Below are 65,013 nucleotides of genomic sequence, written 5' to 3'. Positions count from 1 at the left end.
GGGACACCAACCTCCAGGCCTGGAGCTACACAAGATTGCCCAGGGCCCCATCCAACCTGGCCTTGAACACCTCCAGGGATGGGGAATCCACCACCTCTCTGTGCAGCCTGTAATGATCACCCTCATTGCCCTGGCTGTCCCCAGGTAGCACTGCTGCAGCTCTGTGCAGTTAACCAATTCGAGCTGGAGCTGCGTTTCCAATCCCCAGGGATGGGGTTTTCCTAACGGGGCTCGTTACCAGGCTGATGCTCTCCATGATTTGATGTTTATCCTCTCTGTATCTTTCATAGGAAGATGGAAATCGCCACCCCTCCGACATCCAAGTGTATTATTTACTGGAAGAGGAAAGTCAAGTCCGAGTACATGCGTCTCCGGCAGCTCAAGAGGTTTCAGGCAAACATGGGAGCCAAGGTAAAGATGTAGGGATGGTGGCTCTGCCTGGCAGGACATCTCCTTCCAGGAGTTAGAGCAGCCATCAGATGGGTGCTTCATCCCAGGAATTGCAGGGCTGTACTTTAGTTGTCAGCTGTGTGTGAGGAGGATACTCCTTCCCCTCCTGCATCAGCCTGGAGCTGTGCAGTCAGGCTCTGGCCTGCAGACAGAGAGGTCCTTTGGCTGAGCGCTCGTGTAGCTGCAGTGAGAGGACTTGTTCCCCCTTGTCTTTTGAAGAATCTTCTTGCTTGAACCTTCTCCATGCTGGTGGGTTTCATGTGACTGGCTGTGATGCTCCCCTCCTTGGCAGGCAGGGTTTTAGGAGAGGTCAGCTGGGAATCAGGAGCTGGCAGGAGCTACTGGCTGTTGGGTAGATTTTCCAGCACAGCTTTGTGCCAGTGCTGAGTTTAATTGGGATTACTTCTGGTGTGCATTGTCAGTTTGAAGTGCCGTGCTTTGCATCCAGTTCCATGCTGGGAACAAACTCTCAGGAGGTGTTTTAGGCTTCTCAAAGCCCGTTTCTTAAGTTCCAAGTGGTGCTTTCTCTTGCTGCAGGCTCTGTTTGTGGCCAACTTTGCAAAGGTTCATGAAAAGACTCAGATTCTCAACGAGGACTGGAAGAAGCTTCGAGTGCAGCCGGTGCAGCTGATGAAGCCGGTCAGCGGGCACCCGTTCCTGAAGCAGGTGTGGAGGAGGGATGGGGCATGGCACCACTGAGGGTGGGCTGGAACCAGGGCTTTCCAGGGGGGGCTGTGAGGATATTGGATCAGTTCTTGTGTGTGCTGCTCCGGGTTGGTGTCAGGCTGTGACTTGTACTCTGCTGGGGTGCAGAAATGGGTGGGGAACCCCCCCCCCAGGCCTTTGCTGTGACAGAGTCCCAAAGGGTGAGTGCAGGGCTTTGCTGTGTTTGTCCTGCAGCGCGGTTCCCTCTGGCTGTGACAGCCTCCTGGGGTGGTTTCCTCACTGCCCTTCCCTGTCCTCATGTTCCAGTGCACTGTGGAGAGCATTTTCCCAGGATTTCCAAGCCAGACGCTGTACATGAGGACCCTGAACACTGTGGCACTGGTGCCCATCATGTACTCCTGGTCCCCTCTTCAGCAGAATTTCATGGTAGGTAGGAAGGATTTTGGGGGTGTGAGATCTCGGTGCGATTAGTTGTAGCTGGGAGATGTTGTGGAGTGATTGTGCTGCCTTCAAACCAGTTGTTTCAAGCAACATCTGCTTGGAGAGGTGATGGAAAGCATCACTTCAGCTGCTTGTTCTGCTGAATCCCATAGAACAGCCCTGTATCCACAGTGTCTCACCCAGCGAGTCTCCTTTGCGCCTGACTCCTTGCCAGGGCTGCTGGTATTTTACAGGATTCATGGGGCAGATGTGGCTTTCAGCTTTGCTGTTTCTTAAGATACTTTTTTTCACAGAGCTGGAGGGCTTGGAAGGGACCTCCAGAGCTCATGGGGTCCAACCCCCTGCCAAAGCAGCTCCCCAGGACAGGTCACACAGGTCGGTGTCCAGACGGGGCTGGAATCTCTCCAGAGAAGGAGACTCCACACCCCCTGGGCAGCCTGTCCCAGGGCTCCCTCACCCTCACTGGGGAAAAGTTCTTCCCCATGTTGGTGTGGAACTCCCTGTGCTCCAACTTGAGGCCATTGCCCCTTGTCCTGTCCCCACAGACACTGAGAAGAGGCTGCTCATGTCCCCCTGTCTCCCACGCTTCAGATATTGATACCCATTGATCAGATTCCCTCTCAGTCTTCTTCTCTCCAGGCTGAACAGCCCCAGCTCACTCAGCCTTTCCTCACAGGGGAGATGCTCCAGGCCCTTCATCATCTTTGTAGCCTCCACTGGGCTCTCTCCAGGAGATCCCTGGCTTTTTCTTCCCTTTCCTTTCCTAGGCAGCTCCTTCCCTTCCCCATGGGGTGACCTTGCTGCTCTCGTTGTAAGGATGCTACAGAGGATCAGTTCCTCACTCACAGCAGTGCAGGGAGTGATCTAAAAGCAGGTTTTGGCATGGCATAGCTCAGGCTCAGTGGTCTGGCTCTTTGCCTGGGGCTGTTCCTGCAGCCTGCAGCCCCTACAGCCTCCAGCAGCGACGCCAGCGACTGTAACGCGAACAGTCGTCCGGCGGTGCCATGGCAATGAGTGTCCAATGTCCCCGCTCCTGGGGTTAACAGAATGCTCTTCAGCTTTGGCTGCGTTCCTGGGGGAGCCAGTTCCCAGTTTGCCTTTCCCAGTTGTAGCTCTGCTCTGCCTCAAACACAATCCCCCTGATGTTTTTTGGGCTGTTTATTGTTCCTGGCGACGTGGGTGTTCCTGAGTTTCTGTAAGCCCTGGAGGCACAGCTGGGGTTTTTTTTGGGGGGGTGGGGAGGGTTTTAAACACAAATTGCACTTTGAGGGGTCAGAGTTGTGCTGCTGGCTTGGGATAAGGATGAAATGTCAGTGATGAGACATGAAACAGCAGGGGAGGCCAAACCTTTCCTTGGCAGCACGCTGCCTGCGGGTCTGCAGGGTCAGGAGCAGCCACAGACACACACCCTGGCCAGGCATCAGCTTTCTGAATGGGATCTGATCTCTTTTCAGGTGGAGGATGAGACTGTTCTGTGCAATATCCCTTACATGGGAGATGAGGTGAAGGAAGAAGATGAAACCTTCATTGAAGAGCTTATTAATAACTATGATGGGAAGGTTCATGGAGAGGAAGGTAACCTGGGAGCCAGCAGCTCTGTCCCTTCAGCCTCTTGCAAATAACATGTCAAAGGAGTTAAGGAGTCAAAAGGTGGCAGCAGTAACCACCCTCTGTGTTCTTGGAGCAGAACAGGGCTGCTGTTTGTTTGCAGGGCCACAGTCCTGCCTTTTGATCCCCTGCACCCTTCTGGGCCTGGGGTGCTCTGGAGCTGATGCTCTTGGTCACAGGGAGTGCTCTGTGGTGCTGAAAAACTGTGCTGGGGGTTAGGAGGAGCTCAGCAACCTCATTTCCCTTGGGACCTTAGCCAAGATTTTAGCCAGTCTTTCCAGAAGTGAGAAGCCAGTGGGTTTCCCTGCTCTACCTCCTACCCCATCGTAATGCTTGGCCTGGCAGGAGGAAGGCAGTGGGAACCTCTGGTATGACCTGTCCTCAGGTTGTTAAAAATGACTTGACTCCAGCAGTAAAGTCCCACCTACCCCTAGAAACCAGTGAGGCAGGTGCTGGCTGCTCACAGTGTTGCCTGGCCAGCTTGTGGTTTGCCCCCACAGGGAGAGCATGAAAAGTAACAGGCCTCTCATGGAGCATCTGACCCATCTGTGTTTCAGAAATGATTTCAGGCTCAGTCCTCATCAGTGATGCTGTGTTCCTGGAGCTAGTGAACGCCCTGAATCAGTACTCGGATGAGGAAGAGGAAGGACACAACGATTCTGAGGTGAAGCAAGAGGATGGGAAGGAGGAGTTGCCAGTCACCAGGAAAAGAAAGCGCATTGCTGTGGAAGGTGGGTTTGACCACAGAAGCTGTGGGTTGAGTTTCCACCCTCCCCTGCCCAAGGAGCTGCCCCAGCACTCTCCTGCCATTGCCCAGGGCTGTTCATGTGGGGCAGCAGCCAGCTTGGTGAACTCTGGTAGTTGAAAGCAGAAGGGAAGTCGGTTGTTCTCCCTGACCCCTGGAAGTCACCAGCTCAAAGCCTGGTGAGGAAGTGTGGAGCATGGTGTCACGCTAGGGTTAGCTGAGCAGAGGGGAGTTACTTGAGGGGCTCTGTGATCTCTGCTCTTGGAGGGTGTTAAAGTGCTGTTCTGGCAAGCAGCTGTTGGTAAAGCTGGAGGTGGATGTGTGGCTGCAGGCCAGGGAGGTGCACCTTTTCAAATCCCTTCCAGGCCTGTTTTCCATGTTTTGGTGTTCCTTTTCCCTCTCCTGTGCCACCCAGAGTTGGAATTGCTTAGAGGAAACTCTGGTTTGTGGGGTTTTCATATGTCCTGCCTGACCTTGGGAGTGCTGACTGGTGGCTTTGTTCTGTAGTGATGCGGGCAGCACAAATACCAGCACCTCTTGTAGCTGTAGCAAAGCATTGTCTGCAGATCCCATCCTGGTAAAAAGAAGGAATCATTAGAACTTCCATGGACACATTCTGCTGTTCTGAAAATGGCAGAGTGGAAGGCCTGTGGAAGCGCCTTCGCCTGGTTATGGGACAGAAGGTTTATCTGTTGTCTGTGGGATTCCATTTCCAAACACAACCCTGCACCCCTGCTGGGATCTCTCTGTCAAAGAAGGACAGACACCTTGGTGTCCAGCTTAACCGAGGCGATGGCCTCTTCTTCCTCCTAGGTAACAAGAAGTGTTTGAAGAAGCGGTTTCCAAACGACATGATCTTCACTGCCATTTCCTCCATGTTTCCTGAATATGGCTTCCCAGAGGATATGAAAGAGAGGTAGAAGAGCTCTGCTTAAGTTGTCTGGTAACCTTTGTTAGCCACAGTTGGAGTCTGTATCTCAGAAAACTGACCAGAAAGTAGAGCTGGACTGGCTGCCAGGCACCGTGGGCAGAGCGATTTTGGGGCGTTAGGAACTCTGGTGTAGCCTCAGGGTATCCAGGACAGAGTCCTGCTGGATAGGAATCCTCCCAGATAAGAGTCTAGTCCTGGAAAATGTCCCAAACTGGGACAGCAGGTGCATTTGATGTGGTCTACCTAGACTTCAGCAAAGCCTTTGACACTGTCTCCCACGGTATTCTCCTGCAGAAGCTGGCAGCCCGTGGCTTGGATGGGTACACCCTGGGCTGGGTAAGGAGCTGGCTGGAGGGCCGGGCTCAGGGAGTGGTAGTAAATGGAGTTAAATCCAGCTGGCGACCGGTCACGAGTGGTGTTCCCCAGGGGTCAGTGCTGGGGCCTGTCCTCTTCAGTATCTTTATTGATGAGGGCATTGAGTGCACCCTCAGTAAGTTTGCAGATGACACTAAATTGGCTGGGAGTGTGGATCTGCCTGGGGGTAGCGAGGCCCTCCAGAGGGATCTGGACAGGCTGGAGAGCTGGGCTGAAGCCAATGGCATGAGGTTCAACAAGAGCAAATGCTGAGTCCTGCACTTTGGCCACAACAACCCCAGGCAGCGCTATAGGCTTGGGGTGGAGTGGCTGGAGGACTGTGTGGAGGAAATGGACCTGGGGGTACTGATTGATGCTGAACATGAGCCGACAGTGTGCGCGGGTGGCCAAGAGGGCCAACGGCATCCTGGCTTGCATCAAAAATAGTGTTACTAGTAGGAACAGGGAGGTGGTTGTCCCCCTGTACTCAGCACTTGTGAGGCCGCATCTCGAGTACTGTGTTCAGTTTTGGGCCCCTCACTACAGGAAAGACATTGAGGCCCTGGAACGCGTTCAGAGGAGGGCTACTAAGCTGGTGAGGGGTCTGGAACACAGGCCTTACGAGGAGCGGCTGAGGGAGCTGGGATTGTTCAGCCTGGAGAAGAGGAGGCTCAGGGGAGACCTTATGGCTCTCTATAACTTCCCGAAGGGAGGTTGTAGTGAGCTGGGGGTCGGCCTCTTCTCCCGTGTAGACAGCGACAGAACTAGAGGGAATGGTATCAAGCTGTGCCAGGGGAGGTTCAAGCTGGACATTAGGAAGCACTACTTCTTGGAAAGGGTAGGCAGGCACTGGAATGCACTGCCCAGGGAGGTGGTGGAGTCACCGACCCTGGGGGTGTTCAAGGAAAGACTGGACGTTGTATTGAGGGACGTGGTTTAGTGGGAGCTGGTAGGAATAGCTGAATGGTTGGACTGGATGATCTTTTAGGTCTTTTCCAACCTTGATGATTCTGTGATTCTGTGATCTCTGGGCCTTTCTCTTTGAACAGGTACCGGGAGCTGACGGAAGTGTCGGACCCGAACGCGCTGCCGCCGCAGTGCACTCCCAACATCGACGGGCCCTGCGCCAAGTCGGTGCAGCGGGAGCAGTCCCTGCACTCCTTCCACACCCTCTTCTGCCGCCGCTGCTTCAAGTACGACTGCTTTCTGCATCGTAAGTGCAGGCTGGGCCGGACGCTCCCCTACGACCCTTCCCTCTCCTCGTTTCTCCTCCCCTACCTCTGTAGGCCTTGCTTAGTGGCTGTGCTGCGGCCTCCTCGGAGTTTGCAGCTGGCAGGTGCCCAGAGAAGTCTTTTGTAAAGCCTGCTCAGCTCCTTCCCTCAAACGGACCCCAAACCGACCAGCGTGGCCGTCCCCTCCCTCTCACCATTGCTCAGCACGCCGCCTTCGAGCCCTCCTGGCAGTTTGGGCCAGAAAATACTGCCTTGACTAGACTTTAACCCTTGCTTTGCAGAAGCTCGTCAGGGAAAGGCCATGAATGGTTCACTTCCAAAGCCTGGACTTGCCCCTCATGTTTTGTTGCCTCACTGGAACTTGCTGGCTTCACCTTAGTCATGGTCCTGCCGTGCTGCCAGAGCCTTTTGGATGCTGAGTAGCTGTTGGGCCTGCTGATTCACAGGCCTGAGGGTTTCTCTGGGAAGCTACAGGACTCTTTCCAGTGAATTATTTATTAAAAGATGTAATATTAAGATCATGTGGTCTTTTTTTTTTTTTTGGGCTGAAAGCAGATCTTTTTCCTATGGCCTCTCCTTGCCAAAAAACTCTGCCCCAAGGCTGCTGAGTCCCTGCTGTGGGTTGGAGTGGGGTTGGCCAGGAGGTCCTGCTGCCTGGTTCCCTGCAGACTGCACCAGGCTCCCCCCTTACCTCTGCTGAGCTCGTGCTGCCCCTGTTCCTTGTAGCGTGGTGGGGGGAGACTCTCAGAGGATGCTAATAGTAAAGATAACTATTATTTTTACAGCTTTTCATGCTACTCCTAATGTGTACAAACGAAAGAATAGAGAGACCAAGATCGAGCCAGACCCTTGTGGAGCAGACTGTTTCCTCTGGCTGGTATGTTTCTGCGTTGCTGCTGTTCAAACCAGGAGAGAAGTGGCCTGGCCAGCCCTGCTCTGCCCAGCCCTGTGGGTCCTTTTCAACAACTTCAAGGATTTTTTTTCAGGATTAGCATTAATCCTTGTTGGATTTAAGGGAGTGTGAAGCCAAATGCAGACCTTACCAGATGTGGGTTTTTTAGCAAATCTCCAGTGAAGAGTGATTGTCACAGCTAGCAGATGGGAAGTTGTGGTGATGGGTGATTGCTCTGGACTCAGTGCAGCAGTTGAAAAATGAATCCCAGGTTAAAAAAGCTGGGAAGGCACCTAGTGTGTGTTGGGAAGGCCCACTGAGCTGTTTGACAAATGAGCTTTGCAAAATGCAGCGTAGCTGTGTCATGGGGGTGAGAGCTGTGATGGGGAGAGCTGGCTGCAGGAGGAGGGAGTCAGGGGGGTGTGCTTGGTGGTGTTGGAGCTGGTTGGATGGCGCAGGTATGGGGTGACTGGGGGGCTGGAGCAGTGGGAGAGGCTGGGAGAACTCCATTTCTGGGGCAAGAGGATGGGGAGTGGGCTGCAGCCCCAGAGACCTGCTGAAGGAAGCACAGTGGGAATGTGCAGTGCTGGCAGCCGGCAGCTGCGGAAGGGACCACGTGTGGCAGGTCCTCTGCCATCTCTGGGTGGTGGCAGGGCTGTGTCCCAGGGGCTGTGGAGGAGCCTTTCCATGTTCCCTGGTCACCTGCCACTCGCCATGTCTTCTGCTCTCCTTGCAGGAAGGAGCCAAGGAGTTTGCTGCTCTGCACAACCCCAGGTCCAAGTGCTCAGGCCGGCGCCGCCGGAGGCACCACGTGATGGGTGCTTCCTGCTCCAACACCCCAGCGTCCACCCTGGCTGAGACGAGGGAGGGCGACAGCGACCGAGACACGGGCAACGAGTGGGCCTCCAGCTCCTCGGGTAGGATGCCAACCCAGGAGGCACCCTGCTCCCCTCTGGTGCTGTGAGCAGGAAGGATGGGTGGCACGTGGCAGCTGGGGCTCTGCCTGCTCCCCTCTGCATCCCGTGCAGGGGTGTGTGGAGCTCAGAGCCAGCAAAGAAGAGTCGGTGTTAACAGCTGGGCTTAAACACTGAGGGATGCCAGGCCCTGCCCTTGCTGCTGTGGGGTTGGTGTTGCCAGTGAGAGCTTTGCTGGGGCCTGTGGAGCCAGGAGCCCTCAGCTCCAAGTGTCTTGCTTGGGCAGGCGTGAGGGAAGCGCTCGTCTCTGCTGTGGCACAGAGCGGTGGCTGAGGACGGGCTGGGGAGATGGGGCTGTGAGATGAGGGCTTGTCCATGGGACCAGCGCTGCCTTGGTGCCACAGATGAGTCCTGAGCTCCTCCTGTGGAGGTGGCTGGGGCAGAAGGGAGGCCAGAGGGCTCCCATACGTTGGGTCCCATCTCAGGTGGGCAAGAAGAGAACAGCTTCCTCATCCTCAGGGCTCTCTGCTGCTGCTGTCTTGGGCAGGGGGCTCCATCCTGGGCCAGCCCTGGAAAGGGAAGGTGGCAAGGTGGCTGTGCTGGTGCCGTGGTCCTGATGCTGGGCTGCCTAACTAGAGGCAGGAGGTGCAGCAAGCAGCACGGTGCAGCGCCTGGGGCGAGATGTCAGGCATTCATGGGGGTGGGGGAGACCCCACAAGGGTGTGTTCCCCCCCATGCTGTGTTCAGCCTGACACCTGCCTTTCCTTGCCAGAGGCGAACTCCCGCTGCCAGACCCCCACCAAGCAGAAGCTGAGCCCGGCCTCCTCCCAGCTGTTCGCGGTGGAGACGCCGCAGGAGCCGGTGGAGTGGACGGGAGCCGAGGAGTCGCTGTTCCGCGTCTTCCACGGGACCTACTTCAACAACTTCTGCTCCATCGCCAGGCTGCTGGGCACCAAGACCTGCAAGCAGGTGGGTACCCAGAGAGAGCTGAGAGGGAGGCCTGGGGATGCTGCTCACCTCTTGTTTTCTCTCCTCCTCAACAAACCACCTCCAGGAATGTGTGGCATGGATGTTTGGTGGAGTTTGGTGCTGCTGCTGCCTCAGGAGGAGGAGCCCTGTGTGTGCCCTGGGCTCTGAGCTCTCCCCAGCATGTGAGAGAGAGGGGCTCTCTCTCTTGCTCTTGTTGCCCAGTTCAGTGAAGGTTGTGGTCAGAGAAACTGGGGGCAGAACTGCCTCCTTTTACTAGTCCAGGACTGGGAGCCCTGCTGTGTGTGCTCACTTACACCCTCACTACTTATGCTTTAGGTAAAACTAACTCCAGTACATTGAACCTTCTTCTTTCTGCTCGTTCTTTCCCAGGTCTTCCAGTTTGCAGTGAAGGAATCGCTCATAACAAAGCTGCCCACAAATGAATTGATGAATCCATCCCAGAAGAAGAAAAGGAAGCACAGGCAAGTGTTGAACAAGCTTTGTTTTGTTCTTAAAATGCAACCAGATCTCCTGCTTTTTGTGCCAGAGCATTCCTGGTAATCCCCATCTGGCTCCCATCTGTGCGCACGTCCTGCCGCCGCACGGGGCTGCTGGTGCTGTGGGCTGGCCCCCAGCCTGTCTCCCCAGTGCTGCTGGGTGGGGGGGGATGCTCTGCACCCCCACAGCACCAGGCTCAGCCCCAAGGAGAGGGCAATAAGGAGAGGGTAATGCAGTGCCTGGCTGTGGTGGGCTGGTTGTGCTGCCCTAAGAGCAGCCTGAGCCTCTGCTCCCTGACTGACAGCCTGCTGCTTGTGTGCTGATCCCAGTGTGCCCAGTATTACCCTGGCTCTGGTGTTTGCCTTAAATAACTCCAGCTGTAGCTGCATCATTCTCATTTTCCTCCACTGCCTCTTCCCATCCTTCTGGCTGTGAGTGTGTGGGGTGCTGGGCAGCCCCTCAGAGATGGGTGCTGGGCAGTGGTGCCTGGCTCTTCCCCATGGAGGCTCAACCCCTCCCTGCTTCTCTTCCAGGCTCTGGGCTGCACACTGCCGGAAGATCCAGCTGAAGAAAGGTAGAGTTTGCTCTGCTTGTGTGCTGTGGGTTGTGCCACATCTTTGACTTGAGTGGTGGGATGGTCACATCCTGCTCCCCAGCCTGTAGCTGCAGCACTGCAGAGGGGGGGAGCAGCTGCCCCAGCCAGGCTTTTTGGGGTGTTGTGGGCCGGCCCCGCTGCGGCTGTGCCATGGGAATCACTGATGCTCTCACTGGGGCTGTGCCTGTGGTGCTGGCTTGGTCCAGCCAGGGGGAAAGGCTGAGGTGTGGTGTGCAGCCCTGCTGTGAAATGGGCTGTGTGGGGCAGTGCCCTGTGTGTCAGGGTTCACATGGCAGTGGCCTGTGTGTTGGGGTTCACAGCTGGGTGTCTGTAGGATCTGGGTGCTGCTGGGCTCCCACTGCAGCCAGCCAGCCAGCTCACACCTTCTCTGCTCTGGAGCCCTGGGTGTGCTGCTTTAAGGCATCTCTGTGATGTGCAACATCTGATCCAGGCATTTCTCCTCTTGTTCTAGATAATTCTCCCACCCAGGTGTACAACTACCAGCCCTGCGACCACCCTGAGCACCCCTGTGACAGCTCCTGCCCTTGCATCATGACTCAGAATTTCTGTGAGAAGTTCTGCCAGTGCAACCCCGACTGTAAGGAGCAACCTGGGGCTGTGGGGCAGGGCAGGGCTCCTGCCAGGGGGAGGGTGCAGAGCTGGGACTCGCTGTAGCCTGGCTCTATTCCTGCATCGCTGCAGCAGTTTGATGAGCAGCCTGATAAAAGTCCAAGGGGAAACTCTTCCATGCTGCCTGTGACACTCAGCAGCTGAGATGTGCTCTTGCTAGAGAATATTTGGCCATGTGTCCATGCCCAGCATCCACAGCCAACTGTGGAGCTGCTGGTTCCTTAGAGCAGGTTGGTTGGTCAGTGGTTGGGATGGGATGGGTGGCCAGCGGTTGGGATGGGATGGGTGGCCAGCGGTTGGGATGGGATGGGTGGCCAGCAGTTGGGATGGGATGGGTGGCCAGCAGTTGTTTGGGTGCTGAGTCACTCCTCTGCCACGGTTATTTTCTTCTCTGGGCTTCCATTCCCAGCTCTCCAGTGGAGATAACCACACCTGGCTGTGGTGGTGGGGCTTCTGAGGGTGATTTGTTAAGGGTTATGACACAGCTCAGGGCTGGAAGGGCTTCATGGTGACAGGGAGCTCACCCCTTGTGCTGGCCTGCTGTGGTTGCAGTGCCTGAGAAGTTTATTTTCACAGTCTGGGTAATTAGTCCCTGGGGTAGATGAGCATCACTGGCCACATGGACAGTCTGGTCCCTGCATGTGGTCTGTGCCCCCCTGGGCTGCTGGAGGCTCCCTGCACACACAGTGTTCCTGTGATGTGCTTCCTGGGCTGCCTCATGTTCACCTTGTCTCCTTGTGCTCTTCCTGAGCGCTGTCCCAGCGACTCTGGGGGGCAGGAAAGCATTTTGGAGACTCCTGTCTCTGCTCCCCAGAGCTGAGTGGCTGTCAAGCTCTTTATCAGCACCCTCCTCCTGTTGGCAGGGTGGTGGGTGGGCAGCGCAGCCCCGTGTCATCACCAGGCTCAGCCTCTGGCTGCACTCACAGCGAGCCCGGTGCTCCCATGGGGCTGGGACACTGAGCTCTGAAGAGCCTCCTGATGCAAACCATGGGCTGTGTCCCCCCAGGTCAGAACCGCTTCCCGGGCTGTCGCTGCAAGACCCAGTGCAACACCAAGCAGTGCCCCTGCTACCTGGCCGTGCGGGAGTGCGATCCAGACCTCTGCCTGACCTGTGGGGCTTCCGAGCACTGGGACTGCAAGGTGGTGTCCTGCAAGAACTGCAGCATCCAGCGAGGGCTCAAAAAGGTACCAGCAGCAGTGTGGCTCAAGGGTGCTGGCAGGGGCTGCTTGGGCTGAGCTGTCTGTGGGTCTCTGGGTGAGGAGGTCTGGCAGAGAACCTGCTTCTGCCCTGTGCTCCTCGAGTGCTTAACGTGGTGTATGGGTTCTGGCTGTGGAGATCAGGAGATGGGAGTTAAATGAGGAAGGGTGAGAGCAAAAAGTGGCTCTAGAGACAGGTCAGGGCTTGAATTCTGCTGGTGAGGGCAAGGGATTGCACGTGGAACAGGCAGAAATCCAGAGAAAGATCAATTAGTGGATGCCAAGTAACGCACAGCACTGGCTCAATGGTGCTGTGAGATGCCTGGGGGGAGCTGTGTGTCACCCTAAACTGGGAGATGCTGGATGGACACTGGTTCCCCTTTGCTCCTTGATCCCATGGTGTTGGGACCCACATGGCACGGCTGCTCCTTGGCACTGCCTGAGCCCCATCGTGTGGCACTGTGCCGGGAGCTGGAGGCTGTTTCCCTGTTGCCTTGTGTCGTGCCTGGGGCGCAGGGTGTGATCCAGCGCTCACCAGCACCGTTCTCTTGTCACCTTGGCTGCAGCACTTGCTGCTGGCGCCGTCGGATGTGGCTGGCTGGGGGACCTTCATCAAGGAATCTGTGCAGAAGAACGAGTTCATCTCTGAGTACTGTGGTGAGGTCAGTGCTGCCGCTGCTGCGCCGCACGCTTGGGACACCCCGGTTTATGGCAGGGCTTCCTGTGGCCATGGGTGCCCCCTGCCCCCCTCCCCAGCTTGGCTGAACCCATGGGCTCATTGGGGTTTAGAGACTGATCTGTGGTGGACCATTTTGGGACCTGCCTTGGTAGAATCATAGAATCACAGGCTGGGCTGGGAGGGACCCCAAGGATCACAGAGCTCCAACCCCCCTGCCACAGGCAGGGACACCAACCTCCAGGCCTGGAGCTACACAAGGTTGCCCAGGGCCCCACCCAACCTGTCCCTGAACACCCCCAGGGATGGGGCACCCATCCCTCCAGGCCATCCAGTGCAGGGGAGTGTGTCATGTGTACAATGCTCCTGACAGCCCAGCCCTTCTCTGCGAGCTCCTGGAGGTCTCCAGGAGGTGGGTGAGCCCCGTTCCTCTCAGCTCCTCCTGTGTCTCTCAGGGTGCTCTCCCTCTCCAGCTTATCTCACAGGATGAGGCCGACCGCCGAGGGAAGGTCTACGACAAGTACATGTCCAGCTTCCTCTTCAACCTCAACAACGGTAACTCGCCCGGGGCTGCACAGGGTGGATGAGGCTCCCTGGCATGGGCTGGTGGCTGGCTGGGTGGTCTCAGCCCTCCTGCCCCTGAGCAGCAGTGCTCTCCACACTGCACTTCTCTCCTCTCCTCTTCTCCTTCACAGATTTTGTCGTTGACGCCACCCGCAAAGGGAATAAAATCCGCTTTGCCAATCACTCGGTGAACCCCAATTGCTATGCCAAAGGTGAGGCACCCCTGCCCAGCCCAGGTGGTTCCCCCCCGGGGTCCTGCTCAGCTCTGGGATGTGTTTGAGATACTACAAGGGCAAGTGGAGGGTTTGGCATCTGGGGAAGAACAGCCCCAGGTACCAGTATAGGGTGGGGACTGGCCTGTTGGAGAGCAGCGTGGGTGAGAGGGACCTGGGGGTCCTGGGGGCAGCAGGATGAGCATGACCAGCACTGAGAAGAAGGCCAATGGTATCCTGGGGTGTGTTAGAAGGGGGTGGTTAGTAGGTCGAGAGAGAATCATAGAATCCCAGACTGGGCTGGGTTGGAAGGGACCCCAAGGGTCACAGAGCTCCAACCCCCTGCCACAGGCAGGGACACCAACCTCCAGGCCTGGAGCTACACAAGGCTGCCCAGGGCCCCATCCAACCTGGCCTTGAACACCCCCAGGGATGGGGCACCCACCCCCTCTCTGGGCAGCCTGGTCCAGCCCCTCACCACTCTCTGTGCAAAGAACTTCCCCCCAATATCTCCTCTAACCCTTCCCTCCTCCAGCTTCACTCTATCCCCTTGTCCTGCCACTATCTACCCTTTAAAAAAGTTGATTCCCCTAAGTACCTAAGAGAGGCCCTTCTCCCCCTCTGCTCTGCCCTGCTGAGACCACACCTGGAATATTGTCTCCAGTTCTGGGCCCCTCAGCTCAAGAAGGACATGGAACTCCTTGAAAGAGCCCAGTGCAGAACCACTGAGATGATGGAGTGGAACCCCTTCCTCATGAGGAGAGGCTGAGGGACCTGGGCCTCTTTAGCTTGGAGGAGACTGAGGGGTGACCTTATTAATGTCTATAAATATGTAAAGGGTGAGAGTCAGGAGGCTGGAGCCAGGCTCTGCTCAGGGGTGGCAGCGACAGGACAAGGGGCAGCGGGTGCAGCTGGAGCAGAGGAAGCTCCATGGGAATATAAGGAGGAACTTTTTCCCTGTGAGGGTGGCAGAGCCCTGGGACAGGCTGCCCAGAGAGGTTGGGAAGTCTCCTTCTCTGGAGACATTCACACCAGCCTGGATGTGTCCCTGTGGGATTTAGTCTGGGTGACCCAGCTCTGGCAGGGGGCTGGACTGGGTGATCTCTGGAGGCCCCTTCCGACCTCTGACGCTCCGTGATTCCTGTGAGGAACCCTGCTCACCCTGCCATGGCCCTGGCCTCAAGAAGGGGGGGTGGCTACTAGAGAGTGGCTGTGGGCTCCTGAGGGGCCAGGGGCTGGGGCACCGTGGCTGTGAGGTGGCCAGGCCAGGTGAAGGTGCTGAGAGACCTCCCCAGCCGCGCTGGTGTCTCTGACACCCTCTTCCCCCTTTGCAGTTGTGATGGTGAATGGAGACCACCGGATAGGCATCTTTGCCAAGAGGGCCATCCAGGCTGGAGAGGAGCTCTTCTTCGACTACAGGTACCCTGCGCAGCGCGGCCGGGGCGCTGGGCCGCGGGCCTGACCCCGCGCTCCGCGCACGCGGCGGAGGGGAGCACGCGAGGCCCCCGCAGCCACCCCTGACCCTGTCTTAACAGGTACAGCCAGGCAGATGCCCTGAAGTACGTGGGCATAGAGAGGGAGACAGATATCATCTAGGCCCTGTGCCTCCCCGGCACGCCTCGCTGCTGCGCCCTGTAAGCAACGCCGTGTGTGCTTCACGCTGACAGGCCCGCTGGTGTTCCCGCTGCTGTGTGTGTCACAAGTGCTGCTTTCCAGCCAGATGCCCAGAGAGAGAGAGAGAGATGCTCAGGGGGGCAGCAGTTGTGCCAGCCCTGGCCTGGGCTGGGTGCTGGAGCCTTGTTGCTGTGGGTGGTCTCCTGGGCTGGAGGGAGCCCGTGGATTGAGGCAGCTGTGGATGGAAGAAAAACTGTGGTGCAGGAGGAGAGATGGGCACCAATTCTCAGTCTCTTCCCATGTTCTGGACTGTTGGAGAAAGAAGAGTGAGCGAGGGGCTGCCTGCACCAAGCCCCTGGCATGGCTGGGGGGTGGAGGGGCTGGTGTCCCCCTCCAGCCCTGGCCCTTGGGGTGAGCTTTGGGCTCGGGGTGCTACCTCTTGCTGCCTGTTCTGTCCTGTTGCTGAGGACAGTGATGGGGTTGGAAGCCATAGAGCTGCGGCTGCTGGTGCTGGGGCAGTTCCCCCTCTGCCCCAGCTGGCTCTGGGGCACAGAGACCTCCCTCCTGGCCGTGGCATGATGCCTGCATGAGGGGAGCAGCACTATGCAAAACGTCACTTTGGGTGGGGACATCGCTGAGCTGCTGAGAGAGGATGTTATGGGGATGCTACTGTGAGCACCAGCGTCTGGGGACAGCAGGAACCCCTGAGCCTCAGGATGCCCTTCCTGCCCAGGGTGGTTTCTTGTGGCTGGGGGGGTGTGGGTGGTGGGCTCTTGCCTGTCCCCAGCTCCTCTGCTGACTGGATGGGGGGGACATGGGCCTCCCCCAGATCAACAGGGGTACACCCACTGCAGGAGGCTGGCACCCAGTGTCTGGGCTGGTGCTTCCTGACGTGGTACCGGGGTACCAGAGCCAGCTCCACTGTCCCCTGTCAGGCCAGTCCCTTTGGGAGCAGCACAGGCTCTGGGTGAGGTGCTGGGTGCTTATGGAGCCTGCAGAGCGGGTCCCCTCAGTGCAAGAGCCCCCCTTGTGCAGAGCTTGCTGCCTGTTGCTGGGCTGAGGTTTGAGCAGGGCCCAGCAGAGGGGCTGCTGCCTGTGGCAAGGGCTCCTCAGAAACCTCCTGGGGCTTCTGCCACCCCTGGAGCTGAAGGGGAAGCATGTGGGGGGTGGGTGGGGTTTGGCTGTGGTGCCCCTTGCAGAAAGAAAAAGCACTTTACTGGTTCTCAGCCGGCCCTGGGGGGCTGTGTGAGGAGCAGGGACCGTGGTCCTTGGGCACAGAGCAATGCTGGGGCTGCCCTGGGAGCCAAACCCTCCCTGGCAAGGCCTGTCCCAATCTCCTGCTGGGGCAGGCGAGGCTGTCCCTCTGTCCTGCCGTCCGTGATGCCCTCCCAGGGCTCATGTCTGTCTGGAGCAGCACTTGTACCCCGGCTGGTGCCTGAGCCTGGCTCCCTGGCACCTGCCACCTCCACCCCCTGGCTCCCCAGCCCTGCTCTCAGCTCAGCACCCTCGGCCCCTGGGGCCGTATCTGCACTACACCAGGCTTGTGTCTGTGGTTTGTTGACAGTGAATAATAATGCACTTTAAAAACACCCCCCTGCTCGTGGCCTTTTGTTGTGATACAGAGGAAGTGAACACCCTCTGGGGCTGGCTGCCCTGTCACCCAGGGAGCAGCTCCTGCCTGTGCCTCTCCCCCTGCTGCTGCTGCTGTAGCCCAGGTTCCCCCTCTGCAGCAGTTGGCACCCCAGAGCTGGCTGGGCTTGGCAAACTGCCTGGTGCCACAGGCTGCTGAGTGTGTGCCAGGCAGGGGGGCTGTGGCATGGTAAGCACGGGCCCCTCGTGTGTGTACGAGCATCGCAGCAGGATGAGCTGCACCCAGCCCCAGCTCCCTGCATCACAGAATCCCAGCCTGGGATGGGTTGGAAGGGACCCCAGGGATCACAGAGTTCCAACCCCCCTGCCACAGGCAGGGACACCAACCTCCAGGCCTGGAGCTACACAAGGTTGCCCAGGGCCCCATCCAACCTGGCCTTGAACACCCCCAGGGATGGGGCACCCACCCCCTCTCTGGGCAGCCCCTTCCAGCCCCTCACCACTCTCTCTGCAAAGAACTTCCCCTAATATCTCATCCAACCCTTCCCTCCTCCAGCTTCACTCCATCCCCCTTGTCCTGCCAGTCTCTGCCCTTTAACAAGCTGATTCCCCTCCTGTTCCTCTGCTCCCTTCAGGGACTGGAAGGCTGCAATGAGGTCCCCCCACAGCCTTCTCTTCTCCAGGCTGACCCAGCCCAGCTCCCTCAGCCTCTCTCCGTAGGGGAGCTGCTCCAGCCCTCTGAGCATCTCCGTGGCTCCTCTGACCCCTCTCCAACAGTCCCACATCTTTCTTGTACTGGGGCCCCAGCTCTGGACACAGGACTCCAGCTGGGGCCTCCCAGGGCAGAGCAGAGAGGGACAATCCCCTCCCTGTCCCTGCTGCCACCCCTCTGCTGATGGAGCCCAGGATCCCATCGCCCTTCCCAGCTGCAGGAGCCACTGCTGGCTCATGTTCAGTTTCTCATCCCCCATGACACCCAGGTCCTTCTCAGCAGCGCTGCTCTCCAGGGGCTCCAGGAGCTGAAGTTGGCCACACTGGTCCCTCCCTGGGGTGCCGGCTGAGCCGGGGAGCGGAGGTGTCACCCCCAGGTGCCCGCGCTGCCGGAGCGAAGGCTGGGGAGCGCCAAACGCCGTCGTTCTGCCTTTATTTGAGTATCTCCACATCTCACTCGACAAAACAGGGGGTGTTTGGTTTCTTTTTAAAAATAAAGTGCCTGGGGGGGGAGAGCCAGGCCTTTGGCTCCATAAATGCGCTACCATAACATCATCTTACCACAACACAGCAGGGGAATGGGGAGAGCTCTCCCTGGTCAGGAGGGAACTGGGGAGAGCTCTCCCTGGGCTGGAGGAAACTGGGGGGGAGCTCTCCCTGGGCTGGAGGGAACTGGGGAGAGCTCTCCCTGTGCTGGAGGGAACTGGGGAGAACTTTCCCTGGAGTGGAGGGAATTCGGGAGAGCTCTCCCTGGGCTGGAGGGAACTGGGGAGAGCTCTCCCTGGGGTGGAGGGAACTGGGGAGAGCTCTCCCTGTGCTGGAGGGAACTGGGGAGAGCTCTCCCTGTGCTGGAGGGAACTGGGGAGAACTTTCCCTGGAGTGGAGGGAATTCGGGAGAGCTCTCCCTGGGCTGGAGGAAACTGGGGGAGAGCTCTCCCTGGGCTGGAGGGAACTGGGGAGAGCTCTCCCTGGGCTGGAGGAAACTGGGGAGAGCTCTCCCTGGGCTGGAGGAAACTGGGGGAGAGCTCTCCCTGGGCTGGAGGGAACTGGGGAGAGCTCTCCCTGGGGTGGAGGGAACTGGGGAGAGCTCTCCCTGGTCTGGAGAAAACTGGGGAGAGCTCTCCCTGAGCTGGAGGAAACGGTGGGGGAGCTCTACCTGGGCTGGAGGGAATTGAGAACTTTCCCTGGGCTGGAGGGAACTGGGGAGAGCTCTCCCTGGGCTGGAGGGAATTGAGAACTTTCCTTGGGCTGGAGGGAACTGGGGAGAGCTCTCCCTGGGCTGGAGGGAACTGGGGAAAGCTCTCCCTGGGCTGGAGGAAACTGGGGAGAGCTCTCTCTGGGCTGGAGGGAATCAAGGAGAGCTCTTCCTGAGCTGGAGGGAACTGGGGAGAGCTCTCCCTGGGGTGGAGGGAATCAGCAGCACCAGCACTGGTTACAGAGAGCACTACAGACCACGTACCGCGACACACGGAACGTTACCCCCTCCCTGGCAGGAGTTTCCCTTTGGGTTTTTTTTTTTTTTATACAAACTGAGAGAATAAAAAAAACCTCAGGAGAGTGCAGTAGAACATCCAGCAACCCAACCAAAAAAAAAAGTGGTAGAAAGGATCTGTACCTGATTGTATGAAAGCAGCATCTCAGCAAAGTGCAGCAGCAGCATCATGCGCGGCAGCGGCGGCCCCGTCGCCCGCATGGGCAGGGTATTGCTTGGCGTGGCCCCGGGGGCTGGTGGCCCCTGAGGCTGGGTAGTGTGTGGCTTCCTTCGTGGCTCTGGCTAAGCGAGCAAAGCAGCGGGGTGCTCGGCTACGGCGCTACCGGGGCGGCCGGTGCTCCCCCTGCCAAAGGGAGGGTGGGCACCGGGATGGGTTGTGTGGCACCCGCTGGGTGACAGCACCCTGCATCCAGCATGGAGGGGGTGGGGAGGGGGCTGCTGGTGAGCCCTAGGGTGAGTGGGGCTGGGGGCTCGGTGGGTCACGGCTTCGCTCCGGGGCCGGGTTGGGGAGGAGCTGGCGGTCGGCACGGTCCGGTCCGGTCCGGAGGCCGGTGTTGGCAGTTCAGGTGTGCTCGGCCCTTTGGTCCCGCGATGCTCGTTCATCCCCCTGGGCAGCTCCCAGGGCTGTGGGGGCTGTGAGCCTGTCCCACCCCACCCCACCACCTCCCACCACCACGCCCCCCCGGCCCTGCTAGTCCCCTTTGGGTTCCTCCAGGATCTGGGGCAGGTTCTGGTCCTTGCGCACCGACAGCGGTTTGGCAGCGCTGCCGTAGTCTTGGATGGCCTTGGGCTCGTTGGTGTGGTAGGAGCCCTTGTAGCGGTGGTAGTAGAAATACAGCAGCACCAGCAGCCCCCCGAGCAGGAGGAGCAGGAAGGTCACAACTGTGAGGGAAAGGCAGCGGTGAGGGGCTGAGGAAGGGTTTTGGAGGGGGGTTGGGGCAGAGGTAGGGGGGGACCGGTCAGGCGCTTTGCTTACACCCAATGATGATCCCAACCCAGCCATCATCATGCACATGGGGGAACTCTGCAGAGACAGAGCAGGCAGTGAGTCTGTGCTGCCATGGGGACCCGAGCTGGAGCATCCCTTCCACAGCTGGTGCTTGCTGGGAGCTTCAGGGTGGGGGGGAGTGGCTCCCACCCCACTGGGGTCCCACCAACGGCACCTACCTGTGCCCATGTACCAGGGATCCATCTCAGGGGGGATGAGGATGGTGGTGAGGGGGAGCATGGAGGCACAGCTCGACTCCACTAGCTCCCCACGGATGCTGTAGGGCCTGAGGACGCTGGTGGGGCGGAAGATGGCTTTGAGGGGGACCAGGCTGTTGAACTTCACCCCTGAGAGGCAGCCTGAGAAGCCGGGCGTGTTGTAGCGCTGGATCTCAGGGTCGATCACGCCGGTCTCTGTGGGGGCAACACAAGGAGAAGGCTCATCCCCGCAGAGGACAAGGGCAGCACCAGGCAGAGGAGACCCACGGGGAGCCCGGCACGGGAAGGGGCGGCCGAGGCAGGACCCAGCTCACCCATCACACGCCCCAGATAGAGGTTTTTGGGTGAGTCCAGCTTGCTGTCCACGAAGAGGGAGAACTGCTGCTCCATGACGGGGAGGTAGTCCACCTTGGCGGGGGCAGGCGCATGGGGTCAGCACCGGCTGAGCCTCCTCTGCACCCCCCCCATCATGCCCTACCCATGCCCCCTCCCAGCCTGAGCCCAGCCCCATACCTGGGTGTACAGCGTGCGGTGCAGGCGGGTGATGTTGACGCGGTGGGGCCTCCCGTCCGTCACCGGCTTGGTGGTGAGGGCGAAGACGTAGGGGCTGGTGCCCAGCTGGTAGCGCAGCTGCAGGCTCCCTGCGGCACAGCGGGGCCATCAGCGGGCACCGGGCTCTCAGCAGACAAGCCCAGCCCCTCTGAAGGGGATGAGGACTAGGACCAGGGTGCAGGAGGGTCCCGTGTGGCCCCAGCACCAGTGCCCCCAGGCTCTGGGTGAGCCCAGCCCTCACCATCATCCCCTCTGAAGGGGCTGAGGACTAGGACCAGGGTGCAGGAGGGTCCCGTGTGGCCCCAGCACCGGTGCCCCCAGGCTCTGGGTGAGCCCAGCCCTCACCATCATCCCCTCTGAAGGGGCTGAGGACTGGGACCAGGGTGCAGGAGGGTCCCGTGTGGCCCCAGCACTGGTGCCCCCAGACTCTGGGTGAGCCCAGCCCTCACCCAGCCCCTCTGAAGGGGCTGAGAACTGGAGCCAGGGTGCAGGAGGGTCCTGTGTGGCCCCAGCACCGGTGCCCCCAGACTCTGGGTGAGCCCAGCCCTCACCCAGCCCCTCTGAAGGGGCTGAGGACTGGGACCAGGGTGCAGGAGGGTCCCGTGTGGCCCGAGCACCGGTGCCCCCAGGCTCTGGGTGAGCCCAGCCCTCACCATCATCCTTGATGAGCACGGCCATGTAGTCCTTGACGAAGGAGCTGATGTAGAGCAGCACAGCAGGCGCCGAGGTGGTGCTGAAGCTGAAGCTGACCTCCTCGCTGGTGAGGTTGTAGCCGGGCAGGGGCTGCCACGGGCTGCTCACGATGCTGGCGAACTCGCGGGCGGCGTAGAGAGACATGGGCAGGATGTTGTACCGCACCCAGGTGCCCTCCTCGAAGTACCCACCGATATCTGCAGGGGCACCCACGGGGTGACGGGAGAGCCGGCTCCTCTCCCCGGCTGCGGGAAGGGCTCCGGCTCCGGCCGCCCCTCACCGTGGTTGCAGAAGGGCCCGTCGAAGGCGGAGATGCTGCAGTTGCAGCTGTAGTGGCTGTAGCGCTCGACGCAGAGCCCGCTGTTCTGGCAGGGCACCGGCGGGTCCTGGCAGTGCCCGGTGCAGTTGACCCTCACCCCTTCTGTCTCGTTGGCCTTGCCCTCCAGGTTGAGGGTCACGCCGTTCATCCGCAGCGCCCGCAGGCACCCCAGGAACGGGCGCATCTTGTGCTCCGCCGCGCCTGCAGCGGGGACCAGGCTCAGCGCTCTGCAGCGCCTGGAGGGGGCTCAGAGACATGGGGACGTGGCTGGGGGGGACTCTCACCCACGTAGAGGGGCCTGTCGAAGTCCAGGCGGACGAAGCTCTGCGGCGGGGCCGGCCGTACCACCCAGGGCAGCTTGTCGACCCGCAGCCGCGCCAGCTTGACGTTGAGCTCAGCCTTCACCTGGTGCCACTCGTCGTCGTTCCAGGGCACCACCGACCTCACCGTCAGGTTCTCGTCCCCGTTCCCGATGTCGTAGGCAAACACCACGTCCCTGGTGGCTGTGGGGACAGGGTGTCAGCAGGAGACCCTGGTCCCACTGCTCCCTGCACCCCCGCCCCCCCAGCATCCCCCGTACTGTTGAGCTCGACACGGATGTAGTTTCGGGAGCCAGGGTTCTCCAGGAAGACTCCAGACTGGGCGGTGGTCTTGAAGTAGAAGGAGATGTCAAGGCTGTGGTTGGCCTGGAAGGTGGGGAAGAGCAGGGCTGCGCCCCTGTTGAAGGAGACGGTGTTCCAGGTGTTGCCTGCAGGGAGCAGGAGGGGTGGTGAACAGTGGGCACAGACCATCCCTGTGCCACAGGACCCCCCCAACCATTGTCAAAGGACCCCCATGGGCATGGGGACCATCTGTGCATCCGCTCACTCACGGTCTCCGTAGCACCGTAGGGGACCCAGCAGGAACTGGGCTTCAGAGCCGGTGCGGTTGGTGTCTCCAACCACAACCTGGGTGACGGGCAGGTGGTCCACGAAGGTCAGCAGACCCTTGTCTGTCCTCCTGCAAACGGCACGTGGTTCAGAGGGGCTGGGAGGAGCCAGCCTGTGCCCTTACCCGTGCCCGTGCCCCTGCCCCCAGTCCCAGTCCCACGCAGCCAGCTCACCAGAGCGCGTGGTCGGCGTCGCAGTTGCAGAAGTACTGGGTGTCGGCGCAGTTCTTGTCCAGCCCGCAGGCGCAGCGCTGGATGCCGGGTCGCGAGCCCCCCCAGTAGTAGTGCCGCTCATTGTGCCGGCCCATCCAGAAGCTGAAGGGCAGCCCAGCTGAGGGCACAGGGTGGGTGAGGACACGGACCCCCGGCGCGACCCCGCGGCGCAGCCCCGCTCCCCCCGGCGCTCACAGGGGGTGTTGAGCAGGCGGGAGCTGTAGCAGTGGAACTCGATGCGCTGCTCGCAGTACTCGGAGGCGTTGGCCAGCGCTGAGACCTCTGCCCAGGAGGCGTTCCAGTACTCCACAGCCCCCAGGTAGGGCTGGTCCACGCTGGAGCCCGTCACTCGCGTGGCGTAGTGGCGGTCGTGCCGGATGATGGTCCACGCCCGGTCTTCTGCAGAGGTGGAAGGGGGTGTGTGTGTGTGTGTGTGTGGGTGTGTGTTAGGACCTGCCCCCCACATCCCGCCCCGGGATATCCCCTGCTGCCTCCATCCTGCTCCTGCCCCAGTGCAGAGGTGGGGGCTGGTCCCTGGGGCACCAGGCAGAGGGACCCCTACACCGCCCCCACCTCGGATGTCGCAGTACACCGTGAAGGGCTTGAGCGGCCCGCTGCCGTCCGGGTCGATGGTGTAGTTCCCAGAGGTCTTCCCGCTGACCCGGTAAGCGTCACACGATTCCTTGTAAAGGGCTGGAAGAGCCAAACAGGGCCAGGGGGTCAGTGTGAGGGGGGGGGGTGCCCAGGCAGCAGGAGGGAGAAGCTGTGAGTGTCTGGCTTGTCCCCCCCACCCACAAAGCCCTGGGGCTCACATTTGTGGCAGGTCTCCCCCTTGTACCCTGTCAGGTCGCAGATGCACATGAAGTCATCCCAGGACTGGATGCAGCGGCTGTCGTGCTCGCACAGGTTTGGAGTGCACCTGGGGGGTGCAGAGGGTTCCTGTCTCAGCACTAGCACAGCCCCCCCCTGACCCCCACCCATTCCCAGCTGGCATCCTGCCTGGACCAGTACCTGTCGGTGATGCCACAGACGTTGAAGAACACGTTGAAGTACTGGGCCAGCCGGTGCTGCACCAGCAGCTCCACATCCACGGGCTGCATGTCCACGTTCAGCATCTGCAGGCAGCCGTGGAAGGCCGTCTGGTTCGACCGGCAGCCGGTGACCGAGGCTGGCTTGGGACAGCCTGCAAGGCACAGCAGGGTGAGCATCCCCCACTGGGGCACACCTCACCCTCATCCCCTGCCCCGCTGCCCACCTCCAAAGAAGTACTGGCTGCCGGTGCGGAGCTGGAAGGGGTGTGCCACCCGAAACTCAGCACCATCATCATCATCGATGGTCACCACAGCCGAGCCTTCCCGCGCCACCAGCTGCACCGAGTGCCAGAAGCCGTCGTTGAGGCGATGCCCTGCGTGGGGAGAGGAGGGTGCATGGGGATGGGTGGCCCCTGATCCAGCGCCCCCACCACCCTGTGCCGGGACCCCAGCCCACCTGCAGCAAACTCCAGCTTCTTCTTGCCGGGCTGGGCGATGGAGACGTTGATCTGCCCCTCGCTCAGCACCATCTCGAGGGAGCCCAGGCGGTCGGCGAAGCTGGTGTAGAACAGGAGCCCGGCGGTGTCCCAGGAGCGGAATCGGAAGCTGACGGCCAGGCGGTTCCTCCGCGGGATCCCCGGCACCCGCACGTAGTTGTTGATGCCGGCAAAGGTGATGGGGGAGGTCAGCTGGTCCTGGCAGTAGTGGCCCACGCTGCCCTGGGGGTCACCGCAGGAGGTGGTGAGGAAGGGAATGCTTCTGTGGCACAGAGCTCACCCCCCCCACCCCATCCCCACATTCCCCACCCTGATCCAGCTCCATCCTGTGCGCTGACAGTGCTGGGCGGGCGCCCCGGGGCCAGGGACGACCTTGCGCGGTCGATGCGGCACCACTCAGCTGAGCACGGCCGCTGCCTGGCCTCGTGTCACCCCATAACAGGCCCCAGGGAAAGGGTCACCCCCATCCCTGGAAAGGTGCCACCCCCCACCCCTGCCCTGCCAGCAGGGATGGGACCCCCAGGGAAGCAGCCACATCCCCAGGCTGGACCTCGAAGCGGATGTTGGATCTGCGGTGCCGGGCCAGGTCGGCAATGTTGACCCCGTTGAAGATGATGTTCTCCACGCAGCCCCGGAAGTTCTGCCGGTAGGTGAGGTGCTGCTTGTCCTGATCAATCACCCCCCCAAAGAAGATCTGGGAGGCAGAACGATGGGGTCAGCCCCTTGCTGGAGGAGGCGGTGGGTCAGCATCCCAGCAGCTCCCTGCCCGCTGCACCCACCCACCTCGGTGTCAAGATCCAGCTGGTCGAAGGTGCCGCGGCAGCGGAAACGCTTGACCTCCCCATCCAGGGTCAGGTTCACGTGGTGGCCGTAGCGCTCGATGTGCAGCGAGTGCCAGTGCTGGTCATCCAGGAGGCTGCCCACCGTCTCCGTCGTGTGCCCCTCGCTGGCGTGCAGCGGGCTGCTGCCTGGGGAGGGGCAGTGTCACCCAGCAGCACCCCCCCAAAAGCCCTGTGACACCCCCCCCCCCAAGCCCCAGCTCACCTAAGCTGATGTGGAGGAGGAGCTGGGCCTGCTTGAGCTCCACCGTGATGTAGTCGCCCTGCGAGCCCTCCGCGTGCATCAGCACCCCGTCCTGCTCCAGCGTCTTGAAGTTGAAGGAAATGTCATCCTCCATGGTGCTGATCTTCTTGGCCCGGAAGCGGTAGGAGATGGCATCATCCCCGTCGAAGTAGAGCACGTGGGACCCTGGGGAGAGCAGAGCAACGCCCCACACGTCGCTGCTGTGGCAGCAGCAGGCGCCTTGGCACGGGGAACGCTCCTTTCTGCTGCAGCTTATGCCAGAGCTAATGGCTGCAGCCCTCACGGACACGGTCCCCCCCGGGAAAGGGTTTCCCAGGTGCCTCAGAGACAGGAGCTGGCTCCTTGCCACGTGGGTGGCCTGGCCAGGGTCCCACCGCGCAGGGTTGCTGGAGCCCCCCCCCTGGTTGGGTACTCACGGTAGGGGCAGCCGTAGAGGCCCAGGCGCAGCCCGATCTTCCCCCGCGGGTTCCAGGCCACAGGGATGATGCGGATGTAGCGCGCGAGGATGGGGTAGTGCAGGTCGTGCCGCACCACCCCGCTCTCGTTCACGTTCCCAAAGAACGTCTGGGGATGAAGGGCCACTGTTAGCACCTTGCTCTGGGCCAGGGTGGGGGGGTCTCTGGTCCTCCAACTGCAGGGCCGCCCCGGGACCCCCAGCAGTGCCTACCCAGTTGCTGCCCTGCTGGAAGAAGGGTTTCCAGCTGGTGGGGTGGTCCCCGTAGAGCACGATGTAGCGCGTCAGCCAGTCGTAGGTGTTGAAGGTCCCTTGTGTGGCCACCGCGTTGATCCGGTGCTTCTGCATCAGGTCGATCTGGAGCCAGGGCTGCTTGTCCCGGGGGTCAGGGGACCAGCCGCTGGTGCCTGGAGGGGATTGGGGGGCAGCTCAGCCAGCCCCCACAGCCCAGCACCCAGCAGCTCCCAGCTGAGCTCGGTCCCACCGCAGCGCCCCACTGCTAGTGTGGGATGTCAGCAGTCCCACAGCCCTGAGGGATGCTGAGGGCTCTGCCCTGGGCACCCCTAAGATCCCACATCCACACATGGGGCAAGACCTTTCTTTGGGGGGGGGGGGCGGGGGGACCACTCCCTGCCCATGGATCCCCCATCTCCATCCCAGTCCCGGGGTGGGGGGGGACCAGACACACACTCACTGTGCAGCCGGGCAAAGCTGGAGGAGTAGAAGATGCTGTATCTGGAGGAGGCACCGATGGATGAAGAGTAGAGGGGAGCGACGAGCTCATCGTAGCAGGGGCCTGTGGGGACAGTGGGGCTGGGGGCTGAGCTCGGGGCTCTGAACTGGGGGGGGTGTCCCCACGGCAGCCCCCCCTCCCCCGGCACAGCCCTGCGGCCCCCGAGGGCTCTGGTGACCCTGCAGACCCCGCGGCGGTCCAGCTCCTGCTCTCCCCTCCCACTGCAGCGGAGCTGACACACCTCTGCGGGCCCCGGCGCCCGCACCGGCCGCCTCCGCACTGACGTGGGCGCCGGGACCCCCCCTGCCCCGCCCCGTAGGGTCTCGCGTGGGAGGCGGGGGGGGGGGGTGGGGGGGGCCCTGCAAACCCTCGCGGCAGCTGTAGAAGCTCCGGCGGGGCCGAGGTCCCCGAGCCCCTCGCAGGGCTCCCCCGATGGGCCCAACGGAGCCCAGGGAGCCCAGAAGCATTTGCTGCACCCCCAGCCCTCACTGCAGGGTCAAGGGCTGCCGTGCTGTGCTCATGCTGCATCACCCCTGCCTGCATCCCCCCTGCCTGCATCGCCCCTGCCTGCACCCCCCTGCCTGCATCCCCCCTGCCTGCATCCCCCCTGCCTGATTCCCCCTGCCTGCATCCCCCCTGCCTGCACCCCCCTGCCTGCATCCCCCTGCCTGCATTGCCCCTGCCTGCATCCCCCTGCCTGCATCCCCCCTGCCTGCATCCCCCCTGCCTGCATTGCCCCTGCCTGCATCCCCCTGCCTGCATCCCCCCTGCCTGATTCCCCCTGCCTGCATCCCCCCTGCCTGCATCGCCCCTGCCTGCATCCCCCTGCCTGCATCGCCCCTGCCTGCACCCCCCTGCCTGCACCCCCCTGCCTGCATCGCCCCTGCCTGCATCCCCCCTGCCTGCATCCCCCCTGCCTGCACCCCCCTGCCTCCATCCCCCCTGCCTGCATCGCCCCTGCCTGCACCGCCCCTGCCTGCATCCCCCTGCCTGCACCCCCCTGCCTGCATCGCCCCTGCCTGCATTGCCCCTGCCTGCACCGCCCCTGCCTGCACCCCCCTGCCTGCACCGCCCCTGCCTGCATCGCCCCTGCCTGATTCCCCCCTGCCTGCACCGCCCCTGCCTGCATCCCCCTGCCTGCATCCCCCTTGCCTGCATCCCCCTGCCTGCACCCCCCTGCCTGCACCGCCCCTGCCTGCATCCCCCCTGCCTGATTCCCCCTGCCTGATTCCCCCTGCCTGCCTCCCCCCTGCCTGCACCCCCCTGCCTGCATCGCCCCTGCCTGCACCCCCCTGCCTGCATCCCCCCTGCCTGCATCCCCCCTGCCTGCACCGCCCCGCCTGCATCACCCCTGCCTGCATCGCCCCTGCCTGCATCCCCCTGCCTGCATCCCCCTGCCTGCATCGCCCTGCCTGCACCGCCCCTGCCTGCATCGCCCCTGCCTGCATCGCCCCTGCCTGCATCCCCCTGCCTGCATCCCCCTGCCTGCATCTCCCTGCCTGCACCGCCCCTGCCTGCATTGCCCCTGCCTGCATCCCCCTGCCTGCATCCCCCTGCCTGCATCTCCCTGCCTGCACCGCCCCTGCCTGCATCCCCCTGCCTGCATCCCCCTGCCTGCATCCCCCCTGCCTACACCACCCTGCCTGCATCACCCCTGCCTGCATCCCCCTGTCTGCATCCCCCTGCCTGCATCCCCCCTGCCTGATTCCCCCTGCCTGCATCACCCCTGCCTGCATCCCCCTGCCTGCATCCCCCTGCCTGCATCCCCCTGCCTGCATCGCCCCTGCCTGCATCCCCCTGCCTGCATCCCCCTGCCTGCATCCCCCTGCCTGCATCCCCCTGCCTGCATCGCCCCTGCCTGCATCCCCCCTGCCTGACTCCCCCTGCCTGCATCCCCCCTGCCTCCATCCCCTCCCCCCTCGCCTGCACCCCTTGCAGCCAGCGGGTCCCCGAGTCACCCCGGCCCTGGAGAAGGGGCCAAAAGCCGCAGCTCGGAGGGGCCGCAGAGTTGCTCGGTGGGGCCGGGGCCTTGCCGGGCCCCGTTCCCGTGCCCGGGCAGTCGCCCCTCAGCCCCCCCCCGCCCGGGGGCGCCGGTCCAGGCAGAGCCGGAGGCACTGGCCGAGGTGCTGGCGGAGCCTGGGCCGGTTCCCGCGGGGCTACTCCCGGGGGTGCCGGGACCCGACCCCCCTCCCCTGTACGGCCACGGTGCCGGGGATGCGGCGGAGCGGGGCGGGTGCCTGGGACACCCCCGGGCATCCCCGGGCATCCCGGATCCCCCGGGCCCCGCAAGCTGCGGGCGGGTGCGGTACCGCTGGCGAGGGTGGGGGGGATGATGCTGCAGCGGGTGGGGGGGGTCCCCGGGCAGGGTGCAGGGGTGTAGGGGGAGGGGGGCTGCCGGACGCCCATGTCCGATGATGACCTTGGGGACGACGGGGACCGGGGCGATGGGATGCCCGGGGGACAGCGAGGTGGGGAGGGGTTGGGGAGGGAGGGGAGCGATGCACGGGAGAACGGGGAGGCCGGGGTTAGTTGCGGTGGGACGGGGGTGGGGTGGGGTGGGGAGGGAGGCTGGGACCGCTCTGGGGGTGCGGGGGGGGGGGCCGGCGCGGCGGGGGGTGCGGTCCCGCAGTGCGGAGCCGCCACTCCCGGGGCTGCGGCCCCACTTACGTGCCAGGCAGCCGGGGCGCAGGAAAGCGGCGCAGGCGGCGAGCAGGAGCCCGAGGAGGCAGCGAGCGCCCATCGCGGGAGCGCCCCGAGCGCCCTCGGCGCCGCCGCTCCCGGTGCTGCAGCCGCGCGGCGGAGCGGGGCCGGCGGCTCCGCCCACGGGGCGGGGGGGGTGGGGGGGGAGGTGGCGGCGGGGGGGTTGCGGGGGGCGGCCCCGGGATCGAGGGGGAGCGGTGATGGGGCACAGCCCCGGTCCTCCCTCTCCCCACCCCACCCCACCCCAGTCCAGCCTCCCCCGCTGCCGCGCCCCGGAGGATGCTCAACGGGGCACCCGCGGTCCTGGGTGGGCTCAGGATGCGGGGTGGGGAGCGTGGGACAGGACAGGAGATGGGCTGTGCACGGAGCTCCCCGCACAGCCCCCCCCAGCCCCGCACAGCCCAGCCCCGAGCCCTCACTGGGCTGTGCGGTGGGGACCCCCCAGCATCCCATCCCCACCCCCCCCGCAGCCGTGGGTGCCCCCTGGCCGCAGCCCGGGCCCTGCGGTGCGGGGTTGGCGCGGTGCCCGCGACCCCTCCCGCAGCAGATGTGGCGGCAGTTTGTAATCAAGGCGCAGATTAAGGCCCTGGGGGCTGCGGGTCGCCTGTGTCTCCAGCGGTGCAGAAGGCAGGATTTAGCCTCGTCTGGTCCCAAACACCCCCAGACACCCACGGAGGGGATGGGGGGTGGAGAGGGGGGGGGGGTCTGGCAGCCGGGTGGCCTACATACACAGCCCTGTGCTCTCCAGCCCTGTGGAGCATCCCCATCCCCCTTCCCAAGCCCTGTGCAGCCCCCAAACCCATCCCTGAGGGATGAAGGTCCAGCTGGGCGCTGCTGGGTCCAAGTCTGGGTGCTGGGCAGGAGCCTGGCCTGGGTATGCTGGGTGGAGGCAGCTCCACGCTGCTGGCAGGATGGCAGCACCCCCCAGGCCTGGCAGCACCAGCCCGGGCAGTTGGCTGCCACCAGGCAGGACAAGGCTGGTGTCAGCTGTGAGCAGCGGGCGCTGGAGACGCTTCCTGTGCGGGCAGAGGGGAGGTTGGGGCTGACAGGCGAAAGAGGGAACAGAAAGCCGGGGCTGTCGGCCGCGGGTGGCACACGAGGTGTTCTGTGCCTGAAACTGTGCTGGGGCTGTGGGCACCGACCTCCCCATCCCCCAGATCCTCACCGTGCTGCTGGGTCCATCCCTGGCCCTGACACCCCAGGGGTGCTGCTTGCTCTGGCCACAGCCCCTGCGCTGGGCCAGGTCTGTGACAGTGCAGGTGGGGGCATGCAGACCCCCCCTGCTCTGCACCCACAGCTGGCTGTAGGGCCAGCGTTCACCCCAGGACCCTCCCTCCTGCCTTCCTCCAGGATGCAGGGTACAGGATGGCAGCCCCAGGGCCGGCATCCCCCTGCAGCCAGCATCTTGCTGTGCAGGATGGGAACCTCCAACAAGGAGCCCTGGGGACACCCCTGTATCTCCAGCCAGGGCACAGCAGCTCCAGGGCCCCCATGGGTGCTGGCAGTGAGCTTCCCAGGCCAGCCAGCACCCTGCCTGCACCCTGCACAGGGCTGGAGGCAGCAGGAGGGACAAAGGCAGAGCTGGGATAAGCCCCGGCAAAGAGGGAGAAAGGGGGATTGAGGGATTACCATGCCAAACGGCCCAAAGCCCTTTAAAGCTGGGGATCAGTTTGGCCCCCCTGGGGAGAGGAAAGTGGGGCTTCTGCCCCACAGGAACTAATCCCTCCCCTTAATGGGGGGGTCAGCGAGGGGGAATTTTACTGTCAACAACCAGGAACACACCTGCCCAGCACGGTGGGGGTAGGGGGTGCAGGGGTGTGGGGGTGCAGGGGTGTGGGGGTGCAGGGGTGTGGGGGTGCAGGGGTGTGGGGGTACAGAGGTGTCGGGGTGCAGGGGTGTGGGGGTGCAGAGGTGTAGGGGTACAGAGGTGTGGGGGTGCAGGGGTGTGGGGGTACAGGGGTGTGGGGGTGTGGGGGTACAGGGGTGTGGGGGTGCAGGGGTGTGGGGGTACAGGGGTGTGGGGGTACAGGGGTGTGGGGGTGCAGGGGTGTGGGGGTACAGAGGTGTGGGGGTGCAGGGGTGTGGGGGTGCAGGGGTGTGGGGGTACAGAGGTGTCGGGGTGCAGGGGTGTGGGGGTGCAGAGGTGTAGGGGTACAGAGGTGTGGGGGTGCAGGGGTGTGGGGGTACAGGGGTGTGGGGGTACAGGGGTGTGGGGGTGCAGGGGTGTGGGGGTACAGAGGTGTGGGGGTGCAGGGGGGTGGGGGTGCAGGGGGGTGGGGGTACAGAGGCATGGGGGTGCAGGGGTGTGGGGGTGCAGAGCAGGGCTGGGGTTCCCGGGCTGTGGGGGTGATACTGTGCATCAGCAGCAGCCCCTGATCCCGGAACTGACACGTTTACCACATGCTGAGCCATTCCTGGATGGACAGCGCTCTGCTGTCTCCTCACTCCATTCCCCCCAGCCCCACAGAGACAGCCCCCTCCACGGGGCAGGACCTGCAAACAGCCTCAGGGGGCAGGCTGGGGTCTGCTTTATGCTTTGGGTCCCCTCTTCCAGCCCTGCTCCCCACAGCCGGGTGCTCCCAGCCTTGTGTCCCCCCCCCCCCTAACCCCCCCAGCCTGGCATGGTAAGGGCTGAATGGAGCTGCTATTTAAAGTCCCGGACGTGGGGATGCTACAAATCAAAAGATGCAGAAGGGGTCACATCTGGCTTCTCTCTCCTTCCTGCCGCGGGGCTGGGCTCGTCTTCAGCATCACTCTCGGTATCAGGAGCGACACACCGTCAAACCGCAGCCTGCTGGGTGCTGACACCGCGGGCTGCCCAGGGAAAAGGTTCTGCTGTAGCCATGCAGGAGCAGGTGAGGGGCTTTGGGGTAAGAGGTTTAATTGGGGGGAGGGTTAGGAAGGGGAGCTGGGGTGTGGGGACCCCCGGGGGACCCCTCCCCACTGGCTTTTCTTGTTGCTTTTAAACGGTTCTCTTGTGAGCTGTGTGGGTTTGGGCTGAGAGGTGAATTCCCCTCACCAGCGTTGGGCAGTGCTGGGTGCTCCAGGTCCCAGGGAAGCAGGGAAGGGGATGAGGGGGGCTGTTGGGGAGTCAACCTGCCCCAGCGCTGGGTTTGGATCCCACCTGCAGTCCTGGAGAGGGGGTGTGTGTGTGTGGGGGGGAGCAGACCCAGCTGCCTGGGCTCACTGATGGGAGCCAGAGCGGACCTGTTGCTGTGAGGCTGCTCTGAGCCAGAGCCCTGCGGGGTCTTAAACACGTGGAAGTGATTCAAGGCTGGTTGGATGGGGCTTTGGGCAACCTGGGCTAGTGAGGGTGTCAGGGGGCTGGAACTAGGGGGGCTTTGAGGTCCCTTCCAGCCCATTCTATGGTTCTGTGATCCTCACCCCCGTGGCAATGGGGTGCTGGCTGCCTGAAGCAGAGCAGGGCTGAGTGGCCGGGAGCTGGGAGCACTGTGCATGGCTGCTGCAACCTGTGCAAGGCAGGGGGATGCCCTGGGACCTCTGTGGCTGGGAGCAGGACTGGGGGGTACAGGGCTGTGCTGGCACAGGGGTCCCCCCAGGGCGGTGCATGGGAGCTTTGGGTGTGTCCCTGCCTGGGGATGCTGACATGGACCCCAAAGGGGACGGGGCAATCAGGGCTGAGCCCCGGGGACCGGCTCCTTCACAGTGGGTGTGTGGTTTAGCTTTGGGACGTTGTGCTGGTTTGGGGATGGCGTGGGTACGATCACGTCTCTGCACCACAGGCAGCTGTTTGGGAAGCATTAAATCACTTTCACAATGACTGGGCTGATCGAGCTGCTCGTTTTGGGGTTGGATGTGAGACAGGGACCACACTGAGCGTAGACTCAGGAGCCATAGAACACCAGGGCTCACCACAGCAGGGCTGGGTGGAGGAGGGATGCCCTGACCACGGTGTAACACTGGCCAGGACACCTCCTCTGAGCAGCCCTCACCCAGCCTCCCTCTCTGCAGGTGAAACTCAGCTCCACCTCGGAGGATCTGACTGCCATCACCGACTTCTACTCCTCGGACGACAGGTTCTGGTGGTATGATGACACACCGCCCGAGCTCTGCGAGAAGCAGACGGTGCAGGTCTTTGCCCACACCTACCAGCCTCCCATCTACCTGCTGCTCTCGCTGCTGGGCACGGCGGGGAACGGGCTGGTGCTGCTCACATACGCCTGCTCCCGCCAGGCACACAGCATCACCGACGTCTGCCTCCTGCACCTCTCCATCTCTGACCTCCTGTTGCTCCTCACGCTGCCTTTCGCTGTCACCACCGACTGGCTGGGCTGGTCACCCAGCACGGTCGCTTGTAAGATGCTGCAGGGTCTCTACGGCCTCAATTTCTATAGCGGCTTCCTCTTCCTCACCTGCATCAGTGTGGACCGCTACGTGTCCATCGTGCGGGTGACGGCCGCCTACCGCCTGCGCCCACGGGCGCGCTGCTACGGCTGGCTGGTGGTGGGGCTGGCCTGGGTGCTGGCCATGCTGCTGGCACTGCCACAGTTCATCTACAGCCGAATGGAGCAGCACCAGAACCTCCAGCTCTGCCGCCTGGCTTTTCCCTCCCAGGTCTCTCGGGCAGCCCGAGGAGCCACCAACTTGGTGCAGGTGGTGTTGGGCTTCGCGGTGCCTTTCCTGGTGATGGTGACCAGCTACGCGGCCGTGGCTCGGACGCTGCTGGCGGCTCGCGGCGCTCAGCCCCACCGAGCTCTACGGGTGCTGCTGGCCCTTGTCCTGGTGTTCGTGGCCTTGCAGCTGCCCCACAGCTTGATGGTGCTGCTGGACACGGCCGAGCTGCTGGCCAGCCGGGGGGTGACCTGTGCCCAGAGCCAGCGCAAGGACCTGGCGCTGCTGATCACCGGCTGGCTGGCGACCCTGCGGTGCTGCCTCAACCCCCTGCTCTACGCCTTCGTGGGCCAGCGGTTCCGCCGGGAGCTGTGGCTGCTGGCCAGTGCCACTGGCTGCGTGGGGCCGGTCGACCCACGGTGCTCCAGCTGCCCCAACCACCGCCGACGGACATCGCTCTCCACCTGCCAGGACGTGGTGTAGGAGCGGGGTCCCCGTGGCCCCAGGCAGGGACTGGACCCCTGGGGAGAAGAGCCCCTGTTCGTGTACGGACCTTCCCCAGGGCCTGGCAGGGTGGGGAGGGAGGGGTGGGATGGGGAGGCACCGGGAGGGGAGCGCACACGCGTGGGCAGAGGGAAGAGGAGCCCTGCAGAGCTCGCGTGCCCCAGAGGATGGGCACGGGGACCCTGCAGTGACATGGGTGCTGGGGGCGGAGAGGTCGGGGGCAGGGGGAGATGGGGGGTGGGAACAATCGTGTGATGGGGTGGGGGGTGTATGACTGTGATGTCATGTGTGCTTGGGGTGGGGGGTGTATGACAGTGATGTCATGCGTTCTTGGAGTGGGGGATGTATGGCAGTGATGTCATGAGTGCTTGGGGGGCTGTAAGACAGTGATGTCATGCGTGCTTGGGGTGGGGGTTGTATGACAGTGATGTCGTGTGCTTGGGGGGGTGGGGTGTATGACAGTGATGTCATGCATGCTTGGGCTGGGGGGTGTAAGGCAGTGATGTCATGCGTGCTTGGGGGGGTTCACCCGTGATGTGCTGCTTGCTTGGGGGAGGTGGGCTACGGCTGTGATGTCCCGCGTGCTGCGGGGTGGGGGGGGTGGGTGCGCTGCGCGGGCCCGGCGGGCAGCTGGTTCCCACCATCCCAATAAACCCCGGTCGAATCCCGACGGACGGGCGAGAGGCGTCTCTGTGCGGGCCGGGGCTGCTCCGTAGGGGCTGGGCCGGAGCCCGGGGGTGGCGGGGACGGTCCTGCCGCGCCCACCGGCGCTGGCCGGGGGATGCCTGCAGGCGGCAGCAGAACCTCGCGCCTCCTGCCCGGGTCCAGCGGCCACGGGACGGGCGCTGAGCCGGGGGTCCGGCAGCCGGGGAGCGGGCGGGGACGGGCTGGGGACGGAGGGACCGGGCTGGGGAGCGGAGGCTCCTTGTGGGCATGTGGAGGGACCAGTACCGGCTCTGTGGCGGCTCCGGGATGGGGTGAAGGTATGTCCGGGCCCGGGTCCGACCCTCCCCCTGCCCAGCCCCGTGGTGAGGCCAGTCCGGTCCGGACGGTCAGAGGGGACAGCTGGGGGCAGGAGCGAGGGTCCCGCTCCAGCACAGACCAGACCCTGCCCCCGGCCCAGCAGGCAGAGTGCCAAAAGTGCTGGCAACAGCAGAGGGCCCCCCACCTCCCCCCCCCCCGGGAAAAACCTGCCCCAGGACCACATGGAAACCCCCGTCCGAGGCCGGGGACCAGACAGAGGGACTTTCCTCTCCCCTCTTCACTTCCCCATGAGCTCCTCTGCCCTTACACACCCGGGCTCAACTGCCCAGCAGCTCCCACCTCCCGCAGGGACAGGGTGCTGAGGCTGGGGCTGGCACAGCAGGGGTCCCTGGCATTGTCCTGACAGCACCTGGGCTGTGCAGCAGCCCCACACACTGTGCCCAGCTGAAGCTGCACTGGGATCAGGACAGGACCTGGCTCTGCTGCAGCAGCTCAGGGGGTCTCTGTGGTGGAGCAAGACACACACAGGGAAGTGTCTCCCAGTCTTGCTGGGGCTGCTTCCTGCTTGTTCCCAGACTCCTGCTCGGGATTAGCCCAGTGCTCTGACTGGAAGATACTGTCCTGGACCCTTTACCTCCTGTTATTACCACCGACTGGGCATCTGCAGCTGCATCCCCGTGCAGAGGCTGCACCGGGGCAGTGAGCCACCATCCACTGCCACCCTCCACCCTGCCTGCACCGCCCCTGCTGCCAACTGGGAGCAAGGGCTGGACATGGGTAGCACTGGTGCAGCTGCCCCTGCTCCCTGCCCAGCCTCCAGCCTGGGGCAGCTCAGCCCCGCTTCCTTCCTCCACTGGTCCCACAGCAGTGCTGGGGTTGGCCCCAAATCCAGCCCCACTCCCATGCCACCGCCTCCCGCATCACCCAGCGACACTGGGCCCATGTCCCCACGGCTGGCAGGCTCTGCCCCGTGCCCCAGTGCTCACGCCTGCCACTGCTGGGGGCTCGGTCCCCGGCACAGGCCCAGCGCTGGCTGCGTGGGAGGAGAGCTGGCAGCCGGCGCTTCCTGCGTGCGCATCCCGGCATCACCAGAGACTCTGTTGACCCAACAGCTGTAGCCAAGCCAGCGCTGCGGCTGATGTGCTTAACCCCTTCTGGGCCTCCAGGAGCCCAGCTGGGGCCTGGGCGCCCGAGGGTGCCGCCCGTAGGCCCTCAGCTGCCGGGCAGAGCCCGGTGCTGAACCCAGTCGTGCCGCTTCTCCGAGGCCCCGGGCGTGAACGCGCCATGTGCCCGACCGGCAGGAAGGCGCCACGAGGCCGGCAGGCCAGGCCGCACCCAGCACGGTGCCCGCCGAGCCCCGTGCCACTTGCCCGACGCCGTTGAGACACCTCCCGGGACCGGCACCGGGGCCGTGGTGTCGAGGGGATGGAGCAACACTCGGGGCTGCTCGACGCCGCGGGCGGTGCAAGCCCGGGGCTGCCAGACCCAGCGCCCTCCGCCCGGTACCGGGGGGCGGTGCGGGTGGTACCGGGGGCACCGTCCCGCCGGCGGATCGGGCGGGCACCGACCCTCCTGCAGCTCGTCCGTGCGGCTCCTCCCGGGAACAGCTGCCCCCCCCCCCTCGGCCCGGGTGCGGGGCGCGCGCCCCCGCCCGGCCGATGACGCAAAGCGGCGGCTCCGCCGCCCCGGGCGCGTTGGCTCCGCCCCGGGCCGCGCGCAACGATTGGCGGGGGCCGGTGACGCGCCCGGCCCGGCCCGCCCGGGGCGGCGGCGGCGGCGGCGGGGCCGGTCCCGGCGGCGGCGGCGGCAGCAGCAGCGGCAGCCGGTGCGCGGCGCGGCGCGGGCGGGCGGCGGGCCCGTCCCGTCCGGTCCCGTCCCGTCCCGTCCCGTCCCGTCCCGTCCCGTCCGGTCCCGGCGGGGCGATGCCGTTCCCGGGCGGGCTGTGGTGGCTGCTGTGCTGCCGGCAGGGATTTACGCTGCTACGGCGGGACTACGGCGAGACGGACCGGGAGGCCGAGGAGGAGGAGGAGGAGGGATCTTTCGAGCTCCGCGCACAGGGAGACCAGGTTGGGGCCGGTACCCGCTCCGCGATGGGCACCGGCACCGCGGCGCGGCGGGACGAGCGGTGCGCGGCTCCTCCCGGCCGGTCGGCACCGGCACTCGGCGGCGCTGCCCCGGCCCGTCCTCGGTCTCCGCCGCCTCCGCCGAGCGCGGCCGCCGCCTGTCCGGGCACGTCCCCGCTGAACTTGCCGCCCGGGCTGCCCTTGGCGCGTCCCCGGGGCCGGCCGGGGGGTTCCCGCCGCGGGACGGGGGCTGAGAGCGGCGGGGGCCGCTGTCTCGGGGCAGACCCCGGGCGGGCGCTGGGGGAGTGGGGGGGGGGGGTCCCGGAGCCGGCGGGGCAGCGCCGGGGGGGGGTACCGGGCTGTGTCCCGGCGCTCGTCGGGCTTTGGGGTTCGGCCGCAGCGGGGCCGCCCGCGGAGCCGTGCGCTGCCCGCCCTGCGCTGCCCTCGCCGGCTGCTGGGCGCAGGAGCTGCGGGGCCGGGACTGCCCGATCCCGCCCCGGGGCCGTTACCTGCCTTGAGTCGGGGTGGGGGGACGACCGGTTGGCCGGGTTGCCGAGATTCCCCCGCGGTTCGGGCTGCTGGGGCCCGGCGGCGGCTCCGGCACAGGCCCGACGGGGCAGCTCCCTGCGTACGGCACCCCGGGGAGCACATGCCGGGCGCGGGGAGCCGGCCTGGATCTCCCCGCTCCGGCTGCTTCCTCTGTTGAGGGAAGCGAAGCGGCGGAAACCGGCGCTTCCTCCGGCCGGGCTGCGTGGGGCACGGCTGATAGCGCGGCGGGGGGGGGGGGGAACCCCAGCCCACGGGGTTCCTCTTGCCCGGCTCAGCTGCCTCCTGGAGAGGAGGGGATGTGGGTGACAACCCCATCCCTCTGCCCCCCTCGGGGTCTGCAGCACGGCTGAGCCCCCCCCCACGCAGTGGGTCCCCCTCCCCAGGGGTGATGGGCAGTGGGGACGGTGGCAGGGCTGGACGTGGGGCAGTGCCAAGGGCGCAGCTATGGCAGGAGCCGTTGTCGTTGGGCTTCCTGCGTTCCACGGGCCGTGCTGGCTCCCGAGGTCCGGGCTGGCGTGGGCGGCAGTGACGCCAGCTCCCCTGGGGAGCCCCTCGCCTTAGCCGGGGGGATCCTTGGAAAGCCGCAGCGAGGGCCACCCCTTCCTGGGAGCGTGGGAGCAGCTGCCCCAGCCCTGCAGCCGCAGCTCCGCTCCTGTTTATTTATATCCCTGAGAAGGAACCCGCCGCCGCCACCGCCTGTGGCGGAGGAGCTGGGCACCGTCTCCATGCCCACAGCTGTGCAGGAGCCCACGGGGCCCGTCCCTGGCCTCAGCAGGCTGGAGGAGCTGGCCCCACGCGTGGGTGCTGGTGCCGCTCAACAGGTGCCCGTAATGGCACAGGTCAGCGGCGCTGGCTCTGCCCCATGGCACAGCCATACCCACAGCAGCTCCCCCCTCCTCCACCACCCCCCCAACGCTATTTTTAGCAGCAGTCTCTTCTTCTGGGTGTTCCATGGTGCACTCCAGCCTGTCTCCGGCCTCTGGCTGCCCCGTTGGGCTGCAGCTGGCGGGAACGCCCGCACGTCTCCCAGGGCAGCATCCGCCGGCGCTGCCGCCCGTATCCCCGCACCCAGCTCTGCCGGGGTGCCCTGCCTGACCCGGTGCCTGCCCGTGCCTGGGCTCTGCCTCGTGTCCCAGCACGTGTGCTGAGGCCGTCACGTGAGCAGCGCCGGCCGCGTCGTGCTGCGCGAGGAGGAACAGGCCTCAGTCCCACTGCAGAGCCAGGGACTTCCCTGTGCCGCGTCCCACCGCCGCGGGCAGGAAGTCAGCGGCCCCATTACAATGGGACTTTGTGCCGTAAGCGTATTACTCAGCACTGACCTTGTGCAATTCTGCACGGTGTTCAGCCTGCTGGGTCAGCTGGGGACACCCAGCCAGCGTGCCCGGCGGCTGCCCCCACGCCCCCGGGGTGCCCCAGCTGCAGCCCTGGCTCCTGACACCGCCATGGGGGCACTGGGGGTCCCTGCCCCGTGGCAGCGGGATGAGAGCCCTGCTGGGACCAAATCTAGGCTGTTGAGGAGATGAGCAGTCATGGGGGGATATTTGGGAGTGCCAGGTGGTGACTATAGGGCTGAGATGTCTTCTTCCTTCCTCCCCAGGGGTCCCTGGAGGTGAGCCTGAGCCAGCCCACCCGCAGCAGCAGTGGCTCAGAGCGGTGAGTGATACCCTGCCCCCAGCACGCTGGGAATCTTGTTGCATCCGTCAAATGGGGCTGTGGGATTTGGGGGTCTGGTGCACTGGTACACACATCCTGGAGGGTGCACTGGTGCTGACAGGCACCGTACCATCCTGTCTACGGGGCTGGCACCATGCTGTGCTCATCCCTCAGCTAGAGCAGAGCCGGGACTATCGTGCTCTATCCTCATCCCTCTGCTGTGCCGGATGGTTTGGCTGCTGCAGTCTTCGCCAACAAGGGCCTTGCGTGGCTGCTCCTGTGCCAGGAGGCTCTGCTGGGCTGTGTCCACCAGCAGAGGCCATGCCCTGGGGTGATGCGTGCCCGGGAAGATGGGGTGCCGGGGCGCAGGGGCCTGCTCTCTCCCATCCTCCCGGTGTCGACACCGCTGCCAACATTCCTTCCTGGTTGTTCATTTTCCGAATTCCTTGGCAGGGCCGCGACAGCTTATTTTTAGCCGGGGTCATCTGCACCCGATGGCTCTGCCGCGTTCCCACCGCGGGGTTGCGGGGTGCCCAGAGCCCCTTGGGACCCAGCTCACCCCAGCCCCCAGGCTGGCTTCCTGCTCGGGAGCCGTGGCACATCCCCACGGACACCCAGGCTTAGTCCCCTGTTGTCCCCAGGTCCCTGCTCGTTGCGGAGGAGATGCGCAGCCTCATCGTGGAGAAGGGCCCGGGGCCGGTGGAGGATGACCCCGACGCACTCGTGAAAGGTGGGCACAGCAGCCTCTGTCCCTGGAGCAGTGGGGGCACAGCCGGCGCTGACAGGATCGTGCCCCACTTGTGTCTGGATGCCATCCCAGAGGGGCAGGGGACACCGGCTGGGCTGGCGGGGGGGGAGGCAGACCCTACACCCTGTGCCCGATAGCCGGTGGGGTGGATGGTGCCGATGGCGGGGGCTGAGGCTTCCCCTTCCCAGGCTGGCTGCAGCGGGAGGTGCGGGGCGGCGTGAAGACCCCCTGGATCCGACCTCGGAAGTACTGGTTCGTGCTGACACCCGACTCCCTGGACTACTACAGCAGCAACGAGAAGGGGTCCCGGCGCCTGGGCTCCCTGGTGCTCACCAGTCTCTGCTCCGTGCTCTGGCCTGACAAGCAGACCTATAAGGAGACAGGTGGGATGGCTGCACCCCTCCGGCTGTGCCTTTTGGCCTCTCGTGCCCTGCGTCACCTTCCCAGCCCTGGGAGTGGCTGGGACAGGGGTCCCTGGGTTGAAGGCTCTGGTGGGCAGCAGCTGGACAGTGTGTCCCTCGCAGGGTACTGGAGTGTGACGGTGTTTGGCAGGAAGCATTGCTACCGCCTCTACACCAAGCACCTCAACGAGGCGGTGCACTGGGTGTGTGCGGTGCAGAAGGTCATCGACAGCAAAGTGCCCGTCCAGACCCCCACCCAGCTGCTCATGCGGGATGTCGAGGTGAGCCCGTGGCACGGAGCTGTCTGGACCTGCAGCCCTCAGCGGGGACCAGGATGGGCAGTCTGGGCCCTGCGTGCCCTGGGGCAGAGGGTGCCTGTGCCTGAGCAAACCCCTCTGCAGCTGCAGCCATGGCTTTGCCCTCCCAGGAACACTGCGGCAGCCCCGAGGTGCTGGAGCAGATCTACCGCTGCAACCCCATCCTGCGCTACACCAGCAGCCCCCTCTATGCTCCCCTCCTGCCCTTCCCCTATGGCAGCCTGGACCGAAGCGGTGAGGAGTGGGCAGGGATCCTGCACCCCGGGGGTGGTGGGAGTGATGGTGGGGCAGGGCTGGGCGCCACACAAGGGTGGGCAGGCATTGGGTGAGGGTACAACACCGGGCTGCTGGTGGGGGTGGCCTGGGGGAACCCACGGGGGCTGTTAACCCCCCCCATCCCAACCCCATCCCGCAGCCCCCGGTCCGCGCAGCTACACCACGCTGCGCGACGAGGCCGTGAAGCTCTTCAACTCGCTGCAGCAGCTGGAGTCGGAGCGGGACCCCGTGCCGCTGATGCAGGGCGTTCTGCAGACCTGCCTGGACCTGCCGCCGCTGGTGGATGAGATCTACTGCCAGCTGGTGAAGCAGACCACGGAGCCGCCGGCGCCGGGCGGGCAGGGCGACCTGCACTACTGGCAGCTGCTCACCTGCATGAGCTGCACCTTCCTGCCCTCCCCGCCCGTCCTGCGCTTCCTGCGCTTCCACCTGGACAGGTGAGCGCCGGAGGATGAGCTGCTGTGCTGCCCGCGGGGCAGGGAGCTCGCTGGGTGCTGGGGCCTCCATCAATGCCACCCTTTTGGTGTCCTGAGCAGGACTGAGAGCCGTTTCCCTGCCTCGGAGATGGCCAAGTATGCCTGCTTCATCCGGGAAGCGCTGGGGAAGACGAAGGGGCGGGAGTGCGTGCCCTCCTTGGAGGAGATCCTGGTGCTGATGCGGCGGCAGGAGATGATCTGCACCGTGCACTGCCCGGGGGCAGCTGCCTGCAGCGTGGCCATCAGCTCCCACACCACAGCCGAGGAGGTGAGGGGCTGCATCCATGCCAGGGAGGGACTTTTTGGCATGCAGGGCTGGGCAGGAGTGCTGTGGGAGGTGGGGTGGGGTCTCTCTCTCTCCCAGCCAAGCCGCTGTGGAGGGGGTGCTGAGCACCACCTGCTTTTGCCCACCGTGACCTGTCTGTGTCCCTTTGCAGCCCTGAGCGCCGCGGCCAGGGATGTGCAGTCACCGCTGGTTGCCTTTGTCTCGCCCAGGTGGCCCGGGAGCTGGTGACACGCCTGGGGCTGTCCCAGAGCCCCAACCTCTTTGCCCTCTACGAGCAGTCCCGGCGGCGGGAGCAGCCCGTGGGCAGCGCCACGCTGCTGGCCGACGTCCTCACCAGGTTTGAAAAGTAAATGTCCACTCTGCTGCCTATGGGGGACAGGGGCCAGGGGGGCTGGGGGTACCTCTCCACGCTGATGGGGATGCTCCATTCTGCCGCAGCCTGGCTGGGGAGGAGCGGGAGCAGGACCCTCCGTGCCGGCTTTGCTTCAAACACTACGGCTTCCTGGACACGGACAACGTCCCACGAGACAGCCTGGAGTTCGCCCTCCTCTTTGAGCAGGTGAGAGCTGTGCCACGGTGCCCGTGCCGCGGTGCCCGTGCCGCGGTGGCTCACCTCGCCTCGCCTTCCCGCAGGCGCACGAGATGGTGCTGCGGGGCTACGTGCCCACGTCGGAGGAGACGCTGCAGACGCTGGCGGCCCTGCGCCTGCAGAGCCTCAACAGTGACTTCTCCACCCACGCCCCCTTCCCACGCCTGGAGGAGCTCTTCCCGCCCCACGTGCTGCACGCCCGCCTGCCGGCCCCCCACCATCGCCCCTCCACCAAGTGCCGGGGGGCTCGGCTGCGCGCGGGGCTGCTGGCCGGTGGGCTCTGGGGACAGGCGCTGGCCAAGCAGCGGGCGGAGCGGGACCAGCGCCTGCGGGGCCGCCTGCGAGAGGAGGGGGCCAGCACCATGGCTGCCATCGTGGAGAAGTGGAAGCTGCTGCAGGGCATGGGCCGGCCGGAGGCCATGGCCGCCTACGTGGCGCTGGTGCGGGAGTGGCCAGGCTTCGGCTCCACGCTCTTCGACGTCGACCTACGCGCGGTGAGGCTCCGGTGGGGTGGAGGCAGCGGGCAGCCCTGGCAGCGGGCAGCCCTGACGCCCTTCTCCTTTGCAGAGCCCGGTGGGGGCCGGGTCCCAGCGGCTGTGGCTCGGCGTCGGGGCCAAGGCTGTCTCGCTCTACAAGCCAGGGGAGCTGGAGCCCTTGGACAGCTTCTGCTATGGCCGCATCTCCTCCTTCGGTGCCTCCGACAGCAGCACTTTCCACCTCTGTGTTGAGGACCGGGACCTGCTCTTCGAGACCTCCCAGGTATGGGCATCACTCCCTTCCACCCCTTCTTCCCCTCCCCCGGGGCAGGGGGGTTGCTGTGGGGGCCCTGGCCTGACCCAGCTCATCCCTTCTGCCGTGCAGGTGGATGAGATCGCCCAGCTCCTCAACACGTACCTCGTCTCCGCGGGTGCCCGGCGGCTGCCCCAGCCCCAGGAGCTGGCTACCAGCCCCCCTGACCCCGCTGCACTGCCCCAGGGGCTTTGCCCCACGCCAGGGTCCTGGCAGCACCAGCCGCCCACCGGCTCCTTCTGCAGTTAGCCTGGCAGCCCGCGCGGTGACGCGGTGTGCTCCGGACGGGCGGATGGCGACGGCAGCGAGCGCCAGGGCTGTGCTGGATCCCAGCTGTCCCCTGGCTCAGGACGGGCTCGTGCTGCTGTTGCCTTTCTGGTTATTTCCTTAATTTATTTCGAGACGCTCGTGCCCCCCTCCCATCTCCCAGCACTTTCCCTGGAGGGCAGCAGGGCGGCCGTGCCCGCGGTCCCCGTGCTGTCCCCAGGCCTCTCCTGTCCCCTGTACACCCAGTGCCTTCACCTCCAGCACTCGTGCTGCCTGCACCTCAGCTCTCGCTGCCCCCAGGGGCTTTGCTCGGCACAGGGGGTGCCTGACAGTGGTGCTGTCTGTCTGTCTGTCTGTCTGTCTGTCCGTCCACTGAACCCACCCCTCCTGGAAAGCTGCGGGCGGCTTTTGGCTGAGCCGCCTTTGGGGACTGGCAGGTTCCTCTAGGCTGGGCCCTGCCGCTTTGTGGTGGCCCAGTGCAGGGGCCAGGGATGCAGGGGGTGGCCGGCGGGGTGGTGGCTGGTACGGTTGGGGCTCGGCCCCTTGATGTTGCCTATGTAAAGTTTGTAGGTTCTGTCTTGGGGGGTGGGGGGGCAGGGTGTTTGTTTGGTTTTTCTAAATAAATGCACAAAAGAATCTTAGAATCCCAGACTGGGCTGGGTTGGAAGGGACCCCAAGGATGACACAGTTCCAACCCCCTGCCACAGGCAGGGCCACCAACATCCAGGCCTGGAGCTACACAGGGTTGCCCAGGGCCCCATCCAACCTGGCCCTGAACACCCCCAGGGATGGGGCACCCACCCCCTCTCTGGGCAGCCTGGTCCAGCCCCTCACCACTCTCTCTGCAAAGAACTTCCCCCCAGTATCTCATCTCACCCTTCCCTCCTCCAGCTTCACTCCAGCCCCCTTGTCCTGCCAGTCTCTGCCCTTTAACAAGCTGATTCCCCTCCTGTTCCTCTGCTCCCTTCAGGGACTGGAAGGCTGCAATGAGGTCCCCCCACAGCCTTCTCTTCTCCAGGCTGACCCAGCCCAGCTCCCTCAGCCTCTCTCCGTAGGGGAGCTGCTCCAGCCCCCTGATCATCTCCGTGGCTCCTCTGCCCCCTCTCCACCAGTCCCACATCTTTCTTGTACTGGGGCCCCAGCTCTGGACACAGGACTCCAGCTGGGGCCTCCCAGGGCAGAGCAGAGAGGGACAATCCCCTCCCTGAAGAAGCTGGGCCTGTTGTCCTGGCGCTCGGGCCTTGCGCTGGGTGGCAGGGACGGTCTGATCCCCAGGGTGCTGAGTGCAGCGGGGCCTGGGACAGGCAGCGGGGTGGGGAGGAGCAGCACAGCGTGTCCTTGGGGGTGGGGGGGGGGGTGGGGGCAGGGGAACGGGGCCATTCGCTGTGCCCTTTGGCATTTCATCAACAGCGCTGCCAGCGCTCCGGCTCCGCGGCCAGTTCCCCGGCACCCCCTGGCACTGGCTGCCCCGGGGAGGGGGGGTGGGGAGCTGCCCCAGCGACGGGCGCCTCTGCAGGGCTGGTGCCAAAGAGGGCGTGGGAGCCCTGCGCGGCCATGGCGGGCGGTATTTTTAGCCTGCTGCTGTCCCACAGGGTCAGAGGAAAAGGCTAATTCTCACCTTGGGCTGCCTGGGCTTGGGCTGGCTCCAGCACTGCCCTGCACCCCATCCCTCATCGCCTGACTCACAGAGGACAGGCCCAGAGCAGCCACTTCCATCTCTGTCCCCACCCCACCAGCTCCATCAACACGGGGCCAGCCCTGAGCCTGCATCCTTCCCAGCAAGGCCCTGCCTGGGATGCAGAGCAAGGAGGGCACCACCAGCCCCCCCATCCTACCCAGGGCCTCACCCCTGTGAACCATTACGGCAGCAGCCGCACGCTCTGCGGGCTGGGCTGACAGGGCGGCGCCGGCTCCTGTCCCTGGTCAGCTGTGCCAGCAGGTCCTTCCAGTCAGGCTGGCTCTGCCCGGGGCCCAGACAGCACCCTGCACCCAGCCTGGCCAGGCCCACACATCCCCAGGCCGTGCAGGGGAGCAGCAGGCCCGGTTCAGCCCTCCTGCTCGGGTAGCTGCTTCCCTGCTCGCGCTGGGAGCCGCGCAGGCAGCGTCAGTGCAGGAACAGCCTTTATTAAAGCAAAATAACCTACAAAAATATAGATACAGCCTGTGCCCCAGGCCTGATCTGGCGGAAGAGGAACGAGGCTCCTGCCCAGGGCAAGGACTAAGCTCAGCCACATCGCCCCTATGGCCATGGGGGGGGTTGTGTGCACCCAACTCCTGGGGCCAGACCCATTCCAAGCCCCCCACCCTGGGTTCTCTCTCATCCTCCTGTGAGGTTAATTCTCATGGGTAGAGGCTCCCTACCAGCACAGCGCGTGGCTGCCCCAGTCCCAGCCTGGGCCAGGGCACGATGGGGAGCGGAGGGCTGTTTTCCCTGCCCCCCCTCTCCCCCCGCCAAGGGTCTTCAGGGGCAGCGCTGCTCCCTGCAGAGCCGCTTCCGTTGAGGAGCACGGCGCGTGCGGCTCCACCGCGGCAAGGGCAGCGCTGAGGGGTGCTAAACGTGGGCACGGCCGAGACAAGCCCTGCCGGCGTGCGTGGAGGTGGCCGTGGGACCCTCCTGTCTGTCCCCTTGGCAGGGACACCTCACTGCTCCTGCGTGCCCCAGGAGATGTAGTCGGGGCGCGTGGCGGCGTGGTACTCGTCGATCAGCTGCTGGACGATCTCCCTGGAGTTGTCCAGCTCATCAAAGTTGTCCTTGAAGATGTCTTCCTTGCGGAACTGCTCCAGGAAGGCCTCCCGCTTGCGCAGCTTGTCATACTGCCGGCACGTCCGCTCAAACAGCTGGAGAGCAGCACAAAGGGGGTCAGATGGGACCCCACAGGGTGGGATAAGGGGTCTCCACCTCCTCAGGTTGCTGCCTTGGAGGAGGTAGGCACGCAAGCAGCCATGGCTTGGCAGAGCAGCAACTGCCACCCTGCACCCAGCCAGCCCTTGGGATCAACTCATGCTTCCGGGGCTGCCTTTGGCCAGGGAGAAAGGAATCTGCTGCTGGGAGAACAGCCCTGGGGTGCAGCAAGACTGATGGGACCCCCAACCAAACCCAAACCCTCTGCACCCCAGCCCTGCCCTCACCCACATGGCTGCAGGTGAAAGCCCCAGAGAAGCTGTGTTTGTGACAAAGGACAGCAGAACCCCCCCAGCTCTGGGGCTGCAGCGCTGCTGCAGGGAGAGGGAAGGTGCTCACCGAGGAGATGTTGGTGTGGTTTGCCATCATCAGGCCGCTGACGCGGTGTGCGGACGGCAGGTAGGGTGACTTGCGGGACAAAGCCACCTGGATGCTGGCAGGACCCCAGGGGATGAAGTTGGCCAGTTTCCTCTCACGGATCCGCTGCAGACTCTTGTGAACCTGGTGGGATGAGAGCAGCAAGGGGATGGGCAAAGCAGAACGGACCTGGGAGCTGCTCCTCGCAGGGCACAGAGCATCAGGAAGGTGGATTTTGGCAAGGAGCAAGCAGGGAGGGTTCCTCACAGCGAGGGACTAGCAGCCAGGGCCCACACAGGAGTTACCCCGCTGTAGTTCTCAGCAACAGTGTCCTTCCCTGGCAGGCTGTGCCATCCCAACACTCACCTGTGTAGGATCCACCTCCCCCTGGATGATGTTGAGGATGGCGATGTAGCAGTGGTTGGTCTGCCTGTCTCGCCCTGTGGACACCATCACGTTTTTAGGCTGCAGGAGTCTTCTCATCACATCCAGGACTGTGGTTTTCCTCACGCTGGCCACCTGCAAACACCAGCCAGGGGGTCAGAGGCAGCAAGAGTGCTGCTCCCCTGGCTTCCCACGGCCCTGCACACACACACACACACACACACACACAGAGGAGTGGAGGAGGGCAGGTGGACAGAGAAACCCTTGCCCTGGGGAGGGAGCCACGTGCAGAGCTGCATGCAGGACAGGGAGATCCCAAAAAGTCACACAACAGGCGCAGCCAGGCTAAGAACTGGAGTGCCCAGAGCAAGGAGAGCGCGGCGGCGGGGTGACAGCCCCGCTCCAGGCACCGTCTGAGCAGCTGGCTGAGCCCTCCCCACACTCCTCCTGGGGAGGACAGATCACACGCTCGATACCCTTCTCAGAGCCAGCAGCTTTTCAGATTTGCTTCTCTGCCTAACAACAGCCTGAAGAAAGGCACACAACAGAGAACAGCAGGTGTTAGCTGCCAGCAGAACCGAGACGCGCGCGCCGCAGGTGAGAGCCTCTCCAAGCAGCATCGCCGCGGTTTCGGGGGGTGGGGGCTGAGGGGAGGTGGCACTGGCTGTGGATGAGCTGATGAGCTGAACACAAGTGGTGGTGCTTGGTGTAGCTGAAAGGTGGCAATTCCCCCACCTCAGGAAGCAGCTGATGCCTAGAAGCCCACCATCAGGCTTGGCATGACAGTGAACACCAGCATTCTGGCCCCAAACAGCCCACTGGGGTGGCAAGGCTGGCAGGGCTCGCTCTGATTGTTGCTAAGGGTGGCTTTCCTCAGGTACCATCAGCTCTCCACAGCCATCCTGACACAAGCAGCAGGTAGCCCAGCGCCTGCTCGTGTCTGATTCATACCACACGTGGCTGTCACGGTGTGGGCACACGGGCCTGACATGTGGAACACGCTGGTACAGCTCACACAGGCACCGTGGCACCGATGGCATCACCCCAGGAGTGTGGCAGCTCCTCCTGCCCTTGGGGAAGGGGACTGGGTGCCTGGCTGGCTGGTGGCCTTACCGACTGGTCGGTGGTGAGCGGCGTGTAGCCCGTCATGAGGAAGTGCAGCCGGGGCGTGGGGATGAGCGAGGCGATCAGCCCGATGAGGTCGTTGTTCATGTACCCGGGGTACCTGAGTGTGGTGGTGCTGGCTGACATGATGGTGGAGACCTGGTGGGAGGGGGGAGAGGATGGGGTCAGTGTCTGTGTCACCCTGGGGCTGCAGAGCACCTTCAAAACCTGCTGTGATGGGGAAAGCTGGAGTGGCTGTGGAGCACACCCCACCTCACTCACAGCTCCAGGCTTGCCCACCAGCACAGCCAGCACACAGAGCAGGTTCAGACCCAACCAAAGGCAGTGGGGGAAGCCCCTTGCTGGCTTCTCTAGAAAGAAGAACCCTTCTCACCAGCTGGTTGATCTGAGAGAACGACGGGTTCTGAATGTGCAGCCGGTCTGTGGCGATCCGATTCAAGGCCGTGTTGTCCAGAACCACCTGCAAGAGACAAACCAGCTCTGGGAAGAGCCTCAGCCTGAAGACAGACAGCCCCAGAGCCACGTATCTCAGGGCACCAGTTCACCCAGGACAGGCCCCGAGCGCCGCAGCCTGGCGGAGAACCTCTGTGGCAGGTGGCAGACACTGGAAACCACAAGCTGACTCATCTGTGGAGCGTAACCGACACTGTCAATGGGAGCTCTTCCCTCCCAGGCTTGGCTGTGGTTCCCAGTGCTTGCCCAAAAAGCACTTACTGCCTTTGGGCCAGCACCTCACAGCAACCTTCAGCCCCCCCCCCCGCCAGCAGCTCCTGTCCCCACCCTGTGCAGAGGGATGAGTGGTGTCTTAGTCAGGCTCTGGAGCAGGCTGGAGATGCTGCTGCTGCTGCCTGGCTGGGGCTGGTGGGTGCTGGAAGTGATGCTGGGATGGAAACCCAAGCAGAAAGCTGCAGTGCAGTGACAGGGAGGAAGCAGAACTGCTGGGGGAAGAATCTGTGGGAGCCTGGGTGCAGGAACTAAGCAGCTCAGCAGGGCTTAGCACAGAGTCCCTCTCCCTGCAGCCACCACGTCTTTAAGGGCCTGGAGCATCTCCCCTGTGAGGAAAGGCTGAGGGAGCTGGGACTGTTCAGCCTGGAGAAAAGAAGACTAAGGGGGGACCTTATGAATGTTTATCAATATCTGAAGGATGGGATGCAGGGGGAAATGGGCAGCCCCTTTTCAGTGTCTGTGGGGACAGGACAAGGGGCAATGGCTGCAAGTTGGAGCACAGGGAGTTCCACACCAACATGGGGAAGAACTTTTCCCCAGTGAGGGTGAGGGAGCCCTGGGACAGGCTGCCCAGGGGGTGTGGAGTCTCCTTCTCTGGAGAGATTCCAGCCCTGTCTGGACACCGACCTGTGTGCCCTGTCCTGGGGAGCTGCTTTGGCAGGGGGTTGGACCCCATGAGCTCTGGAGGTTCCTTCCAACCCCTGTGAGTCTGTGATCTGCTCAGCCCTTCTGGCCAGGGACACTTACCACACAGTCAGCGTTCTGAGTCAGCCTCTTGAGTGTCAGCAGAGAGTTGTAGGGCTGAACTACAACATCACTCATCTCATCCTGGTTTGGGAAAACCGAGTAGGTCTCCACCAGCTTCTTGGGGTACCTGGTGAGAAAGTGGAGATGCCTCAAGGGTTAACACCCTCCTCCTAACCCCCACCACAAGCCAGCTCTCTCTCTCTCCTCCCACAAGCTGCCTTTGCAGGCTCCAGGGGCTCAGGACAGCAGTGAGTCACCAGCACTGGATGCCAGAGTCGGCTCCCAGGGAGGGAGAGAATTTGTCCCAGCAGTGCCTACCCCAGCAGCACAGGAGCAGGCTGCCAGACAGAGCTACAGGCAAGGCTGAGCCATCCACAGGCTCATTACCCTGCTGCTTACCAGCCTGTTCAAGAGGCTGCAAGCTGCAACAGGCTGGGATGGCAGCTCAGAGCCCACAGCTACAGCCTCCCACCCTCCCCTGAGCAGTGAGGTGGCAGAAGGCAGCTGCCTGATAAGAAGAGCTGAGGGAAGGCAGAGTTTGGACAGTATAAGTCCAGTTTGGGAGGCTCTGAAATCCCCAGGAGCTGTCCCTTGGCTGGGCAGGGTGCCAGGGATTGCACAAGAGAGTGTTTGGGTGGGGGTGGTGGCTCTGAGTCAGCGCTCCCAGCTTGGGCAGGGTGCCCAGGCCAGGCCAGACTCTGCCCTGGGGGAAGGGGACAAGATGCTCACCTGTCATTCAGCCTCTCCAGCAGGTAGGAGCCCAGCCCAGAGCCCGTTCCCCCAGCGATGGAGTGGCAAAGCACAAACCCCTGGAAGGAAGCAGAAGGCAGCTCAGTCCCCAGAGCAGGCAGAGCCACCACTGCCACCTCCAGTGGAGATTTGGCAGCCAGGGCAAGAGCTTCCCCTGGCTCTGTGACAAGTGAGGGGACAGAGCTGAAGCCTGCAGAGGGAGGGGAGGTCAGGCCTGGCTCCACCAGACCACAGCTCCTCAGCCCACCCCTGTGCATCTCCACACACCCCACAAAGTGTGACTCCTGCCCAGCTGCCTGGATCCCTCCCACCCCAAAAGAGACTTCAGAATAGTCCAACATCCTGCTCAGGGGCCAGTCAGGCTCACAGAACGTTCTCCTCCTTTTCTCTGAGCCCTCCCATGCTATTTCCCTCCTTCTAGAGGCCAAACTCCCTCTACCTGACCCCAGGGCAGGGCCTGCTGAGGGCTCTTGGATCATCTGCCACCTTCTTTTACGATGGCATTTTCCCTCCTGCTGTTGCCATGTGACAGTTTGATGCAAACACCAGGGAGCCATCCCTGTCTTCACACAGGAAAGGGCTTTTTCCATGGATGGTGGGCAAGGTCCTGCTCAGAAGCACGTGGCAAAGTGGCTGAAGAGCTCTCAGTACCCCTGGTACCCCTCTGACCACGATGGGAGATGAAGGGAAGCTGCACCTGCCTGTGCTCATTGTGTGGGTTTCAAATCATTTTATGAGGGTTTAAATTAGATATTAGGGGGAAGGTTCTTTCCAGAGAGAGGGGCTGGAACAGGCTGCCCAGAGAGGGGGTGGGTGCCCCATCCCTGGGGGTGTTCAAGGCCAGGTTGGATGGGGCCCTGGGCAACCTTGTGTAGCTCCAGGGCTGGAGGTTGGTGTCCCTGCCTGTGGCAGGGGGGTTGGAGCTCTGTGACCCTTGGGGTCCCTTCCCACCCAGCCCATTCTATGTTTCTGTGGTTCTAAAGCTCACAGCAGCTTCAGGTCTAAACACCAGGGTGCTGGAGGAGAGGCAGGAGGTGCCTTGTTCCAGCACAGCCCTCCCTACACCCAGGGACCTTCACTGGAGGACAAGCCAGGTGTGTCAGGCTTCAGCTGATGTTGGGAAGAGCCCCAGGATGGAGGTGCAACAGGGAAAGGAAAAAGCACCATAATGCCTGGAACTCTTCCCATGGGCTGCATCCTGTGGGCAGTGCCTGGGGGTAGAAAAATGCCCCACTGAGTGCACAGTGAGGTGTCCAGGGAAGCCTGGAAGATACAGCAGGGATGGGAGAGACCTCCTTTGCTGAGTTCCCCTCTCTATGTACACCTAGACTGTGTACAACAAGGGGCTGAGCTCAGAAAACACCAAGCAGGGCAAACAGGCTCCAAATCCCCTGATTTACTTACCTCCAAACTGTCGCTCCCATCAGCCTCTCTGTCTATGATATCAAAAATATCCTCGTGGATTTTTTCTCCCTGCAAGAGAGAGATCAGACCAGGATTTGTTCCTTTCCCACAGGAAATGGAGAAAAGCTGCTCAAGCCTGGGGGTGTTGGGTGGCTGCAGGCTGAGTATGAGCCAGCAGTGTGCCTGGGCAGCCAAGAAGGCCAATGGCATCTTGGCTTGTGTCAAAAAGTGTGGCCAGTAGGGCTGGGGAGGGGATTGTGCCCCTGGACTGGGCACTGGGGAGGCTGCACCTCGAGTGCTGGGTCCAGTTCTGGGCTCCCCACCATAAGAAGGACATTGAGGTGCTGGAGCAAGTCCAGAGAAGGGCAACCAGGCTGGGGAAGGGGCTGGAGGGCAAATCCTCTGAGGAGCAGCTGAGGGAGCTGGGGGTGTTGAGCCTGGAGAAGAGGAGGCTGAGGGGAGACCTTCTCCCCACCTCCACTGCCCTGCCAGGAGGGTGCAGAGAGGTGGGGGATGGTCTCTTCAGCCAGGGGACAGGAGATGGGACAAGGGGCAATGGGCTCAAGCTGCCCCAGGGCACCTTTAGATTGGTTATTAAAGTATTTACTGAAAGAGTTGTCAGGGCCTGGAACAGGCTGCCCAGGGAGGGGCTGAGTCACCATCCCTGGATGTGTTCAAAAAAAGGGTAGATGAGGTGCTCAGGGATCTGGGTTAGCTTAGGATGGGAATGGTTGGACTTGAGGATCTTCAAAGGTCTCTTCCAACCTGGTGATTCTGTATTCTGAAGCCAGATGGGCACGATGTGACCCCACACCCAGGCTGCTGTGAGGTGTCAGGTGTAGTCCCCACTGAATGATGTGGTATTGCTCAGAAACTACGTGCTGAGCCTGAGCTGGGAAGGCCAGGATAAAGCCTCACAGCTGCCCTGTGTCCACACCCAGGAGTGGCAGAGCTCTTTACCTGTGAGAAGCCACTGGCCCAGTTATTCCCAGCTCCCCCTCCGTGCTCCGACAGGTAGATGTTCTCCGGGTTGTAGAGGTTGGCATAAGGGGAGTTGAGGATGGAGTGGATAACTCGGGGCTCCAGGTCCAGCAGCACAGCACGAGGGATGTAGTGCTCATCATCAGCCTTTAAGAAGGAGCAGAGAGATCACCCTGCAGCTCAGTGCAGCTTCTTTCTACGCCTGGAAGTGCTTGTGCCACCCCCTGGCCACAGCAGAGCACAGCACAGCCACCGGCTGACCCAACCAAGCCGTGGAGGAGTCTGTCAGGCAGCATCCATGTGTGCTGGGCAGGAGGAGGGGGGTGGCTCTGCCCCAACGGGCTCTCTGCTTGCTGCTGTTATGTAAAGCACTATCTATGGCAGCCTCAACCTGCTGCTTCTGCCTCCACAACACACCCACTGTCAGAACACAGAGGGCTGGCTGGGAGCTGCCAGGCAGGAGAGCTCAGCAAAGGCTGCCTGGGGTCAGCATCAGCCCTGTGAGGGTGCTGGAGGGGGGTGAAGGTGGCTCAGCCGGCCCTGCCTGAGCTCGCCCCGGCATGGAGTGACCCGGGGGTGGTGCAGCTGCAGCTCCTCGTCCCGGGGAAGGGGCAGGGCCCGGCAGTACCTGGTAGAAGAAGACGTCCTTGCGGTCGGTGCCCTCGGTGGCGAACTCCTCCACGATGCCCTCCGGGCTGATGCCGTGCTCGGCGCAGAGCTGCTTCCAGAACTCGAACCCGACTGCGGGGGGCACCGCGGTCAGACCGGGCCGGGGGCTGGAGCCAGGGCCGGGGCGGGGGCAGGGGCCGGGGGCAGGGGCGGGGTCCGGGGGCAGGTCCGAGGCGGGGCCGGGCCGGGGCCTGGGCCGGGGCAGGGGCGGAGGCAGGGCAGGGGGCGGGGGCCGGGGCAGGGCCGGGGGCTGGAGCCAGGGCCGGGGCCAGGGCCGAGGCAGGGGCCGGGGCCGGGGTCTGGAGCCAGGGCCGGAGCCGGGGGCGGGGGCCGGGGCCGGGGCAGGGCCGAGAGCGGGGCCGGGGCGGGGGGCGGGACAGGGGCGGGGGCAGGGCCGGGGGCTGGAGCCAAGGCCAGGGCCGGGGTCGGGGCCGGGGCGAGGGGCAGGGCCGGGGGCTGGAGCCAGGGCCGGGGCTGGGGCCGGGGCCGGGGTCGGGGCCGGGGCGGGGACCGGGGGCAGGGGGCTGGAGCCAGGACCGGGACCTGGGCAGGGCCGGGGGCTGGAGCCAGGGCCGGGGGCAGGGCCGGGGCGGGGGCTGGAGCCAGGGCCGGGGTCTGGGCAGGGCCGGGGGCCGGGCCGAGCCCCCACCGCGGGTCAGCCCCGGGAGCATCCCCGGCCCGACGAGCCCCGCCCCCTCCACAAGCCCCGCCCCTCCACGGGCCCAGCCCCTCAAAGCCCCGCCCCCTCGGCTCACCCGCCCCAACAAGCCCCGCCCCCTTCATGACCCCGCCCAACCGATTGGCCCAGCCCCCTATAGACCCGCCCCCCCTCCATAGGCCCCGCCCACATCCCCCCCCCCCAGCATCCCGGCCCCGCCCGAGGCGTGCAGACCCCGGCCCTGCCCCCGCCCGGCCCCGGGGCGCCCACTCACTCTGGTTGCCGCACTGGCCCAGCTGCAGGGTGATGATCTCCCGCGGCATCGCGGTGGAGGCTCCGCTCCTCTCCGCTCCTCTCCGCTCCTCCGCCCGGCTCCCCGCTACCCCCGCCGCGTCTCCCGCCCGGCGCCAACGGCACTGCGCATGCGCCCGGCGCACTTCCGGAGGTGGTGGGGGGGAAAGCACCGCTCTCTCCCGCCCCCTCCCAGCACCCTGGCAACGCGCATGCGCTCTTCCAGAAGACGGCAACTGCGCCTGCGCAAAATATGGCGGCGCCCTTCTCAGCGCTTCCCCCGCCAATGGGCGCCGCCATGTTGGCGGTGTCGGCTTCTTGCCGTGCCTGCGCGGGCGGGAGGGCCGGATGTTGATGCCCGTGCGGGAGCCATGGCGGCGGCGGCGGCGGGGCCCGGCGAGCGGCAGCGGCGGGTGCAGGAGCTGAGCGCGGCGCTGCGGGGCCGGCTGGGGCCTTACGAGCCGCTGCTCAGCGCCGCGCAGGCCGCGTTGGTGTGGGAGCGGCCCGGGCGCAGCGCGCTGTGGTGGGGGGCGGCGCACGGCCTGTTCTGGTGAGCGGGGGAGGTGGGGGGGGGTGGGGGGGGAGCCGGGGGAGCCTCGGCGGGGGGCCCGGGCTGCGGAGCGGCCTGTCAGGGGGAGAAACGGCGGCCGAGCTGCGGGAGGCTTCGCTTTCCGCCGCAGTCGCGCTGCCCTGATGGGGATTCACCCCCCACTCCGTGTGTCCCCCCCCCCCCACCACCCCCAGGCAACAGGACCCGGGTGTGCGCGGGGGGCTGGGGCCTGGCCTGGGGGGTTCTGCTGCTCCCCGAGGCTTGTGAGCAGCCTGGCCAAGGGAGGATCCCCTCAGCCGGGCCTGGGAGCCGCTCCCGTGCCGGCTCAGCCCGGGCGCAGGTGCCTGTCACCCGGCTGGGTGCTGCTCTCTGTCCCCCTCCGCCTGCTCCTCCCTGCTCGCCGGCAGCTCGGAGCTCATCAGCAAAGCCCAGGCTGCCCCGGGGGCAGGGAGGAAGGGCAGCAGGCTCCTCTCGGCCGTCCTGCCGCCAGCTGCTCGGCAGATAAGGGAGCAGCTGCCTGATAAGCCCTGTGCCGGGCAGTGGAATGCTGACCGCTTAGAGCTTCCCCAGCCCTATCCCAATGCCCTGGCTTTGGCTGGGATGGAGTTCATTTCCCTTCCCAGCAGCTGCTGTGCTGGTTTAGGGTGAGAATAGCCGGTAGCAGTGTTGTTAAGGGGTGTTTATACCTTTCAGCTTCTCACCCTGCTTGATGTGTGCGAGGTGGGGAGGGAACCCAGCCCAGCTCAGCCCAGCATGCCAAGGGGGAATGTTCCACACCATCATGCCCAGTGTATACTGGGGGTTGGTGGGGAGCACCGTGGCTCTGGAACTAGCTGAGCATCAGTTGGTGGGTGGTGAGCAGTTTGGCTCTGCCTTCCTTGTCTCCTATTTTCTTTCATCATTTTTATTATTCTCTCCCTTTTCTACCCTATTAAACTCTCTCAACCAACACCTTTCACTTTTTTTTACTCTTCCCTTGATCCTTCTCCCCATCCCACCAGGGTGGGGAAAGCCAAGTGGCTCCCTGGTGCTTAATTAATTACAGGCTGGGGTTAAACCACGATGCTGGCTGGTTGGTTTGGAGTTAATTCAAGTCACCTCTTCTGCAGGTCACACAGAGCTGCTCAGCACCAACTGATTTGTTTCTTCCCTGCAGGTTCTTTGCTCTGACTTCTCTCCGCTTGCTCTTCCTGGTTGCATTAACCCTCATAGTGGTAGTTTGTGTAGATCAGTGGAAGAACAAAATCTGGCCTGAGATTGGAGGTAAGTTGCAATGTTTGAGTTACCACCAAATCAAGCCCTGTTTTTTTTTAAGCCCTGGGGGTGTGTAGGCTCTGCACTGCCTGAAGTTAAACAGTTAAAAGCCTGGAGTTCTTGCTTTGTGAGTCTAGAAGGAGACATATTCTTCCTGGAGTTGGGAAAATCCTAACCTCTGTGAACATAAGAAGAGCTTTTCATGCTTGTGACACTGGTATTTGCCTCACCATCTCCATCCATCTGGTGTACGTGGAGCAGTGCAGGTTCTGAAGCAGTGATTCACCTTCTGAACATCCAGTGCAGTGGTGAGAAAGGGAGGAAAACATGGAATATGTCTGGATTATTCCTCAAAACCAGTAACGACAAGCCAGCTTCATGGTTTGGGAATGAAGATAAACCCTGTCCTTGCTGCTGGATGGAGATTTCTTTGAAAGCAGAGGTGCCTAAAGGGCTGTTAATGAAATTAGTCTGGAGCTTTCAGTAAACAAAGCTGGTTTATCTGCTGTCTGTGATATTTATATCCTCATGAACACTCCTCTTCTGGGCAGCACAGGAGTTCAGTGTGTGGACAGGTTGGTTTTGCAGTGGCATGTGTGGTTCCCTGCCTAACTAGCAAGTCTCCCAGCCCTCTGCTCATGCTCTCTAGCAGTTGGGAAGATGTTAGGGCTTCTCCAGCAGCAGCTTGGCTCAGGCTCTGGTAGCTGAAGCGCTGCGGAAGCGTCTGTCTGGCTCCCTCCTCAGCTCAGCTTTGATTTGTGGGGGTAACTGGTACATCCCTGGGCTGCTTTTCACATCCCAGCCTGGGTGAGGGAGTACCAAAAGACTTCAATCTCTGCTGCTGCTAAGCAAGCAAGCAGCAAGCTGTTGCTCCTTCACCATCTGGGTGTGTGGGAGGTGGTGGTGGTGGGGGGGAGGATTTGCCAATCCCTGTCACTGTCACCAGGCAGTGCCCCCAGTTGAGGGGCCATGGGGACACTCTCCTGCAGTCACTGCAACACCTACATGTTCAAAACAGGTTCTGGAGTGCTGCATCTCTGGTTCTTAATTGTAATTAACGTCCTGTCCAGGTATTCCCCAGCTCATTTAATCTGTACTTAAATCCCCAGCTCTAAACCTTCTCCTGGCAGATTCCTTGCAACTAATGCAGTGTCTGTTCTTAATATTTTAGTGGCAAGACCTGATGAATTAGACAATGAGAGGTAGGAAACTAATTGACTCCTCTGCTGTGATACCCTGTAATTATTACCTGCACGTGCTTGTAGCTCCTGGAGTGAGGAAGGAAGGTGGGGGGGGGGAGAAGGGAGCTACTTTGTGGAGGGAGGATGGAGCCTTGTTCCCTGTTTAAACCCTTGTGACAAGGTTTTGACTTGCCCCAGCTGCTGTGTTTGTTGTTCTTTGCCCTGTGCTGACCCCCAATAATGCTTCCTCAAGTTCCCCTGCCCCTTTCTCCCCCTGCTCCCCCCACTCAGGGCTGCTCCCCTCACAGCAGTTCCTTTTGTAGGTGCCTCTGGGAGGAGGAAAACGAGTTCCAGCAGTAATGAAGTCGTCTCAGGCTCCATGGGGAATGTTTATAGGCTTGTCCCACAAGTTGTTACTGCATAGCTCTGATCTGACTGCAGCATTAATAATGGGTTGAGAAACAGCAGGGTGTTGTCTTACTAATAACACCTTCCTCTCTCTCTGGGCACACCTTGCTGCTGGGCCCCCAGTTAAATCACTTGAGCTTTTGCCAAATGAGAAGGCTTTTAATTTATTTAATTATTATTATTTATTTTTTGGCAAGAGGCCTTAGTACAAAAGGAAATGCTCCCCCTGACCTGCCAGTCCCTGCAACTAGCAGTTAAGAAGCACTAATAGAACTTGCCAAAGGCAATGCCCCTGAACTAACCAGATGTATTGGGGTATAAGGCTGTGTGTGAACCTCTTGCTGGGTTCTTGGGGGTTGCAGCTCACCAAATAAATGCAGAAAAAAGCAAATGGATTCACTTGTTTTGCTGCTGCAACTTCCCCCCAGAGGCATGGAAACTAGTGTAAACCAAAAGAGGGAATGGCTGCAGTTACTGCCATGGGGGAACTGGGGTGCTTTGCAGATGGGAACACAGGGTGCTGCTCTGAAAGGCAGGCTGGCCCTGCTCTCTAGAGCCAGGTGCTGAGGGAGAAGAGAAGGTGGAATTGAGACAAGTGCTTGTAACTTCTGTGTAGATGCAGTAATACCTGTTCCCCAATTCTTCCCTCTGCTGCAGCTGGGGCTACGTTCACCCTCGGCTGCTCGGGGTGCCAGAACTCTGTCACCACTTGGCTGAAGGATGGGTGGCTGGGACTAACTTCTTCAGTAACCTCTTTGTTTTCAAGAAACAAAACCCTGGAAAGGTAAGAATGGCCAGACCTCAGCAAATAAAAAGGTTTGGTGTGGAGCTGCTGGTGTCCTTTTGTGGTGGCCTCAAGCACTGGGGCATGGGAGGTCACCACAGGGAGGGGTGGGGGTGTCTCCTGCAGCAGTGTGGCTGTGAGAAGGTGGAGAGGGATGGGGGGTAGAGGCAGAATGGTCTGGTTGTGGGAGGAGAACACGAGTGTCAGCATGTTGAGTGTGCTGGCCAAGTGATGGTGCAGCTGCTCCTTCTGGAGGCTTCTGGCTTTTTGAAGTGTCAAACTCATCTCCCTGGTTGGATTTTAACAGGTTGAGAAAGTATGTCAAGCCTTTTTTTTTTTTATCCTTTCCCATTTTTCTTCTTTTTTCTTCTTTTTTTCTTTGAGGCTTATGCAAAGAGGAACCTGGAACAGGGTGGTACTGTCCTCTGCCTTTTCACCCCAAAGATTGTTTCATAGAATTACTGGAAAAGACCTCTAAGATCATCCAGTCCAACTTCCCCCCCCTACCACCTGTATTTTGTCATCTTTAGTTCCCTCCTGCTTTTAGCATACCCACCCTGGGAAGCTCTGTGTATTCCAAGGCAGAGGTCTTGCTGTGCTGCCTGTTGCTCTGAAGCCAGATACATCCCATGTCCATGCTGGTCCTAGAATTATAGAATCATGGAATGGTCTGGGTTGGAAGGGACCCCAAGGATCACAGAGTTCCAACCCCCTGCCACAGGCAGGGCCACCAACCTCCAGGCCTGGATCTAGAGCAGGGTAGCTGGACTCTAGGGAGGCTCCACTGTCATTAGAATGATGATGATGTAGAATCTGCAGAGAGCAAGAGAGTCAAGAACTGAGCGAGTCCACTGATAACCATGGAAACTCACTGTCTCCCATGTCTTCAGTTTTGCCTTCTAGCATGTGGAGTCTTTACTTTCCTGGCTGTCCTGGGCCGGTATATCCCTGGGCTCTTGCTCTCCTACTTGCTGTGTAAGTAACCTCTGTGCCAGTACAGCCTCAGAACTGGAAAGGGGCAGAGAAGGGTGGGATCTGTCTGAGGGATGGGGCTCTTCTGCTCCAAACAAAAGCTTGTGTGAATGGCTTTAGGGTTCAAAATAAGACATTCTGCCTGGAACACAGAATTCTTTACCCACTACTTGATGGCCTCTGGTCCAGAGGGAACACACTTGAGTGCTGAGTAACTACAGAGCTGAGCGCTGATGAGTTGGTCTCTGGGTGGTGTTACATTAGCAGAGGTGATGGCACCAACTCCAACTGCCTCCAGCGCTCTGCATGTGTTCCACTGCATCCCAGGGTGGGCAAGGGGGTTTGCCAAGGAGAATCCTGCTCAGACTTCTAATCTGCATTCCCACTTCCCCCCCCCAGTGCTGTTCACCCTGCTGTGGCCCCTGGCTGTGTACCACAGACTGGGGCAGCGCGTGTACCTGAGGCTGGAGCCGGCTCTGCAGCGGCTGGACTTCAGTGTCCGAGGCTACATGATCTCAAAGCAGAGGGAGAAGCAGTGTGAGTGTCTGTGCTGTGGTTCTGACCCTTCTAGGACCTCAAGCAGCCTGTGAATCCAGCCCCTGGGCTTGGGGTGGGATGGGGTTGTGCGTGGGGTGCGGTAGCTGCTCCAGCGCCCTTGGTAGGGAAGGGAGCAGAGTGGCTCTGCCTCTGCAGGCAGCTCCCTCTGAGCAGTGGGTGTAAGCTCTTGGCAGTGCTGAGCTGCTCTGTTTCTCTGCTGCCAGAACTCTCTGTCCCATATTGCAGTTGTGCTGGGAAAAGAGGAAGGGCTCTGAGCAAGGCAGCTGCTAAACATGTTCATCTCTGTGAAAGACCTGCAGCAGCCCGAGCCAGAAATGATCAGAGAATCACAGAATCACAGGGGTTGGAAGGGACCTTGAGAGATCATCTAGTCCAACCCCCTGCCAAAGCAGCTCCCCAGGACAGGTCACACAGGTCGGTGTCCAGATGGGGCTGGAATCTCTCCAGAGAAGGAGACTCCACACCCCCTGGGCAGCCTGTCCCAGGGCTCCCTCACCCTCACTGGGTAGAAGTTCTTCCCTATAGTGGTGCAGAACTCCCTTTGCTCCAACTTGAGGCCATCACCCCTTGTCCTGTCCCCACAGACACTGAGAAGAGGCTGCCCATGTCCCCCTGTGTCCCACCTTTCAGATATTGATAAACAGTGATCAGTGATCAGATCCCCTCTCAGGCTTCTTCTCTCCAGGCTGAACAGCCCCAGCTCACTCAGCCTTTCCACACAGGGGAGATGCTTCAGGCCCTTCATCATCTCTGTCCCTCTTCTGGACTCTCTCCAGGAGATCCCTGTCTTTTTTTATCCCAGGGAGCCCAGAACTGGCCAAAATACTCCAGGTGGGGCCTGACCAGGGCAGAGCAGAGGGGGAGGATCACATTGCTCTGCTGAGGAACAAAGCAGGCCGTGTTCCATTACATCCAGACTTGCCAGTTCAGGGGTTTTCTGCCTGGTGGAAGGCTGGGACTGTACACCCCCTGTGCTAATACTCAGCTTTGCCTCTGGTTTCTGGCAGTGCGCCGCAGATCCATTCACCAGGAGGCTGCGGGCGATGGGAGTGACAGTGAAGAGGAGCTTGCTGCCTTCTGCCCCAAGGTGATGAAGTGGCTCTGAAATACAGAGCTGAACAGAACAAACTCGCCGTGCTGTGAGTGCATCCAGCAGGCTGTAGCTGAGCTGTGATGGAAAATCAGAGGAGGATGTTGTGTTCTCCTTTTGGAGAGGTGTTTCTGACTCATACCAGTGTGCCCAGTGCTGCTTAATGCTCACTGCAGTCCCCTAGGCTGGGCAGTAAAGAGGGAGGTGAACCTCTGATACCAGCCTTGAGGACTGGTTTAACTGGTGGCCACTGGACTGTGCTTTGTCTTGAGGCACCCAAATAACCTTTCTGGTGTTGAGGCTTTCCATTCTGTCTCCTGTTTCAAAGCTGGATGACTCTGTGGTTGCCAAGGAGCTGACCATCTCCGACTCGGAGCACTCGGATGCTGAGGTTTCCTACACAGAGAGTGGGATGTTCAACCTTTCCAGGGGCCAGACCCCTCTGACAGAGGGATCTGAAGGTGAGAGGAAACAGGGAGGTGTGGAAGGCTGAGCAGGCATTGTGTGTGGGATGGGAGATGTTTTCATTGCTCTCTGTCCTTGAGGTTGAGCTGTTGGATGTCTGTCTCGCTACAGTGAGATGCAGCTACCTGTTTTCTCGCAGTGGAGCTTCCTCCTGCACTCCTGTGGTGCTTTAATAGAGCAACAAGAGCTGCTCTTTGATGGCAGATCCTGCTCTGCCTGTCTCTGGCTGTAGGGATACAGGTCGTGGTGTAGTGTCTGGGAGCAGGTGCTTCCCTCTGCTTCAGCATCCAGGGGGAGAGTGAAGAGCGTTGGGGCTGTGAGGGACCAGAGACAGCTGGTGTTGGGGAGGTGATGTCCAAGCTGTGCCATGCCATGCCAGCCTTGCCTGCAGCGTGTCCAGTGTGTGCTTAAAGCTTTTCCTCCCCTTCTAGACCTGGATGGCCACAGTGACCCAGAAGAATCATTTGCCAGGGATCTCCCTGACTTCCCTTCCATAAACCCCGAGTTGACTGGCATGGATGACGAAGATGATACCAGCATCGGGATCCCCAGCCTGGCTTATCGCCCACAAGTGACTGAAGAGCTCCATCTCCCTTATGACCAGGAAGAACCTGGCACACTGCCATCTGTACACAACCTCACTAACAACATAGCCGGGTTCGTCACCAGGGGGATGATACAGCTGGCGCTGTCAGGAGCCCCACAGCCAGGCTCCTCCCGCAGCAACAACCCCCAGAGAGGAGCAAAGACTTACCTGAGAACAGCCAGCTCTGACTTGGACACTGATGCAGAAGGGGATGACTTTGAACTGCTGGATCAGTCTGAGCTGAACCAGCTGGATCCCGCTGGCTCACGGGGCCAGTAAGGAAATCCCACCGCTTCCCTCTGGTTTTCTATTGTGCATCGTGGAGGGGAATCCTGGAAGCAGAAGCCTTGCACAGTTATCTAGATGGTCTCCTGGCTGGGAACACCTGGCTGGGAAGACCTGGCTGGGAACACCACTGTGACTTGTGACTCTGTAGCCTCGCTTGGATTTATAAAACAAAGGACACTCACTGGTAATTGTTAGGGAAGAGAGGTTGATGTGATCGCTCCACAATCACCCATGCGTTGCCCTGCACTGTCTGCCAGGATGCTGCTTGCTCCAAACTTCCTCCCCTGAGACAATAACTCTGGTGGCTGCAGCTCTAGAGCCTGACTTAGCCTCACCCAGAACAATCGTGAAGCCAACCATCCAGGGCTGATGGGTGACCAGGGGAAACGGGACTGCTTCCCCCTCAGACTTAAGGTCTGGGACTTGATGCAACTCTTTGTCTTTTAAGACAACCCACTCCCAAAACATGCACAGAATCCATGTCTTCTTTCCCAGCAATATCCAGCTCCGGGTAGAAACGACCCCCTTGCTCCTCCTGTGGACACTATGGTGTGTGGCCACGACGTTTGTATTTGCTCAGCTCCTGTTCCAGCTTTCTAGTGATGCTGTTTTGTAAGAGACGTGATGGCAATAAGACATCTACTGTGATCACTGGAGTCCTGCAGAGATCACCCATGGGTGGTGGCTGCTCTTGTCTTGCTTTCCTAAACAGAGTTCAGGCTTTGCCCCATCTCCCCTGTGCTTCCCCCTCCTCAGCACACTGTGCTCCCCAGGGAGCTGCTACCCAGCAGGGCTGGTAGGAGCCACACAGGGGTCACCAGCCCAAGCCAGGGGTGACTGAGCAGCATGTTAACAGAGCAGCAGGTGGGGAGAGCAGGTCTGCCCTGCCTGTGTGCCCCCCTGGCACCCTCCTTGTCCCTGAGCTTTTCCCTTGCTGCTTCTAAAGTGCAGTGCCTGGCTCTGATTGTGTTTGTGTGAGGATCTTGACAGGCTGGAGAGGGGGCCCAGGTGAACCTCATGAGGTTCTGCACAGCAGAGTGAAGGGACTTGTGCTGGAGGAAGCCCAGATGTGTTCGCAGCCTGGGGGAAGAGCCTCTGGAGAGCAGCCCTGCTGGGAAGGGCCTGGGGGTTCTGGGGGGTGGGAAACTTCACATGAGCCAGCAGTGGCTCTGGCAGCTGGGAAGGGCGATGGGATCCTGGGCTCCATCAGCAGAGGGGTGGCAGCAGGGACAGGGAGGGGATTGTCCCTCTCTGCCTTTGTGAGGCCCCAGCTGGAGTCCTGTGTCCAGAGCTGGGGCCCAACACAAGAAAGATGTGGGGCTGTTCGAGAGGGGTCAGAGGAGCCATGAAGATGCTCAGAGGGCTGGAGCAGCTCCCCTATGGAGAGAGGCTGAGGGAGCTGGGCTGGGTCAGCCTGGAGAAGAGAGGCTGTGGGGGGACCTCATTGCAGCCTTCCAGTCCCTGAAGGGACCCGAGGAACAGGAGGGGAATCGGCTTGTTAAAGGGCAGAGACTGGCAGGACAAGGGGGATGGAGTGAAGCTGGAGGAGGGAAGGGTGAGATGAGATATTGGGGGGAAGTTCTTTGCAGAGAGAGTGGTGAGGGGCTGGAACAGGCTGCCCAGAGAGGGGGTGGGTGCCCCATCCCTGGGGGTGTTCAAGGCCAGGTTGGCTGGGGCCCTGGGCACCCTTGTGTAGCTCCAGGCCTGGAGGTTGGTGTCCCTGCCTGTGGCAGGGGGTTGGAGCTCTGTGACCCTTGGGGTCCCTCCCAGCCCAGCCTTTAGCCCGAGAGCGGGATCTCTTCGGGACTCTGCCGCTGCTCGGGCTCCGTGTCCGCCGCGGGCTCATGCCGGTCGCTGCTCCCTTTGCCTTAACCGGAGGCGGGGCGGGACGTGCGCTCCTCCCCGTGCGGGTTTAGGGCCGGTTCCGGGGCGCGGAGCCGATCCCCGCCCCGCTGGCCCCTGTCCCGCCCCGGGGCCGTTGGCGGGGCGGGGCCGGGCCCCGCGGGCCCCTCCTCCTGC

At 62.6% G+C, this 65,013-nt stretch overlaps 6 protein-coding genes across 9 annotated transcripts; 4 read left to right on the top strand and 2 right to left on the bottom strand.

Annotated features, from left to right (window-relative positions):
• Positions 1-294: 294 nt before the first annotated feature.
• EZH1 (enhancer of zeste 1 polycomb repressive complex 2 subunit) lies at positions 295-16,768 on the top strand (the record flags this gene model as incomplete). Of its 3 annotated transcripts, none has more annotated exons than XM_084275568.1 (19): positions 295-411; positions 988-1,089; positions 1,423-1,542; positions 3,012-3,132; positions 3,723-3,896; positions 4,724-4,826; positions 6,245-6,408; positions 7,213-7,304; positions 8,056-8,236; positions 9,006-9,202; positions 9,593-9,684; positions 10,234-10,274; positions 10,768-10,893; positions 11,932-12,110; positions 12,689-12,784; positions 13,272-13,353; positions 13,494-13,574; positions 14,909-14,993; positions 15,110-16,768. In XM_084275568.1, 19 exons carry the CDS (start codon positions 295-297, stop codon positions 15,168-15,170), a joined length of 2,214 nt encoding a protein of 737 aa, XP_084131694.1. In that variant the 3' UTR covers positions 15,171-16,768. The 3 variants fall into 3 exon arrangements, with proteins under 3 accessions (XP_084131694.1, XP_084131693.1, XP_084131695.1); XM_084275567.1 differs by having other exon boundaries at positions 988-1,116; XM_084275569.1 differs by lacking the exon at positions 1,423-1,542 and having other exon boundaries at positions 988-1,116.
• A 2,904-nt stretch (positions 16,769-19,672) lies between these two features.
• CNTNAP1 (contactin associated protein 1) lies at positions 19,673-29,430 on the bottom strand (the record flags this gene model as incomplete). The annotated part of the gene is made up of 24 exons (XM_084275433.1): positions 19,673-19,863; positions 19,958-20,005; positions 20,149-20,382; positions 20,502-20,595; positions 20,701-20,828; positions 21,393-21,629; positions 21,713-21,952; positions 22,036-22,254; positions 22,332-22,499; positions 22,623-22,750; positions 22,854-23,010; positions 23,088-23,291; positions 23,466-23,585; positions 23,705-23,811; positions 23,904-24,075; positions 24,148-24,297; positions 24,381-24,642; positions 24,971-25,114; positions 25,204-25,388; positions 25,465-25,668; positions 25,920-26,067; positions 26,171-26,364; positions 26,652-26,753; positions 29,358-29,430. The coding sequence occupies 24 exons, from the start codon at positions 29,428-29,430 to the stop codon at positions 19,673-19,675; spliced, it is 3,909 nt and encodes a 1,302-aa protein (XP_084131559.1).
• Positions 29,431-32,233: 2,803 nt separating this feature from the next.
• Positions 32,234-34,507, top strand: CCR10 (C-C motif chemokine receptor 10; the record flags this gene model as incomplete). Its single annotated transcript, XM_084275422.1, has 2 exons — positions 32,234-32,245; positions 33,363-34,507. The coding sequence occupies 2 exons, from the start codon at positions 32,234-32,236 to the stop codon at positions 34,443-34,445; spliced, it is 1,095 nt and encodes a 364-aa protein (XP_084131548.1). The 3' UTR covers positions 34,446-34,507.
• A 2,824-nt stretch (positions 34,508-37,331) lies between these two features.
• On the top strand, positions 37,332-44,412 carry PLEKHH3 (pleckstrin homology, MyTH4 and FERM domain containing H3). Of its 2 annotated transcripts, XM_084275553.1 has the most exons (13): positions 37,332-37,516; positions 39,660-39,715; positions 40,357-40,445; positions 40,652-40,846; positions 40,988-41,145; positions 41,292-41,415; positions 41,597-41,894; positions 41,994-42,201; positions 42,429-42,565; positions 42,658-42,778; positions 42,853-43,302; positions 43,376-43,567; positions 43,670-43,954. In XM_084275553.1, the coding sequence occupies exons 1-13, from the start codon at positions 37,373-37,375 to the stop codon at positions 43,844-43,846; spliced, it is 2,349 nt and encodes a 782-aa protein (XP_084131679.1). In that variant the 5' UTR covers positions 37,332-37,372; the 3' UTR covers positions 43,847-43,954. The 2 variants fall into 2 exon arrangements, with proteins under 2 accessions (XP_084131679.1, XP_084131678.1); XM_084275552.1 differs by having other exon boundaries at positions 42,658-43,302; positions 43,670-44,412.
• A 1,556-nt stretch (positions 44,413-45,968) lies between these two features.
• TUBG1 (tubulin gamma 1) lies at positions 45,969-54,986 on the bottom strand. Its single transcript, XM_084275613.1, has 11 exons — positions 54,842-54,986; positions 53,869-53,981; positions 53,220-53,387; positions 52,260-52,328; positions 50,835-50,914; positions 50,106-50,232; positions 49,006-49,092; positions 48,621-48,770; positions 47,490-47,642; positions 47,106-47,267; positions 45,969-46,702 (listed from the first exon to the last, which is right to left on the bottom strand). Exons 1-11 carry the CDS (start codon positions 54,888-54,890, stop codon positions 46,505-46,507), a joined length of 1,356 nt encoding a protein of 451 aa, XP_084131739.1. The 5' UTR covers positions 54,891-54,986; the 3' UTR covers positions 45,969-46,504.
• Positions 54,987-55,201: 215 nt separating this feature from the next.
• On the top strand, positions 55,202-63,633 carry RETREG3 (reticulophagy regulator family member 3). Its single transcript, XM_084275554.1, has 9 exons — positions 55,202-55,408; positions 56,565-56,671; positions 57,834-57,864; positions 58,909-59,035; positions 59,926-60,010; positions 60,407-60,544; positions 61,573-61,652; positions 61,984-62,116; positions 62,552-63,633. Exons 1-9 carry the CDS (start codon positions 55,230-55,232, stop codon positions 62,983-62,985), a joined length of 1,314 nt encoding a protein of 437 aa, XP_084131680.1. The 5' UTR covers positions 55,202-55,229; the 3' UTR covers positions 62,986-63,633.
• The last annotated feature ends 1,380 nt before the right edge of the window (positions 63,634-65,013 follow it).

This window comes from Gallinula chloropus (genome assembly GCF_964237585.1).
Source record: "Gallinula chloropus genome assembly, chromosome: 26".
Lineage (NCBI taxonomy): Eukaryota > Metazoa > Chordata > Aves > Gruiformes > Rallidae > Gallinula > Gallinula chloropus.
This window is presented reverse-complemented; position numbering and strand designations above follow the sequence as displayed.

Bases quoted from the DNA above. Each gene is read 5' to 3' on its own strand.
- RETREG3 (XM_084275554.1), top strand. From the start codon at position 55,230: ATGGCGGCGGCGGCGGCGGGGCCCGGCGAGCGGCAGCGGCGGGTGCAG. The intron at 57,865-58,908 runs GTAGGAAACTAA...CCTCTGCTGCAG, and splicing joins GATGAATTAGACAATGAGAG to CTGGGGCTACGTTCACCCTC. The intron at 59,036-59,925 runs GTAAGAATGGCC...CCATGTCTTCAG, and splicing joins AGAAACAAAACCCTGGAAAG to TTTTGCCTTCTAGCATGTGG.
- TUBG1 (XM_084275613.1), bottom strand. From the start codon at position 54,890: ATGCCGCGGGAGATCATCACCCTGCAGCTGGGCCAGTGCGGCAACCAG. The intron at 48,771-49,005 runs GTGAGAAGGGTT...CCCTCCCACCAG, and splicing joins TCTCTCAGATCAACCAGCTG to GTCTCCACCATCATGTCAGC. The intron at 47,643-48,620 runs GTAAGGCCACCA...TGGTGTTTGCAG, and splicing joins CGCTCACCACCGACCAGTCG to GTGGCCAGCGTGAGGAAAAC.
- PLEKHH3 (XM_084275552.1), top strand. From the start codon at position 37,373: ATGCCGTTCCCGGGCGGGCTGTGGTGGCTGCTGTGCTGCCGGCAGGGA. The intron at 39,716-40,356 runs GTGAGTGATACC...TGTTGTCCCCAG, and splicing joins AGCAGCAGTGGCTCAGAGCG to GTCCCTGCTCGTTGCGGAGG. The intron at 40,847-40,987 runs GTGGGATGGCTG...TGTCCCTCGCAG, and splicing joins GCAGACCTATAAGGAGACAG to GGTACTGGAGTGTGACGGTG.